At 38.0% G+C, this 72,089-nt stretch overlaps 2 protein-coding genes across 2 annotated transcripts; one reads left to right on the plus strand and one right to left on the minus strand.

Moving 5' to 3' along the window:
* Positions 1-31,882: 31,882 nt before the first annotated feature.
* Positions 31,883-34,524, plus strand: LOC113287761. The gene is made up of 2 exons (XM_026536595.1): positions 31,883-32,522; positions 33,896-34,524. Exons 1-2 carry the CDS (start codon positions 32,052-32,054, stop codon positions 34,253-34,255), a joined length of 831 nt encoding a protein of 276 aa, XP_026392380.1. The 5' UTR covers positions 31,883-32,051; the 3' UTR covers positions 34,256-34,524.
* Positions 34,525-36,051: 1,527 nt separating this feature from the next.
* Positions 36,052-40,042, minus strand: LOC113287762 (vesicle-associated protein 4-1-like). Its single transcript, XM_026536597.1, has 7 exons — positions 39,346-40,042; positions 39,120-39,190; positions 38,868-38,949; positions 38,645-38,763; positions 36,849-36,926; positions 36,619-36,738; positions 36,052-36,520 (listed from the first exon to the last, which is right to left on the minus strand). The coding sequence occupies exons 1-7, from the start codon at positions 39,644-39,646 to the stop codon at positions 36,461-36,463; spliced, it is 831 nt and encodes a 276-aa protein (XP_026392382.1). The 5' UTR covers positions 39,647-40,042; the 3' UTR covers positions 36,052-36,460.
* Between the last annotated feature and the right edge of the window lie 32,047 nt (positions 40,043-72,089).

Consider the following 72,089-nt stretch of genomic DNA (forward strand, 5'->3'; position numbering starts at 1 on the left):
GGGTCTTCAGAGGAAGACGTGACAGACATTAACAGGCGTGGTATGGGCTTTTGCTTGGATTAAGTTGGGCTATATTTATCGGGTTAATTATGGAAAGTGTGCATGAGAATATCTCACCATCTCCCGTGAATTTTTTTGTTGTGCGTGTGTCTTGAGAGTGTTCGAACCAAACAATGACATTCAGTAGCGTGTTTTAGTGTGTATAACCAACAACAGATAGGGAGAATCACTTGCAGACGCGTGAACGGGTTTTAAAAGGAAAAAAAATAATCCCGTGATAGCAGAATATTGAAGAGAGAATTATATGCAGTTATGATGCGATATTTGGGTGCAGTGAGGCTATATAAGTCGTTGAGGGTCAGTAGAGAGGGGACGGAGAGTTGGGGAGAGGCGGAGAGCAACAACAGAATAGAAAAAATCGCACCAGAGAACCACCATTTCTGCTGCTGCTGAAGAACACGAAGAACAAAAGACCACCAGAGGTAGTCGTTCATGCTACAGTGACAACGACAGTCACACGAGGGTCGTAGAGATACAGCAACATCAACAGTTCAATTTTATCGTTCTTTGTAACAGTGTTTTGCAACAATTATAAACGTTGCAAACACCCAATTTTTATTATTTTCTCTCCATTTCATCTTTGTAAACAAATTTTGAGCATGAATCAATATTTTGAGCAAGTTTACACAATGATGAGCTAAACCCATCCTCTGGGGCGAGAAGGAAGCTATTTCGCCAATGAAATGTGGTATTCTCTATTTTATTTAATTTATGCAATTATTATATGATTATTTGCCTTGATAAATAAATAGATAAAATGGTTTTTGTTAAACAATTGTTATTTCAATTGATGGAGCATGCTAGCCTAGGGTTTTGATGTCCCATACTTTCGATTTACAATTGTTATTTCTAAAAAATCAACTTTTGCAATATTAAGAATCAATTTGAATGAAGGATTTGCATAATTATAATTAGAAAATATAAATAATTTTGATATTGGTAATTAGTGGAATCCATAGCCCCAGTCTTCTCCATATTTTTCATATCACTTTTATTTAAGTTTCCTATATTTTTTATTTAAAATTAAGTCTAAAATCTGCTTTCACAAGTCATGAACGAATTTTATTACTACAACAACATTGAAAATCACATCAATTTTTGGCGCCGCCGACGCGGACTTGTCTTTAGGCTAGAGTTTTTAGATTTTTTTTAGGTTTTTATCTTATTTGTTCTTCTTTACGTTTTTAGGTTTTTGTCTTTTTCTTACAGAATTCGGAATTTGGAGAGAAAGAAAATTTTGCTAAAGCTTTTGGTGAATACTTAAAGACTTCGAGTGAAAGGCAAAGCGAAAGGAGCGAAAGAAGAAGATTTTTTTATTTTATAAAAAAAAAAAGAGAGAAAAAAAAAAGAGAGACATTTTTATTTTTGTAGATTTTTATTTTTGTAGATTTTTATTTTTTAGACTTTCTTTTTCTTTTGCACTTTATATTTTTGGACTTTGGACTTTAAATTTTGGGACATTATTTTTAAACCCTACGGAAGGGTAGTTTAAATATAAACTGTTTGCAGAGAAGGACGGTGATTACGATATCACCTCGGCCCCTCGGGTTCGTACATGACATAGGAGTCGTGGCCCGAGTCGACTACAAAGGTTCATCCCCCGTCTGGTACGGGAGGTAAGTTTGTCGAAACACTCGCGAATCTCCTGTCAGCGAGTTACTGTCTTCCTTCGTATGCATATATGTTGAGAACTTCAAAAGGCTGCTTTAATTTCCTAATAAAGGGAAAGGACTGGCCATACAAGATAAGGGTTCGGATTTCATCACCGTTCTCTTCTTGCCCGCCTTAGGAAAACGACATCAAACGCGAATCTAAACCTAAAATTTTGACTAGAACGAGACCGATAGAGTAACGAGCTTAACGGGAAAGTCATTCGAAAAATATTGGTTACTCTTTTAAACATACTTCGAAGTTCTTGACGGTTTCTGTAAGTTGAATGCGTGACTGCGCCGCCTTGTAATACCGGTGAGGCCTTGGGTATCAAAGCTCCACCGAGCTTCCCTCGCATCTATTCAACTTACTTTAACTCGGATTGATTCCAGAGGGGTTTGCTTAAATTGTAACGAATTCCCGTTCGAAGGATTAGAAGCTGGTCTAGAAACAATCTAAGTGGAGCCATCATGCTTTTTGTTTGCTAGAAATCAGTAGGTTTGCTGTGGTGGAGTCATCCTTGTTTGTGTTTGCATAGAACATCCCTTCCTTTTTAGGACTTTTCATTTTAATTTTGTTTTTCTAGTGTATGCCCGAAATTTTTAAATGGGCTTGGAAAAGAAACACTCTAGGTCGTTTGATTAGTGACAAACCTAGTAGTTCTTCTTGTGAAGGCGGGGAGCTCGAAGACTCTTCTTTTGAGAGCCCTATTTTTGTAAACTTCAGTTTTGAGAATCTGTCTCTTCGTGAGGAAAGTACCCCTAGTACTCCTAGTCCTTTGGTAGTGCCAGAAATGGCAACTTTGAAAGCTTTGCTAAACCCAACTAGGACCTCTCGTCCGTCTTGTATCAAGTTAGCTGAAACCGAGGCAAATTATGAACTGAAACCTGGGACTTTACAGATGCTCCCAATGTTTTTAGGGAAGGAGAATGAGAACCCCTATTTTCATGTTAGGGAATTTGAGGAAGTTTGTAGTACTCTGAAAATTAAAAACCTAAGTGATGATGCGTTGAAACTTAGGTTATTACCCTTTTCCTTAAAAGATAAAGCCAAATCTTGGTTGTATAGTTTGGACTCTGAGTCAATTGAAACCTATGACCAACTTACTTCTGCCTTTATACATAAGTTTTTCTCAAGGCATAAAACATCGTTTATTAGGACAGAAATACGTACTTTTGCCCAACAAGAGGGAGGATATTTATATAGGTACTTAGAAAGGTTCAATGACTTGATATCTCAATGTCCTCATCATGGTTTGGAGAAGGTTAGGTTAGTTCAGATCCTCTACGAGGGTTTAGATTATTCAACAACAAACATGGTTGAGTCCTTATGCACAGGTGGGTTTGAGAATAAAACTGTTGATGAAGCGATGACATTTTTGAATGAAATCGCCGATAAGTCCCAACAATGGGAAAATAGTAGGGAACCCCAGAAAGGAATTCTTCTAAGTAGAGGAAATGTTAATAGGGTAGAAGGATCTTATGAGTCAGATACCAAAATAGCAGCTATAGCCAAAAGGTTAGAAGCCTTAGAATTAGGTCATTCTAGTGGTAGTAGTGGAAGAAATGAGCCTTTTTGGGAAGGCCATGCTGTTGAAGAGCAAGCCAATGCTCTTTATAACAACGCTAGGTTTGATAACCGACAGAAGTTTGACCCATATTCAGAAACCTATAACCCTAGCTGGAGAAACCATCCAAACCTTTCTTGGTCCAAGGGCCAGAATCAAGGTCAGTCTAGTAATGCTCAGGTTCCCCCAGGTTTTGGCTATACTAAGAATCCTTCAGCTCCGACACAGTTTCAGAACCCTTCAGATAAGAAGATTATGAGTTTAGAAGAGTTTCTTGCTGTGTTAACTCGTAACACTGTGCAGTTTCAGCAATCTGTTGCTCAAGGTTTAGAAGAAAATAAGAGAATAGGTCAGACTAACTCTCAGGCTATTTCCTAGTTGAAAACCCATGTTAGTCAAATAAATGAGTTTTTAAGAGAAAGAGGTAAGTTTCCTAGTCAGACTCAACTCAACCCTAGAGGAATTAATGAAATAGGTGAAAGACCATCTGATCATGTGAATGCTATTAAAACCCTTAGGAGTGGTAGAGTGTTAGACAACAAGGTTTCCATGCCTGATAGTGAACTTGTTGTAGTTCACCCTTATGAACCAAAAACTGAGGAGATTGATAGAGTCTCTAAAGAGACCAATGAGGGTCATATTGAGCCCGACTTTGTCCCTAGAGCCCCATTCCTACAGCTGCTAGTTCCAACTAAGAGGGAGTCCAATTTTAATAATATATTGGAGGTTTTTAAGCAGGTAACTATCAACCTTCCACTACTAGATGCAATTAAGCAGATTCCCTCTTATGTCAAGTTTCTCAAGGATATGTGTACCCGAAAGCGAAAGCTTAATGTCCATAAGAAAGCCTTTCTAGCTAGTCAGGTGAGTTCTATTATTCAGAATACCACTACTCCTAAGTATAAATACCCAGGGTCCCCTACCATTTCTTGCACAATAGGAAAATACCGTGTTGAGAAATTGTTGCTTGACTTAGGAGCTAGTGTGAACTTACTACCATATCATGTGTACCTTAAGCTAGGACTTGGTGAGATGAAACCTACCCAGATGACACTTCAGTTAGATGAGAGGTCAGTTAAAATTCCTCGTGGTGTGATCGAGGATGTTCTCATAGAGGTTGACAAGTTTATTTATCCATTGGATTTTGTTATACTAGATACCTAACATGTCCCTGACCCAGAGAACCATATACCGGTAATTTTAGGTCGCCCGTTTTTAGATACATCCAATGCGATCATTAACTGTCGAAATGGTATTATGAAATTTTTTTTTGGTAATATGACTATTGAGCTGAACATTTTTAATATTAGTAAGCTACCCTCTGAACTAGATGACTCGAACATAGAAGAGGTGAACATGATAGGAACATTAGTCGAGGAGTCATTACCAAACACTTAGAGAAATGCCTAGATCACTTTGGGATTGATTTTGATGATGATCATGTGATTAATGAGGTGAATGCTTTGTTAGATTCAAACCCTTTGTTAGATACTAGTAATGGATGGAAACCTAAGTTCGAATCACTACCAGTTTCTAAGTCTACCCTAGTTCCTTCATTAGAAGAGCCTCCTAAGTTGGACCTAAAACCATTGCCAGATTCCCTGAAATATATGTTTTTAGGCCCGTCTGAGACTTTACCTGTGATTATTTCTTCCGTCTTGGATATTGACCAGGAAAGTAGGCTAGTAACCGTCCTTCAAAACAACAAGGAAGCTTTAGGGTGGACCATATCTGACATTAAGGGTATAAGTCCCACTGTTTGTATGCATCAGATCTATTTAGAAATTGATACCAAACCTTCTAGGGAGATGCAACGTCGACTAAACCCTAATATGAAAGAGGTAGTTCGAAACGAGGTCCTTAAGTTGTTAGATGCAGGCATTATCTACCTCATTTCAGACAGTAAGTGGGTCAGCCCCGTTCAGGTTGTTCCCAAGAAATCCGGTATTACTATAATCCAGAATTATAACAATGAGTTAATCCCGACCTGAGTGACCATGGGTTAGCGTGTTTGTATTGACTATAGGAAATTGAACAAGGTCACTAGGAAGGACCACTTTCCCCTTCCCTTCATCGACCAGATGCTAGAGAGATTAGCTGGACATAGTCACCACTGCTTTTTAGATGGCTACTCTGGATATAATCAGATCGTTATTGCCCCAGAAGACCAGGAGAAAACCACTTTTACCTGTCCCTTTGGTACCTTTGCGTATAGACGCATGCCTTTCTGGCTTTGTAATGCCCCTGCGACTTTTCAGCGTTGCATGATGAGCACATTTTCTGACATGGTAGAACGGTTCTTAGAGGTCTTTATGGATGATTTTTCAGTGTTTGGTTCGTCTTTCGATGAGTGCTTGCATCATTTGTCACTAGTATTGACTAGGTGTAAGGAAAATAATTTAGTGCTTAATTGGGAGAAATGTCACTTCATGGTTCGTTCAGGAATTGTTTTAGGGAATATCGTATCTTCTAAGGGTATAGAGGTAGATAAAGCCAAAGTTGACCTTATTAAGACTTTACAGGTCCCAAAAACCGTAAGAGATATCAGGTCATTCTTAGGGCATGCAGGTTTTTATCGTCGATTCATTAAGGATTTTAGCCTAATTTCTAGACCTCTTTGCAATTTGCTTGCAAAAGATGTTAAGTTTGTCTTTGATGATGCTTGTTTAGAGGCTTTTGAAAAGCTTAATAATTTACTCACTACCGTCCCTATAGTCCAGGCACCCAACTGGAATCTACCCTTTGAGATCATGTATGATGCTTCAGATTATGCTATTGGTGTTGTGCTAGGTCAGCAAGAAAACAAATTACTTCATGTGATTTACTATGCTAGCAAAACTCTGAATGATGCCCAGTTGAACTATACCACTACCGAGAAGGAACTGTTAGCCATTGTGTTTGCCTTAGACAAGTTTAGACCCTATCTCTTAGGTTCTAAGATCATCATATATACTGATCATGCTGCTTTGAAATATCTTTTGTCTAAGAAGGATACAAAACCTAGATTGATTAGGTGGATCCTTTTGTTGCAAGAGTTTTCTCCAGACATTAGAGACAAAAAGGGTTCCGAAAATGTTGTAGCAGACCAATTGTCTAGGCTAGTTGTTAGTTCCCCTGATGATTCCCTTCCTATAAGGGATAGCTTTCCTGATGAACAATTGTTCTTTGTTACCCAATTACCTTGGTATGCGAATATAGTGAACTATCTTGTTACTGGTCTAATGCCCCAACATTGGGGTAAACAAGATCGTTCTAGGTTTTTAGCTGAGGTTAAGCACTTCTTTTGGGATGATCCTTATTTGTTTAAGTATTGTCCAGACCAGATTATTAGGAGATGTATATCTGAGAGTGACCAGTCCAGTATTATTTCCTTTTGTCATGATCATGCTTGTGGGGATCACTTTAGCGCTAAGAAAAATGCTGCTAAGATATTGCAGTGTGGATTCTATTGGCCTTCGTTGTTTAAAGACACCCACAGTTACTGTGTGACTTGTGAATGTTGCCAGAAATTAGGAACCATTTCCCGTAGGAACATGATGCCCTTGAACCCTATTTTAGTTGTGGAGATCTTTGACGTGTGGGGTATTGACTTTATGGGTATGTTTCCTAACTTATAGATCCTTGTCGATGTAGACTATGTCTCTAAGTGGATTGAGGCGGTTGCGTGTAAAACCAATGAACATAGGGTTGTGATTGAGTTCTTGAAAGATAATATGCTTACACGTTTTGGTACACCGCGAGCTATAATTAGTGATGGAGGGTCGCACTTTTGTAGTGGACCTTTTAGGTTTTTGATGAAAAAATATGGTATTAAACATAAGGTAGCTACCCTGTATCATCCACAGACTAGTGGTCAGGTAGAAGTTTCCAATAGGGAGATAAAACGTATATTAGAGAAAGCAGTTAATCCTAATCGGAAAGACTGGTCTTCTAGGTTTACAGATGCCTTATGGACTTATCGTACTGCGTTTAAGACCCCCATTGGAATGTCGCCTTATCGACTTGTATATGGAAAGGCATGTCACTTACCTGTTGAGTTAGAACATAGAGCTTATTGGGCTGTTAAGCAGCTAAATTTTTTACTCGACAAGGCATGAGCCCATAGGTAACTCCAGCTCAATGAGTTGGAAGAGATTCGTAGAGATGCATACGATAGTGCTAAGGAGTATAAGAACAAAATGAAACTTGTGCGTGATAGAAATATCTTAAGAAAGTCATTTTCTCCATGTCAAAAAGTTCTTCTGTATGATACCCGCTTGCATCTTTTCCCTGGGAAGTTACATTCTCGGTGGACGGGTCCTTTTATTGTTCGCACTGTCTTTCCTCATGGATCTGTTGAGATCAAGACATCGGATGGTAGTAATTCTTCGAAGGTTAACGGTCAGAGATTGAAACCCTTTTTAGAGCCCTTTCCTACAGGTTATATTGAGGAGGTCCCTCTGGAGGACCCTGTTTACCCTTGATTGACCATCGAGGCGATTGCATGTTGTATATTAGTTTTTGATTTCTCTCTTCACCCAGGTACTATCTTTCCGACTTCTCTCTTTACTAATTCCTCATGTTAATTTACTGCTTGGTATTGGTCTTTCATTAGAAACATTGAGGACAATGTTAGATTTAAGTTTGGGGGTGGGGAAGAAACTTTTTGCTAGCTTTTAGTTGCAATAAATAAACTCTAGAGCCTAGAAATTTATGCTTATTAAGGTTGGCACTAACCAATCTAAGTGGATGGGAACATCTTGGTTGTAGGAGTTGAGGAACCAATCTGATTAGATGGAAACATCTAAAGAGTCTATTCATCAAAGCACAGAGCTCAAGTGTTAGAATTAAAAAAAACATGGTAGTTTCTCCATATCTCGTTGAATCCTAATCCTTCTGTTTTTATTTTTTAAGTGATTTGGTGGGTCACACGATTCAAGTTGTTACCTTTGCTAGGGTGGAATAGAGTGATTGAGATACCATCAAAAAAAAAAATGAGACCAGACCATTAGACCAACCGGAATAAATTCAATAAAGTCGACCACTGGTGCCCTTGTATATGCCAGTTGTGTTGACCTAGAGTTAGGTTTATCGACCACTGGTCCCCTTGTATATGCCAGTTGTGTTGATATTAGTCAGACCGGTATCTCAGTCCATTAGGATAGGTTCACCTTGGCAGAGGCCTTCAGACAGATATGGGAAACACCATTCACTTTTAACCATCTCTTTATCCATCTTCTTAATCTTTCCATGTGATTGGTTGACTCCGGTTATGATGTACAGAAACTATCTGAGTAGAGCTCTGTCACTTATATATGAATTTTAGTATACTGAGTGCAAACTCGTGTACAGCAATTGGAATTTCGCATCAGGGTACTTCCTCCTGTAGTCAATGAGAGTATGCCAACCAAGGAGATTCTTTTGTGCTTTCCAAGGTTCTGCGTAGATAGCTAGGGTATGGAGTAAAAGTTTTGTGGGTACACCTCAGGTAAACCCTCCGGAGACAACACTCCGCCACTAGGGACACCTTGTGGTTTAACGGCTTGCTGCACGTGCTAAGTGTAGTCATTTTTATTTTCTAGATTAGATTTGCTCGAGGACTAGCAAATAATAAGTTTGGGGGTATTTGATAGACGCATTTTTGTGTCTAATTTGTCCTCAATGTTCTGTATTTTTAGTACTCGATTTCGTACTTATTATGGTGTTTTGTGTGTTTGTAGGTATTTTTTTGGAAATAAATATTGTTAGAAAATTCGGCTCAAAAAGTTACTCGGAGTATCCCTGGAGGACATTTGCTATACAGACCCCCACTTTTTCTAAGGAGCACCCACGGCTATGTATAGTCCATTTGTCTATAACACCCACTGGTTATTTGGCACCCAAGACGTTGGATAAGGGCTGACCTTTCTTCTTCCTTTAAACAGAAAAATGGCAGGGAAGTTTGGCTCTTCCCTGGCAGATTTTTAGTTCATCATTTGGAGGAGTTTTAGAGAGACTCAATGGTTGGATCTTCAGAGGAAGACGTGACAGACATTAACAGGCATGGTATGGGCTTCTGCTTGGATTAAGTTGGGCTATATTTATCGGGTTAATTATGGACAGTGTGCATGAGAATATCTCACCATCTCCCGTGAAATTTTTTGATGTGCGTGTGTCTTGAGAGTGTTCGAACCAAACAATGACATTCAGTAGCGTTTTTTAGTGTGTATAACCAACAACAGATACGGAGAATCACTTGCATACGCGTGAACGGGTTTTAAAAGGAAAAAAAATAATCCCGTGATAGCAGAGTATTGAAGAGAGAATTATATGCAGTTATGATGCGAGATTTGGGTGCAGTGAGGCTATATAAGTCGTTGAGGGTCAGTAGAGAGGGGACGGAGAGTTGGGGAGAGGCGAAGAGCAACAACAGAAGAGAAAAATCGCACCAGAGAACCACCATTTCTGCTGCTGCTGAAGAACACGAAGAACAAAAGACCACCAGAGGCAGTCGTTCATGCTACAGTGACAACGACAGTCACACGAGGGTCGCAGAGATACAGCAACATTTCAATTTTATCGTTCTTTGTAACAGTGTTTTGCAACAATTATAAACGTTGCAAACACCCGATTTTCATTATTTTCTCTCCATTTCATCTTTGTAAACAAATTTTGAGCATGAATCAATATTTTGAGCAAGTTTACACAATGATGAGCTAAACCCATCCTCTGGGGCGACGGAGGAAGCTATTTCGCTAATGAAATGTAGTAATCTCTATTTTATTTAATTTATGCAATTATTATATGATTATTTGCCTTGATAAATAAATAGATAAAATGGTTTTTGTTATACAATTGTTATTTCAATTGATGGAGCATGCTATCCTAGGGTTTAGATGTCCCATACTTTCGATTTACAATTGTTATTTCTAAAAAATTAACTTTTGCAATTTTAAGAATCAATTTGAATGAAGGATTTGCATAATTATAATTAGAAAATATAAATCACTTTGATATTGGTAATTAGTGGAATCCATAGCCCCAGTCTTCTCCATATTTTTCATATCACTTTTATTTAAGTTTCCTATATTTTTTATTTAAAATTAAGTCTAAAATATGCTTTCACAAGTCTGGAACGAATCTTATTACTACAACAACATTGAAAATCACATCACAAATATCTTCGTCTCATCGTTTGTTATTCCACAATATCTTGTTGCAATACCATACGATTTAGATTATTTTGAGGTGATTGATATTTCTAGGTTGTTCTTCGGGAATATAAGTCTGGTATTGTTGATGGTGGTTTCTGGCTCAGGTTTAAATTTGTAAAAGTATATCTACCTGAACCGGCATCAAATGTAGTAGACATTAATATGTCTATATTCCGTGTGGAATTTGGAGAATATATCAAAATTTGACGAGTACCTATGTCTCTTCATTTTATATCGAAACTCAAGCTCCTGGATGAATTGTTCACTAGTATAGAGCCTAAAGAGTGTATAAGCTCCTAGCTACATTACTCACAAGTTCCGGAGCCCGCTGAGTACTTTTCTTGTGCTTATGTTCCCTGACAGAACCCTTAATATTGGTATGGCATGACATATTTGTGTTTACTCGCAGCAGAATATCACGGACCTCCAAGTACCAAGGTTAAGGCCCTTGCACAAAATACTCAGTCAAAAAGTAAATAATAAATAGAGCCGCAGAGTAGGAGAAAAATTGAGGGAAGCGTGGCCATGCCATAGGCTAACTGAAGCCTCTTGGCCACGCCCCATGCTACCTAACCGGCCCTTACTCCTTTGTCGACCAATCAGGTCGCTTTAAACCTGCCACACTCCCATGAGTTTTGGCTGGACCCACACTTGCTGGCTCTATTCCTCATCGAACAATCAGGTCGCATTAAACCCGCCACGCGCACCAAAAGTATAGCCACGCCCATGCTTGGCCGGCCCCTACTTTTATTGACCAGTCAGGTTTCCCTAATCCCGCCACAACTTTAAAAGAGGTGGAAATTGCGTCAAGTGGTCGCCATGCCAAATTGGCTTCCCAAAACCGCGCCAACATGCAAAAAGAGCATGCCGAGCGCACATGCCAAAGTGGCATGCCAAAACACGCCTAACGTACCAACGCGCCATAAATAGCGCACCTACGTGCCAACCCACTTTCTCTTCGTGACCAACGCCCCAGCAAACTTCAATTTGGCTATCCTAACCAGAAGCACGACCATGCGCTAGTGGCGGTGGATGAAACCCCAATTTCTAGTCGTGGCAAAAACTATGCCACTTCGGGCCCACAACATGCCACGAGCCGTGGAAACCCTAATAAAGGCATCACAACATGCCACTCGTGGAAATATTGACTCTTGTGGACATTTTCACATAACGGCCTAGCTATGGTTCTTTTGGCATGGCTCTAGCACCGTTACATGAAACGTCGTTGTGCCACGGCCACATGCCGCATGCCATATGAGATAATTAGGGTTTCGGCATGCCAAACCCTAATTTAGGCAAAGTTGCTACGCCAATCGAGCCAAACAATGTTCCACAGAACGTTGGGATCAATGTGGCCACTGAAACTGATGTTTCCACACCACATTTGAGTCTAACACCAATGTGCCAAAATTTAGTCGCCATGGCTATGCCAGGCTCCACTTGCACCACAGTGCCGCTGTCATGCACAAACTATGCTATCCATTCCATCCTGCCACTGGCATACATGAACTAAGCCAGACATGCCGCAGTGCCAATAACATGCACTAAAGGCGCCGTTGTACCATTATCAGGCGCCAACAAGACGTGGCCATAATTAATGGCTACCCTTCCTCATGAGATGCAATCTCAGCCATCCAAGTTCTCCACCGAACTGACAGGCTTGTGGCGAGTTTTAGGCGACCAGACGAGATAAACCTAATAGCACCACATGTTATTTTTCCTGCGGCATGTCTCTTGACCTTGACTTGCCATTCGTAGCAAACTGCTACATGTTTTCCACGAAAACACTCGAGACATCAAAAATATCACAAAACTGGGGTTACTCATCAGGGTATTGGTCTGGCGGTTTACAGCGTGCGGCGTGCAATACGCCCCCTTACAAGAAAGTGTCATGAAGCGGGATGTTAATGCTGGAAAGAAGTAACGGGTGTAAACGGATCCACTTCCTTCATCATGGAAGCACGATTTCTGACGGTTACACACTCTTCCATTACTCAATCGCTCCCACTTCTTACGAGACTAGGGTACGTTTTATTATGACTTGTATAAATAGGTTTCACCTATTTCCACCAAAGAACAAGTTGTTGGTCGGCAACAACATAGTATCTAGAAATCACCAAGAATTGATAGCTTTTCACTCTGCAAGCCAGTTCCACTTTCTGACACAAGTCATAAAACAAGCCACATCTTCATAATTAACTATTCTGGTACCAACACTCTCTTTGCTTCCCTCCTTAAGACCAACCATTCTCCTTCACTTTGTGACCGAAGCAATCCTAGAACGTTCATTTCTTGGTTTAGGCCAGGATTATACAGATTGATCTCTCGAATCAAAAGTAATCCTGTGCAGTGCATTGTTTAGGGTTTAGATTCGTCTCTCATCCACACACCCAAATTTACCAAAACCAGCAGAAAAAGTTTTCACCCACAAACAATTGGAGACCACAGTGGGAGATTAATCTCTCGGTTGCAATACTAATTTCCAATTTCATTTTTTAATCCCAATTTCAAGATGGTCGAGCTCATGTTCGGGTCAACAACAAACCCTGATGACACCGGCGCTGAAAACGCCCTTGATATCAACGTTCCTTCCAGTGACATCAATGTACCACCTTCCAGCATGATCAACACCCCCGGCGCTGAAGATTCTACCACCAACACAAGCGACATAGGAAACGTTCCCTCAGGCGTTACACCTCCGATCACCATAGCCAGAGCCGCTACCGCCACCCTCATTGTTTCTTCAAGTGTGACGCTCCCAGTCGTCACCAGAGATGTTATCACTCCACCATCAGGACGAGAGACCGGAGGATCCAGAGGAAGCCAACCCCCTATTACCATTGCTTATTTGATGGAAATACAAGATTTTTTTGCTAAGGCTCAGACAGACATGGCAACAACTTAAAAGAAGTGAAACAATGAACATCTGAATGATTAGTCAAGGGATTCAGAATCCGGGCGTTAGATTGTCATTAACCAAATGTGACCGAACATCAATTGGTGGAGTTGTGCATTAATGCTTTCTGGGGACTCTGTTCACAAAACCATGTAATCTATGATGGAGCATGTGTGTGAGATTTTTTTTATTTCTCCAAGGTGCAGCGCCGTGATATATTTTCAAGCTCTCATCTGTATTGCGTTGGCGCTTCGAACCTTGTTGTAGGATCCGGTTCAACTTTTCGCTCCAGAAGACGCTCCGCTTCAACGTTCTCTCCAGAAGCCGCTTCAACATCTCACCTCCAGAAGCCGCTCCTTTTCAACTTTTCGCCCCAGGAGCCGCTTCAACGTTCTCCCCAGAAACCGCTCCGCTTCAACGTTTCGCTCCAGGAGCCGCATCAACGTCTCACCTCCATAAGCCGCTCCTTTTCAACCTTTCGCTCCAGAAGCCGCTTCGACGTTCTCTCCAGAAGCCGCCACTCCTTCCTACCAAGCTGCTGCCAAGAACCGCTGCTGCTCGTTTTAGCTTCACCATAGCAACAACCAATATAAATAATATACCGTCCATGTGATATTCCAAGCATCCCATCCAGGAGAGTACGATAAACTTGTATCAAATCACAGAAGCGTGGATTCAAGGTGGTACAATCAAAGTAAGCTACACTTGGGGACTGAAGCCTCTTTCATGTTTAGAAGTTTAAACGCAGTCACCGCCTTACTAAAAAGTGCAATAGAAGCACATATTCCACGAGGAAATAAGCTCAGGATAATTATATATGGGTACTTTTGTCACGCTACTTACTCACGGGAGAGCCTGATACACCTAAAGCCCAGTCATGCGCGAAGGACATGCCTAGCGGAGACAGAGCTAAGTAACTATCCTTAAAATAATGTTTTATATCTATTAGGCATATCAAATAAGTTTTAAATCTCTTAGTGTTGAGACGTGTAAATTTCTCAACACTCACTACTGTGTTTCTAGGCATGCTTCCTCAACACATCCTTTCCTCTTAGTGTTGAGACATGTAAATTCCTCAACACTCACTACTATGTTGCTAGGCATGCTTCCTCGACACATCCTTTCCTCTTAGTGTTGAGATGTGTAAATTCCTCAACACTCACTACTGTGTTGCTAGGCATGCTTCCTCAACACATCCTTCCTCTTAGTGTTGAGACGTGTAAATTCCTCAACACTCATTATTGGGTTGCCAGGCATGCTTCCTCAATATACATTTCATCTTCGTGTTGAGACGTGTAAATTCCTCAACACTCACTACTGTGTTTCTAGGAGTGCTTCCTCAACACATGCTTCCTATTAGTGTTGAGACGTGTAAATTCCTCAACACTCACTACTGTGTTGCTAGGCATGCTTCCTAAACACATCCTTTCCTCTTAGTGTTGAGACGTGTAAATTCCTCAACACTCACTACTCTGTTGCTAGGCATGCTTCCTCAACACACCCTTCTTCTTATTGTTGATACGTGCAAATTTCTCAACACTCACTACTGTGTTGCCAGGCATGCTGCCTCAACACACCTTTCCTCTTCGTGTTGAGACGTGCAAATTCCTCAACACTCACTACTGTGTTGCCAGGCATGCTTCCTCAACACATCCTTCCTATTAGTGTTGAGACGTGTAAATTCCTCAACACTCACTACTGTGTTGCTAGGCATGCTTCCTAAACACATCCTTTCCTCTTAGTGTTGAGACGTGTAAATTCCTCAACACTCACTACTCTGTTGCTAGGCATGCTTCCTCAACACACCCTTCTTCTTATTGTTGAGACGTGCAAATTTCTCAACACTCACTACTGTGTTGCCAGGCATGCTGCCTCAACACACCTTTCCTCTTCGTGTTGAGACGTGCAAATTCCTCAACACTCACTACTGTGTTGCCAGGCATGCTTCCTCAACACATCCTTCCTCTTAGTGTTGAGACGTGTAAATTCCTCAACACTCACTACTGTGTTGCTAGGCATGCTTCCTCAACACATCATTCCTCTTAGTGTTGAGACGTGTAAATTCCTCAACACTCACTACTGTGTTGCTAGGCATGCTTCCTCAACACATCCTTCCTCTTAGAGTTGAGACGTGTAAATTCCTCAACACTCACTACTGTGTTGCCAGGCATGCTGCCTCAACACACCTTTTCTCTTAGTGTTGTGTAAATTCCTCAACACTCACTACGGTATTTCCAGGAAAACTGCCTTAACACGTTCCTCTTCTTGGTGTTAAGACGTGCAAATTCCTCAACACTCACTACTGTGTTGCCAGGTATGATGCCTCAACACAACCCTCTTCTTGGTGCTGAGACGTGCAAATTCCTCAACACCACTACCATGTTGCCAGGCATGCTGCCTCAACACACCCCTCCTCTTGGTGTTGAGAAGTGAAAATTCCTCAACACCACTATTGTGTTGCCAGGCATGCTGCCTCAACACACCCTTCTATTGGTGTTGAGACGTGCAAATCCCTCAACACCACTATTGTGTTGTCAGGTATACTACCTCAACACATTTTTCTCTTAGTGTTGAGACGTGCAAATTCCTTAACACCAGTACCGTGTTGCCAGGCATGATGCCTCAACACACCCTCATATTGGTGTTGAGACGTGCAAATCCCTCAACACCACTATTGTGTTGTCAGACATACTACCTCAACAAGTTTTCCTCTTAGTGTTGAGACGTGAAAATTCTTCAACACACACTATTGTGTTGCCAGGCATGCTTCCTGAACAAACCCCTCCTCTTGGTGTTGGGACGTATAAATTCCTCAACACTACTATTGTGTTGCCAGGCGAACTGCCTCAACACATTTTTTCTCTTAGGGTTGAGACGTTCAAATTCCTCAACACTCACCACTGTGTTGCCAGGCAAACTGCCTCAACACATTTTTCATCTTGATGTTGAGACGTTCAAATTCCTCAACACTCACCATTATGTTGCCAGGCAAACTGCCTCAACAAATTTTTCCTCTTGGTGTTGAGACGTTCAAATTCCTCAACACTCACCAATGTGTTGCAAGACAATATTGTCTTAACACATCCTTCCTCTTAGTGTTGAGACGTGCAAAATCCTCAACACTCACTACTCTGTTGTCGGGCATACTGCCTCAGCACATCCTCCTTTTAGTGTTGAGACGTAAAAATTCCTCAACACTCACTATTGTGTTGGCATGCATACTGCCTCAATACATTATAGTGCTGACGGCTCCACCGCCTCAATACTCGTCTTTGTATTCAAGGCTCGTTGCACTAACACTCCATGACTCCGGCACTCCGTGATTAAAGCCGCGCTATTTCTGCTCATTCTGCGACCTAGCCGGCTCTATCCTCACTGTTTGTTAGCCAAAGTTCCAAGTGTCGTTTTCACCATTCCATGGACTGAAGCCAGTTTCCACCATTCCGCGGACTGAAGCCAGTTTCCACCATTCCGCGGACTGAAAAATTTTCCACCATTCCGCGGACTGAAACCAATTTCCACCATTCCATGGACTGAAGCCAGTTTCCACCATTCCGCTGACTGAAGCCAGTTTCCACCATTCGGCGGACTGAAGCCAGTTTTCACCATTCCGCGGACCAAAGCTCGTTTCCGCCATTCCGTGGTCAATCCAGTCATCATCACCATTTCGTAGCTAAGTTTGCAGCGCCAGCATTAGCATTCCGTAGCCGAACCTACAACGCCAGCATTAGGGCTTCGTGACCAAAATGGCAGTGCCAACGCCGACACCTTATGGCCAAGCCAGAGTTACGCAAAGCCGACGGATTTTTCATGCCTCCTGCCAAAGGTAAGCCAATTTTCCTGGCAATCTCTTCATGACTTGTCATTTTGATTTTTATCCTTGTCTGTCACCATATTATGCTTACCCTGCAACAATGTCACTGTTACGAGCTAAGCAGGGGACTTAATGTTGATGGTGTTTTTTGGCTCAGGGCTAAATTTGTAAAAGTCTATCTACCTAACCCGACATCAGATGTAGTAGATATTGATATGTCTATATTCCGTGGGGAATTTGGAAAATATATCAAAATCTAACGAGTACCTATGTCTCTCTTCATATTATATCGAAACTCAAGCTCCTGGATGAACTGTTCACTAGTATAGATCCTAAAAAGTGTATAAGCTCCTAGATGCATTACTCACAAGTGCCGGAGCCTGCTGAGTACTTTTCTTGTGCTTATGTTCCCTAGCAGATCCCTTAATATTAGTATGGCATGAAAGATTTGTGTTCACTCGCAGCAGAGTAGCACGTACCTCCAAGTACCAAGGTTAAGGCCCTTGCCCAAAATACTCAGTCAGAAAGCAAAGAATAAACAGAGCCGCGGAGTAGGAGAAACAATGACCGAAGCGTGTCCATGCCATAGGCTAACCGACACCGCTTGGCCACGCCCCATGCTACCTAACCGACCCTTACTCCTTTGTCGACCAATCAGGTCACTTTAAACCTGCCACTCTCCCATGAGTTGTGGTTGGGCCCATACTTGCCGACCCTATTCCCTATCGACTAATCAGGTCGCATTAAACCCGCCACGCATACCAAAAGGGTATCCACGCGCATGCTTGGAAGACCTCTAATTTTATTGACCAATCAGGTTTCCCTAATCCCGCCACAACTTTAAAAGAGGTGGAAATTGCGTCAAGTGGTCGCCATGCCAAATTAGCTTCCTAAAATCGCGCCAACATGCTAAACGAGCATGTCGAGCGCACATGCCAAAGTGGCATGCCAAAACAAGCCTAACGTGCCAACACGCCATAAATAGCGGATCTATATGCCAACCTACTTTCTGTTCGTGACCAACGCCGTAACAGACTTCAATTTGGCTATCCTAACCAGAAGCACGACCATGCTCTAGTGGCGGTGTATGAAACCCTAATTTCTAGTCATGGCACAAACTATGCCACTTCGGGCCCACAACATGCCACGATCCGTGGAAACCCTAATAAAGGCATCACAACATGCCACTCGTGGAAATATTGACTCTTGTGGCCATTTTCACATAACGGCCTAGCTATGGTTCTTTTGGCATGGCTTTGGCACTGTTTACATGAAACGCCACTGTGCCACGGCCACATGCCGCATGCCATATGCGCTAATTAGGGTTTCGGCATGCCAAACCCTAATTTAGGCAAAGTCTCTACGCCAACCGAGCCAAACAATGTTCCAGAGAATTGTGGCCACTGAAACTGATGTTGCCACACCACATTTAAGTCTAACACCAATGTGCCAAAAATTTAGTGGCCATGGCTATGCCAGGCGCCACTTGCACCACTGTGTCGCTGGCATGCACAAACTATGCCAGCCATTCCACCGTGTCACTGGCATACATGAACTATGCCAGCCATGCCGCAGTGCCCCTAACATGCACTAAAGGAGCCACTATACCATTATCAGGCGCCAACAAGACGTGGCCATAATCAATGGCTACCCTTCCTCATGAGATGCAATCTCAGCATCCAACACCACACCAAATTTAGTGTTTAGCAGCGGTAACTGGCTGTTGCAAAGTGGGGTCGTAACAGTTCATCTCTGTTACGAAATTCGATGTTGCAAATTTTCGCAACGGTTCATAAGCAGATGCGAATTTTCGGTCGCAACAGTTTCTAACTGTTCGATATCAATATGCCGCAACAGTTGGAAACAGTTGCGAAATTAGATGGTCGCAACAGTTAGCAGCAGTTGCAAAACTGGAATTTCGCAACAACTTTTCAAAGTTGCGAAATTTTTGCAACATCAGAAAAAGGTCAAAACTATAGATCCCTGTAAGAAAGTAAGTTACCATGTTCATTTGGAAAAAGAATTAATCCAAGAGAATTATTAAAAATTTGGAATTGAATGAAAATTATTAATTGAGTTCACTTTCAAGTTCAAAAAACTATAATCACTCAAGTTCCAGATGTGAAAAAAATTACACAACACTGTAAAAAACTGAAAACTATACATTCTTATAGAAAAACTACAAATAAATAGTAATAAAACTCTGTTTCAAACCGAAATAAAAACCATAGATAAGAAGCATGGACTGCAACTTCACAATCCAGACGAGCTACTGCTAACGCACACGGTGATGCAGCGACCATAAACCCCAATGCTCGGACAACTGATCCTCTGCAAACTTCAAGCCACCAACAAGACATTGTTAACTGTTGTACACAAAATGGAGGAGACAAAGCAAAACAATTAGATTCGATGGAAGATAGACTTGATGTCAAGGAAATAAACACTTATCTATTAATCGATGATAAAATAGATTGTTCAGAGAGAATATATTGTTCTTAATGCCACAAGGTAAACAGAGATAATTAAATTGCTGATGAGCATATATCAGAGTAACGACATATCATTAGAAGAGTTGCATGAATTAGAAAGTATTTCCAAAATGAACTAATAACATTGACAGGCTTAGTTGAAACCAAAGCAGATGTGCTAATGAAGGGCCACTTAAACGAACTAATAACATTAACATGACAACATACGTTTTCTATCAGATTCCTCGAGTTTTTCCATCCATTTTCTCAACCTACGAAGTTCAAGGATTTCACTATTTAGAGATGGTATAGCTGGAAATGCAACAGTAGAAGATTAGAAAACTAGTACCTTTGGGTGATAATATGCATATATCATTCAATTATCCAGATATAACGATCGAAACCTGATCTGAAATGCAATAACGAGAGATTTTCTTTTACTGAGTCTGGATCCTTGTATCCTGACATGGAAAATACCAGTAATTGAAGATAAGTTAAAGAGGATACATGTTTAGTCATAAATTTTGAATAAGTCACGGACCTATGAGAAATATAAAAGGATGGTTACAGAATATTATTATTCCAGTTCTACAACCTTAATAGTTCTTACTAAAACTAACTTTCATCTTCAATGCAACTTTTATTGTGGGTTCTTTTTCTTTTTCTGAACTTTCTATAACAACAGGGATAATACAGCAATACCAAGAAGATAATCGCTTAACCTTCTTATAGCCGAGACATAGCTTGATCCATCATTGATGCACTCTGCATAGTATTTGATTAACGAAGATATTAATAAAAATTGATGTAAGCTCAGAAAGAATGAAAACAAAAGATTGTTTTCTGTCTTTATTACTAGTTTAGCTCCTTTGGCAGCTCGTTCATCCAAGTAGGCAGTTGGCTTAAAGATCCATGCATCTTGGTTCATTCCTCTAACCTCGAACAAATGTATTTGGATCCGAGGGAGTCGGCCCAGAACATGATTCCTCCCCTCAACAAGACAAATTGGCGTGTAAGATTCACTGACAACCAGTATGGTGGGAACCCCATCCATCCCATAACGGCGGAAATGTCAAATTCTTATCACTATAAAAGAATTGTGTAAGATTTTACAATGTCAACCACTGTTATCTACTATCAAGCGTAAAGTTTATATAACAACCTGCATGGTGGGAATCCCATCCCCGAAACGGCGGCAATGTCAAGGTCTGATGCCTTAACTACAATTCCTTCATGTAGGAGACGACATGACTCATTCACGACTGGGAAAAATATCATCTCGATGATGTCCTTGTCTGATAACTTCATTAACTACATCAATGATAAGAGAATAAGTTGCAAATATGGTGTGTCCAGACAATGCTTGAAGTATTTTAGCTTCAAATTTCAAACTTTTTACAATGGAACCATAAAAAGACATGATCCAATTGAGAAAGAGAAAGAGAGAAAGACCTAGGGATCAACTTTTGCATCAGATACGACATGCCTCATCCACGACTGGGAAAATATCATCTCGATAATGTCCTTGTATGATACCTTCATTAACTTCATCAATGATAAGAGAATAAGTTGCAAATATGGTGTGTCCAGATTATGCTTTAAGTCTTTTAGCTTCAAATTTCAAAAAATTTACAGCAGAACCATGAAAAGATCAAACTGAGAAAGAGAGAGAGACCTTGGGATCAACTTTTGCATCGGACATGCTCCTTGCTTTCTCAATGTATTTTGCAATTTCAGGATCAGGCCCTGCCTTGCGCTTATTGTCATAGACATAGAAACCCCTGCGAGGGGTTTCCCCTGGAACAACAGAGTCGCAAAAGATATGCAAGTAAACACGAGGAAATTAAGAACAATGTAGCAAAATGACACAAAGAAATTAAGCCGCCACATCATCTGCATTAGAAAATGTCAGATTAGAAAACTTGGATTAGTTATAAACGAAGGAAAAATGAAAACTATAACTTCTTACAGTTCAATATACATACTAGAAATATATACAAACCTGAGCAAATCTTCCAAGACTAAAATCCTTTTGAATGTAGTAATAGGAGAAAGCCCCAAATCCGGTCCTCCAGACATATGCGGCAATGAAAACACGAATCGCATTATAGATCTCCGTTGCCGTGAAGTAGTGGTACATCAAAAATAAGACATGTTTTAAAGTACAAAAATTAAACTTCTCTGGACAAAGAAGATTTAAGGTCCACCTTTTCCGAGGATGCTACAGATACATGATGAGTGCAACATTTACCCATTCCTAGGCATGTCAATAAACGAGGCCTGCAACAAGAAAAAATGAAGAAAAAAATTAAAATAGAAGAGAAGAATACACAAGGCTTACCATAACCAACATCAAAATAAACAGGCCGTTGGCAATGCCGTTAAGAAAAAGGAGTGCCAAACAAACAAAGAAAAGACCAGAAAATTTAACTTCAACCTTGTACACAGTAAATAGATATGGAATTAAATCCATCATTTTCACTCCTCAGTTTGATGTCGATTAAGATAAAGGACAGGTTTACCAGAAAATGCTGACTTATCATGGTACTTCTTGAGAGAAGTCATTGATGGGACCATAATCAGATGTATATACAGAAAGTGGAAAAGATCGCGATTGTATGCCTGTCAAAGAAAACCAAATCAACGATAAGTTATGGACGAGATTGTGCCCCCTATACTCACAATGATTACAAGAACAATTGAAATAGAACCTATCTACTAAAGATTAGGTTATATAGTCCCCATCCATAAAAAAATGTCATGAACAACAAGTCACTTAATACTGCTCCAAACATGCCAGAAGAAATACCAGAAATAGTCTTTGCATTCGCTAAGAGCGTCCACAGTGGTGCGAGCATAACTAAAGACCAAAGACTAAAAAAAAAAGATCAAATTTGGGTTTGGTCCGTCCTGTGGCGTAGCGGGTGACGAGTAAATTTGGTCGCGCGTTGATATAAAGTCCGCTTCATCGTCCAGCGTAGATAAAGATTACGCCTGGCATGGGGCGTTGATAAAGATAACGCCTGGGATGGGGCGTTGATAAAGATAACGCCTGTATGGGGCGTGAACTATAGCAACGCCTGGTGTGTGGGACGGAGATTATACGTTCGCCCGGGTTCAAAAAAAAAAAAAATGGGGCGTTGATAAAGACAACGCCCCAACCAAAGTTTTCAAAACTTTGTGAAGGTGGGATCATGACTATATCAACGCCTGGGTGTTCGGCGTTAACTTTACGTACGCCCCATCCAGGAGGACATTATACCAACGCCCCATCCAGGCGGACATTATACCAACGCCCCATTCAGACGGACATTATACCAACGCCCCATCCAGGCGGACATTATAGCAACGCCCTGCATCAGGCGTTAACTTTACGAACGCGCGGCTACAGGCGGACATTATACCAACGCCCGTCGGGTAGGCGGACATTATATAAACGCCCGACTATATTTGGATTTGGTCTTAATCGCCGACCAAATTTGGTCCGAGTTTTACTCTTTGATCAAATTTTGATCGATGGTCCGTCCCACTACGCCAGCCCACTCGACACCAAATTTGGGTTTAGTCGTCCACTGCAGTTGCTCTAACCCTACAATACCCAAATTTCCAACAACAAAAAATCATTAACCAAATCCCTAAAAAAAAACTAACAAAATCGAAACAAACCCAAATCATAACTCCAAAGTACAAAACCATTTTTCTTGATTTATCTTACCAGTGTATGAAGGTGTTAACGTTGTAGAATTGAACCATCTGACTTTTATTTCCAAACTCTTTGACGACGAAAGCATTGTTCCTCTTCACGATCTATCAAATCCGAAACCCTAGAAACTTAGGGATTTCACACAAGATCAAATTCAATCAAACCCAGAATCAAAAATCAAACATAGAATCCCTAAAACCCAAATCTAAGAATCAAAACAGAAATTGAATAAAATCCATACATAAGTTTTTCTATTATAGCAAACAAACCTCGCGAAGTAGAGAAATCTATCTGAGAACCTTAGATTTATTCATACTGATTCGGATGAGAGAAATCTCAAAACTATAGGTCAAAGAATTTCATTTGTGATGGATCTCTTTGAAGAAGAAGAAGAGGAAGAAAAACCTAATTCTGATTCACAGTTACTTTGATAGAGAAAAAATACCGAGTGAATCACAGAGAGGAAGAGAAGAAGAGAACCAGAGAGGAGGAAGATAAAAGAGAATGAGAGGTAAAGAAGATAAGAAGAGTTGTTCTCGATAATGATAATGCCCGAGTCAGTTTTGAAGCTGAATCCAAGCATCTGAATGGGCTGAAACAGATTCAGATTGAAAGTGTGGGAGCACACACACGAGTCGCACGCGTAAAAATCTATTCTGTTGCGAATCGCAACTAAAATAAACAGTTGCCAATTTCTTGCAACCAAAATTAGCAGCTGAAAATTCGCAACAGTTGCTAAGTTGTTGCTAATATGAGTTGCTAAAACCCATATTTGGTGTAGTGCAAGTTCGCCACCGAATTGACAGGCTTGTGGCGAGTTTTAGGAGACCAGCCGAGATAAACCTAATAGCACCACATGCTATTTTTCCTGCGGCAAGTCTCTTGACCTTGACTTGCCACCCGTAGCAAACTTCTACATGTTTTCCACGAAAACACTCGAGACATCAAACATGTCACAAAACTGGGGGATACTCATTAGGGTATTGGTCTGGTGGTTTACAGGGTGCGGCGTGCAATACGCCCGTTACAAGAAAGTGTCATGAAGCGGGATGGTTAATGGTGGCAAGAAGTAACGGGTGTAAACGGATCCACTTCCTTCATCATGGAAGCACAATTTCTGACGTTTACACACTCTTCCATCACTCAATCGCTCCCACTTCCTACGAGACTAGGGTACGTTTTATTATGACTTGTATAAATAAGTTTCACCTATTCCCTCCAAAGAACAAGTTTTTGGTCGGCAACAACATAGTATCCAGAAATCACCAAGAACTGATAGTTTTTCACTCTGCAAGCCAGTTCCACTTTCTGATACAAGTCATAAAACAAGCCACATCTTCAGAATTAACCATTTTGGTCTCAACACTCTCTTCGCTTCCCTCCCTAAGTCCAACCCTTCTCCTTCACTTTGTGACCGAAGCAAGCGTGAAACGACCATTTCTTGGTTTAGGCCAGGATTGTACAAATTGTTCTCTCGAATCAAAAGTACTCCCATGCAGTACATTGTTTAGGATTTAGATTCTTTTCTCATCCACATACCCAGATTTACCAAAACCAGCAGAAACAGTTTTCACCCACAAACATGTATATCAATTGGTTCTTGTTCACCTTGATTTATCAAAATACGGAACAAAACTCATAGGTATATCTGTGGGAGACAGATTTATCTATTCAATAGACATTTCTGTGTGAGACAGATTGGTTTATCAAGTCTTCGACTTTGGGTCGTAGCAACTCTTAGTTGTGGGTGAGATCAGCTAAGGGAATCAAGTGCGTAGAGTCCTGCTGGGATTCAGAGACGTAAGGAGCGCAACCGTACCTTGATCAGTGTGAGATTGGTTAGGGCTCAACTACATTCCAGTCCGAATTTAACTTGGAGTAGGCTAGCGTCTGTAGCGGCTTAATACAGTGTGGTGTTCAAATCTTTACTAGGTCCCGGGGTTTTTCTGCATTTACAGTTTCCTCATTAACAAAACTTCTGGTGTCTGTGTTATTTCTTTTTCGCATTATATTTGTTTATATAATTGAAATATCACAGGTTGTGCGTAAGTTCAATAAATTGTGAATCCAACCTTTGGTTGTTGATTAAATTGATTGACACTTGGATATTGGTTTTTGATACCGTCCAAGTTATTTCTTATATTCAATCGGGCTCGCAAATTCTTATTTTTTTGGTTGAAAATTGAGAAATTGGGATATAACTCTTTGATATACTTTTCTTAAGATTGATTCTGACTGTCTAGTTGATTCTCTTGAAAGTATATTGGAGTTAGTCCATACAGATTGCTAAGTGAAATATTGGGTGTGATTGTTAGACCCTCGTTTTTTCAGTTAGAACTTAACTGTCTCTCTTCCAGTTTACACATCTGTTACACTCCGTATAACTGTAACTGTCATATGTTGGCATCTCTTCTCTGATTGGTCCTTATTTTAGCTTCTTTTTTTATGCATTATATAAGAGTACTCTTTCCCTTTCTCTATAATCAAGAAAGATGATTGATTAAATCAATTGCAACCTGTAAATCTAATTCACCATTATTATTTTTTTGAAATATTAATAGATTGAAAAGCTTCTACTAGGGTATGAAATGTCTAAATGATCCTATTTTCGATGCTTCAACATCAATTTTTAGGTTAAGTTCTTCATCATCTATCTCTATTTTTCTTCTTTTTCCTGCAATTTCATCTCAAATCTTGCTGTTATGGAAAATCTTGTATATAAATCTCGTATTTCTCATATTCCCTTAAATCAAATCACTAATGTTCTTTAATACAGGCTCAAGGATGAAATTTTTCTAACCTAGAAAAGCTTGATCTACCATTATTACGAAGATACAAGGTCTCTGGTTTCTTGGATGGATCTACTCCTTGTCCTCCTAAATATCTTACTCAAGAAGATCTAACAGCCGGTAATGTGAATCATTCGTATACTTCTTGTTATGATGATGATAATACACTTATTCTACGGATTCAATCTTTGATTTCTGATTCAGGAATTTCATATGTGGGTGGTGATGATACTGCACGAGAACTATGGTCTAGTATTAAATGAAGATTTACAAAACTTCTACTACTCATTCAATACAATTACGAACGAAACTTCAATCGCTCAAGATTGGATCTGACAGTATGGCCACTTACTTAGGTGAAATAAGAAACTAACTGATCAACTTTCTGATAAAGATCTGAAATCTCCAATAGTGAGCTTGTTGTATTGGTGTTAAATGGAATTGTAAATGATTACAATGCCTTTGGTACTTCAATTCGCATTAGAAATCCACTAGTTTCCTTTGATAAGCTTCATAATCTACTTCATAGTGAAGAAATTGTGGTGAATGATAGATCCAAGTCTTTACTCACTGAAGCTAACAGTAAAGCTCTTGCAGCTTTGCAATCTCAGTAGGCCTTGCTATCTCAACATCGACAAGCTTCTTCATCTGGATTTTCAAGTAATTATCCTTTTCATTCTGCTTACAAATATCATGGGAGAGAGAGCGTACTTTATTCACCACCTTCTAGAAACTATATGCCTTACAATCCATCATTTGAAGTAATTCCCAATTACCTGCTAGATCTTCTACATCATATCCTTTTCTAATAATTTTTGTACCACAATACTACCACCTACAGATCCATCTGACCTTCCATGTCAGACATGCAATAAATCTGGTCACAATGCTCTTGCTTGTAGACACATACTAAACTTTTTCTATCAAAATGTCAGCACTCCTCACAATTGGAGTGCAATGTTGGCTACTATAAATATTTTGAGGGAAATACCTGGTATGCAAATTCAGGTGTCAATAATCATTTAAATCCAGATGAAAATGAACTACAACTTATTTCCACTTATGATGGTTCTAAATCAATACATACAGCTAACGGTGAAGGTATGAAAATCACACACAGTCTCATCTATTAAAAATACTTATACTAATATTTTTGCTTTGAATGGTGTCTTGATAGTGCCACAAGCCTCAAATAACCTATTACCTATACATAAGTTTACTAAAGACAAAAATTGTTCAATCACCTTTGATAATTATGGTTTCTATGTGAAGGATCTCTCATCTGGAAGAGTAACCTTGAAAGGCCCTCAATGTAATGGACTTTATCCTCCACATTTCCTGAATTCAAGAGACATATTAAAACCACAACATATTGCACAAACTATATCTACAACAGACTTAGTAGCAACTACTATTATACAACAAGTCTCTCCAGATATATGGCATAAAAGACTTGCTCATCCTTCTTTCCAGAAACTTCAGCATGTTTGCAGATTTCTCTCAATAAATGATGTACTTAAGAAACCTTTATTTTGTCATGATTTTCAACTTGGAAGGAGTCACAAGTTGCCATTTTCAGTTTCTTATCACTCTAGGACAAGACCACTTAAATTGTTACATCTAGATTTATGGGGTCCTAGTATTGTATCATCCAACTATGGATTCAGATATTATGTCAATGTTATAGACGAATTCTCAAAATTTTGTTGGATATTTCCATTATATGAAAAATCTGATTTCAAGAAAGTCTTCTTTCAGTTCAAAGCACAAGTTGAGAATCTTTTACAAACATCTGTTGTTGTTATTAGAATTGATGAAGAAGGATAGTTCTTAAACACTGAGTTATCTAGTTTTCTATCTGCTAATGGTATTTTACATGAGGTATCATGTCCTGATCCTACACCTGAACAGAATGGAATTGCAAATTCTAAGCATAAACACTTAGTGGATGTAGGTAGAACTTACCTAATACAGTCAGGTCTTGCAGATTCATATTGGGTGGAAGCATTTCAAACTGCTAAATAGATTATCAACACACTACCAAATAAATCTCTTTCTTTCAAGTCAGCATTTGAGGTTTTCTTTCACGAACAACCAGATTATACATTCTTAAGGTCTTTTGGTTGCTTATGTTATCCTTAGTTAAGGCCATATACTCAGCATGAACTTGAAGCAAGAAGTATTCAGTGTATCTTCATTGGTTACATTCCTTAACACAAAGGGTGCAAATGTTTAAATTCTCTATCTGGCAGGGTATTCATCTCAAGACATGTAATTTTTGATGAAAATACCTTTCCTATAAGGTCTCCAACTTTGGGTGCTTCTTCAACTACTTCTGCAACTTTGATTACTTCAAAAAACTTTATGTCAACTGATACAGTTGACTCATCTATCACTGTATCAACTTCTACAGTTGATCTCATTGCCATTGTACCAATTTTTACAGTTGATCCCATTGCCACCGTATTAACTCTAGCAGTTGATCCCATTGCCACTGTAGCAACTCCAAAAGTTGATCCCATTGAAGATGCTTCTACTACTTAACTTCCTTTCATTATATATTATATAAAATGATCCCTCCATGATCACCAGGGATAAAGTGGATATTTTTAAAAAGAAGGTCTTTTCAACTAAACGTACTCTATCTGCAGGTATGAAAACTCTTACACCTCCCATTGTACCTACATGTGTCACTCAAGCTAACAAGCATCCAAAATGGAGGGTTACTTTGGTACAAGAACACACTGGTTTAAAAGATGCGGGTACATGGTCTTTAGCACCACTTAATTGGGGGCCCCAAAAAACAATCAGAGGCCTCACACTACAGGACAAAAAAGGTCATCAAAACCTAATTTTAGCTTCCCCTTATCCAAATATTTTTAAAATGGCTAAACTACTCCTAAATGATTAGTGTTAATAATTAATTAAGTTAATTAGTGTAGTCAGGTTAAAATCAGATATAAAAATTAAAATTTGGAAGAAAAATAAAATTTTGTTTTTGTGCGTTATGGAGAAGAAGGGGAGGTTTTGAAGGAACAATTAGGGTTTATAGAAATGAGTGATTCAAGTAGAGGAAATGATGTTGGTAAAGGTTCAAATAACAAGCATGATTGTGTTGATGGTAAGATTATCTTAAATTCTCTTATGGATTGGATATATGTCACACACAGAGCAAGAGTCGTCAATGTCGAGGGGTGCATATCCTAACGACTCTACAAAGTCGTCAATGTATTGACACCAAAAATGACGACTCAAACCTGCTACTTTTCCAGGTTATGAAAAATCGTCAGGGTAATATGATACACCCTGACGACTCTAAGTAGTCTGGGTAAGAAGAGTCGTTATTTTGTGTGTTTATACCAAGATGACTCTGAATTTTTTTGGGACAGAGAGGCTATTTGTTTTTAACCTAGGGTCATTGACATTAAAAGGGGTCATTCAAAGAGGATCGTCATAAGTTTCTATATTATGCTAACGACTCTAATCTAGGGCTAAAAATATGAAAAACCAGAAATATGATCGTTATCTTCCTCATCATATACTCTAACGATTTTTTATGGTCTTTACATGCATATGAAAAATCGTTAGGGTCTAGGCTTGTCGGGTTGACGACCCTCTTACTGTAACTGAAATTTTCGGGTGAAGATTTTTTTTGTTCTTCTTAGAATCGTTAATGGAAGAGAAGAGTTAGAGAGGAGGGAGTCTGATTTTTTTGTTTAGGAATGGAAATGAATTGGGGGCTTAGGATTAAGAGAGTTAATAGGATTTTAAGATTTATTAATAGTGAAGGGAAAAATGGTATTTTCATTATATTTTGGTACGCCCCTAAAATATTTAGGATGGATATAAAATGCCTGAGGCCCCTAATTGTTTTGTTGGGCCCCCAATTAAATGGTGGTCTTTAGTTGATCCCGATCCTTCTCAGAATTTGATAGGATGTAAGAGGGGATTTCGGATTAATCAGAATCCAGAGGACACGATGGAAAAATTGAAATCTAGGCTTGTTGCAAAAAAAATTCATCAGCTAGAAGGTTTGGATTATTCTAAGACATTCAGTCCAGTTGCAAAACCAGCTACCATCAAAATTCTACTATCTGTATCAGTTCATTTTGACTGCACATTACTCAACTTGATGTTAGTAATGTTTTTTTACATGGGGATTCGAATGAGGATGTCTATATATAACACAACCTCGTAGATTTGTTCATCCTGAGCATCCTAACAAGGTATGCTAATTCACCATTAATAGATTGAAAAGCTTCTACTACCCTAGGAGATAAATTTATAGGTACGTGCTACCTAGGGGTGTGCAACGGACGGACGGTTACGGATTAGGGTCACCCGTGTCCAATCCGTCAAAATTGCGGATTTGAAAAATCCAACCGTGTCCAGCTCAATCACCCGCGAATTTCATATCCGCGGATCAGCGGATAATACGAACCGGAGCGGATTAACCGCGGATTTAGTAAGCCAAAAAAAAAAGGTTTTCAAACCACAAAAATTTTCTGTTCAAATTAGTTAAGCTTACATAGAATAGTCATCAAACCACAAAAATTTTCTGTTTAAAATTCATTTGCTCGAGCTGAAAACAAGTATTCAGACTTCTCATAGTACTAATATCTTCTGAATCTGTTGGGATCTAGCAAATTTAGATGGGTTGCATTCTAATTTCAGAGTAGTTGATGCCAAATTAGTATACCAAATTGGTATTTCACATAAATTACTCGGTTAAAAACTGCTCTCCATCTAAAAGGATGTTGATTTTGAAGAAGATGGATAAAGAATTAATAGTTGCATCTATGTGAGCAACCCAAACAACTGTTTGAACTGACACTCTTTTGTTTGAACCAAATCCCTACTACATAGTAATTGTCAGACTCAGGTGACCTCTCTACATAGTATTTGGCACTTAGTAGGGAAAGTCTTGTGTATCCAGTTGTGTTTTTGTTCAAGTTCTGAGATAAGACAATCACTAAAAAGAATTATAAATAATTTGATTGCACAGTAAGATTGAGAAGTAAATACACGAGGAGAGGACCTCAATTAATGGAACCTTTTGCATAGTAAAATACCAACTCTAGTGCGCCAATTGATGAACGGCTAATGTGCTATCATCAATTCATGCATGGATTTGTCATTGATGCATTATAATACAAACTAAAACTAAAACTTTCAATATCATCCGTAGTAATTTTATTAAATTTTCTTACTACCTGACGGTTGATAAATTCGTGAATTTACAAAACCGACCACAACCAAACCGCTAAATCTTACGGATTTGAGAACTCATCCGTGTCCGGTCCATAAACTCTTACGGATTAGTTTTATCCCATAATTTTACGGACGGTTACAGATGAAATGCACCATAAGGGATTTTATGCACACCCGTAGTGCTATCCATAATTTGCTTAGATAGGATCCGCTGCCCAAATTTCCAAGTCAACCTCCACTGGTTTGAATCCTGATTAGAAAAGGGAGGATTATTTGGTTAGATTGTTGGTGCTTCCCACGAGTTCTCAAAATGAATGTAAATTTATTGATAGGTGTCTTGTCCTTATAATAGGCCTAAAATTGACAACCACAGGTCCACAACCCAACCAAATAAAAATAACTTGCTTCACATTGAGGCCAAGTCATAATTCTCACCAATCCGTCGGTGTAGAGAGAGAAATTCGAAAGCAAACAACAATCTGTCACCACAGAAAACCGAGCAAAGAAAAGTTTTAAAAAGAAAACAGGAAACCATATTTAAAACAGCTCTTACATCTCATTCGCCATTTTTCTCTCCTCTCCACCAAAAACAAAATTCTTTTCCTAATTCCCTCTGTAAACAAAACAATTACCATCTCTTTCTTTTTTTCTCCTTCTATCACCACCTCCACCACCACGACACCATTACCAGCCTATCCTGTTTCTGATCAACGGCGGGATGGTACCCCGTCGTCTGCTATCGTGTTTCGGACGAGGTTCTAATTCGAAAGCAAAGAACCCGACAGCATCAGACCACCATGCAACAACGCATGATCAGACGACGGAAGAACAACGTAGAGGGGGAGCGGTGGTCGTAGAATTGTTTTCATCACAAGGTTGTGCTACTTCACCGGAAGCAGAACTGTTAATATCAAGATTAGGAAGAGGAGATTTTAAGGATGAACTTGATGTACCAATAATATTGTTATCATTTCATGTTGATTATTGGGATTATATGGGTTGGAAAGATCCATTCGGTTCAAGTCAATGGACTGTTAGACAAAAAGGTTATATTGAAGCTTTGAAACTGGATACAATGTTTACACCTCAAGTTGTAATTCAAGGTACAACTCAATGTGTCGGTACTGATCAAGATGCTGTCCTCTCAAACATCAGATCTGCTCCTCGTTATCCTTCTCCCACATTGCAGGTATACAACCTAATCAAATTTCCTATATGTCTCTTTTTTCATCTCCTGTTTTTCTTGTATATGCTTGTTCAAAAAAATTATTGGAGAACCGCAATGCGCTGATTTTAGAAAACAAAAAGAAAAACACTGCGCCAATTTCCAGAAAACAGGGTATTCACCATTTTAGTAGGATATTTCGTTTGTGGATTCTACATAACTTAAAAATTAATTTAAAATTCCATAAGAGTATTTTCTTTTGAAAATTAATTCCGTAAGAATATCATTACCATGTCACTTTGAGCATCATTGAACTCCCAGAATCCCAGTGCATGTTCCACTAGTCGTGCTCAATATGCTCTAAAGTTTGGGAGTACTGCATTGTAAATTGTTTAACTTGTTGGATTTTCTAACACACAAGTCGTGATTCGGTAATCGGTATCATAAAACTTGACGTCTGGTAAATTTTTAGCCTCAGGGGCCACAGCCTCACTAAAAAGTGATTATATCACGAGAGAATGTGATGCAAACGCATACTTTGCCAGTCTTGCATTTTGCCTTACTTTTGTGTCCTAACCTTTTTTTTTTTAAGAAAAAAGATTTCAACTATTTTACACGGTGAAAACCGGAGTGCCCTTTGTAGTGAGTGCGATGAGTTGTGAGCACGTAACTCTGAAGCTTGGATTTAGTAAAGGAATATGAAATAATGATTTTCAATTAAAAAGAAAAAAGAACGAAATAATGTATACATAACATGGATTTGGTCGGCAACTTCTTTCCTTTCCTTTTCAGGTTTAGCCGTTAGGTTTTAAGTTATGCCTACAAGTACAAACTACCAACCCACATGGTACCTTCTTTGCCAATTTGTTACCATGACCGGACTATCCAGTAAGTTAAGCAAGGTTAATGGTCCTGCTCCCTAGTGAAAAATATAGCCCAGGGGCCTTCTCAACCTCACTTCATATCTTCTCCACTGTGACAGGAAATAGTACTGTACACTCTCTTTGGCTCACACAGAGCTCCTACTAAGCCAGAGCAGATAGTGAAGAGCTCTTGTGAGCTAATTCAATACGCACACATCTCCTGTTGTCGAGTCGAAATAGATAAGTTAATAGCTTCGGAGAAGCCACAAACTACCAGACCATGAAATGCTGGACCCGTGCACGTGGCCCTACACATTGCACATTTGTAGAATATCACTCCCACATTTGAGCTGCATTTCACTGCAATTTTTTTGGATTGGAGGGATTTGGAGTTGGATTGAGTTTAATAATCGTTGGAGGAATGATTTCATTGTGAAAAGAGAACAAAAACTCTTTGATCAGTGTAATTGAAGGTGGTGAGAATAAATGATCGATGTGGTACTAAATCTTTGTTGTTGTGTTTACTCGTAACAGGCAACATTTGAGAGGCCTTCAGCAGACACCTTACAGGTCTCACTAACTGGACCTTTGAGGACAAAGATTGACAGCCGTGGTGTAGAAATAATGGTGGCTCTCTATGAGAATGGACTAGTCACTGACTGCCCGAAAGGGGAAAACAAAGGTCGTGTCCTCGCTAACGACTATGTTGTACGTAAATTTGAGAAGTTGTGCACAGTGAAAGATATATCTGCAAAGAAAAGCATAAACGGAACAGTTAATTTTACACTCTGGGAAGGTTTCAATAGTAGCAAATGTGGTGTTGCTGTCTTCCTTCAAAACAGCTCCTTGCAGACTTTTGGTGCTCAGAACTTCCAGTTGCCTGAAAACCTGTGAGAGATTCAAATTCACGGAGACACTTAAACCATGCTAATTTGGGACTGCGTTTATCTTGATGCTGGGATTGAGTTTGAACTAGCTATTTTAATGTGTTTAATTTGTGGGAGTTGTTGAGAATGAGAGCACTACACTTGTATTCTTCCTCTATTCATTTTTTTTTCCTTCTTTGAACTTTTATTGTGTTCTAGAGCAGTTAAAACTTCGGGATTGAATTTATTTTAATTTCAAGCTCTCAAAGAAAAAGAAAATGATATATCTTGTAACTATGATGAACCGAGAAACCTTGATGCTAATGCTTAAAATATAATCAAACTTTGATTCATTATTAGCAAATGATATGCAGTCTGATCCATTGGTACCATATATCTACATAGCTTAATTTACATGTTATACCGCATGATAAAAACAAAATCATCATCGATCCTGGCCGGCGGTAGCATTGAATTTTTGAGTCATGGGTTGACCAGTAGAAATCCGATTGCAGAAAGAACTGCTAGATACAGCTGCCTCAAACAAATGCATCAAGAATGGGTCATTCTTTTAACATTTTTTAGCTACGCTATGTTCCCACTCCCCAGCAACTCAAGTACATAACCTTCTGAAATGACTCATCCACCTGCTTTCGCTTCTGGTCTCCTCCTACTAGTGCCGCTCCACCATTGCTAATAGTACAAGGTGACAAGCCATTTATCGCGCTACACTGATCAGAAATGTGTTCTACTCCGATTGACTTTCTGTCAGACGCTAATGAGGATGACGAGAAAAACCTTTTCTTATTGATGAGTTGAAGAGATCTTAAGCCAAAATTCCATGTGAAGGTTTTGTGTTCAGTGCGACATTGATGAACTATTGCAACTGTTGTTGCCATCCATAATTTGCTCCTTAGGTTACGAGTAGAACTGCTTTTATTCATATTTGTTTTCCCTTTTCTTTGGATCTGGTAATGGTTTTTGAAACTTGAAGTGCTTAGAAAGACAGAATTTGGATTCTATAAAATGTGCAGAGAATGAAGATGTAGTATTGGCTCAATGGTTGCAGGGGCCAATAAATAGTTGAAGATAAATTTGCAAAATGAAGGGAGAAGAAGTGTACGTGGCAGTAATTTCTTCAAATGTTTGTGACTCATCCATTAGAGATGTGTCTGTCTGGCTATTTTATTTTGTTTTTGGATTTTATTTTTATTGGAGGAATGTGCATGAAGATCCCAATAAACATGGCTGTATCATTGCTACCAATGGCCATCTTATCTCGTCATCAAAGATTCCCCTTGTAAAATACTACAGAAGTTTTCTTCTCTCTTTTTCTTTTTTTCTGTTCGTATATTATCGAATTTGTGGTATTTGTTTTTGTTTTTTGGTGTATATGTGGAACGATAAGCACATAGCAAGTGTCGTATTCTTTAGTGGATGTGATCACCGATAAACTCTATTTTTCCATCACGTGCTGTTCCAACAGCAGCATGTCATAGATGCAACGCGAGTGCATCTTTAGCTGGTAGACTTGTGGCTTATCATCACCCTGTATCCCGTAAAATTAGATCCGCTTGGAAGTTGGGGTCAATGGGGTGTTGATTCAGATCGAAGGCATCAAACATTTGCAAAACAATATCAATCTCTCTGTTCCCTCCAACGAACACCCACTCCTCAGCTAAGCTCTTCGCATAAGCCAACCCTAAGCCTCACCAATTACACGGGTAAACACACGAGTAGGACTCGCAGTCCCATATTTATCAATGTTGCCATAGACTCACATAGACTCATAAGAATAGTAGTATAAAGTAAATGAAAAAGGAATTAAACAAGAGGTAATACGTTTGTTGATTTAAATAACCGTAGAAAAGAATTTTATTTTTGTTTGAATAGAAATTGAAACATCCCACTATCTACAAGTAGAAAGGGGCATATAACACCCCTGAGAATCAGACATCTTTTTCTTTCTTTCTTTCTGAAATTCTCATCATCAGGTATAAGGTTCATCTTTCTTGATCACATCTTTGTCAACTCAAAACACGTTATTGTCAGCCACTTGAACCCTTTAATTACACATTACACTTCCCCAGCTATGTAATAAACCTAATAACAACAAGAAGAACAAAAGGGGGGAAGGAAGTAGAAATGACACATTCCTCATTATCTCCATGCGCAATAATAAAGAAAATCTTCTCAGCCTAGACCAAAGAGAACATCATCACTTGCGAACAATTTACACCGAATCAGTAGCTTCAACCTGTTGGCGAGCAAGATACCTCTCTCTTCGTTCTTTCTAGAAAAGTTGAATTCAGAGAAGAAAAGTATAAGAAATAACGCAAAAATAAAATCTAAAAAGAAGACCAAACAAGCACATGCCAACCCGCTATTTACCCATTCATCTATGACTAATCCTTCTCCAACAATACGTGGACCAGTTTCTTCTGGTGGTTTCTTCCGTGCCTCAAGTGCAGCCTCGGCCTCAGCTAATTGACGCTTTAGTTTTTCCATTGCCTTCAAAATTCAAAGAACATCAAGTTTGGTTAAGGCACATAAATAAATACCCATAGTGTTGCAGTAGCGTCCAGAAGGTTGTAACTTCTGGCATGTGTGATGCAACTTACAGGGCTAGGGCGATCCACATCTAAGAATACAACTCGTAAGATCTGCTCAACCGCGACTTGATCCTTCTGCTCATCAAACTGTGTCCAGAAAAAGACATGCTATTATGGCTCCTCACGGAAAAGCTAAGGAACTAATATTGAAGAATGCTACCTAGAAAGTAGTAAACAAATAATATCACAACACACACCAGAAAGAGGGCAAGCAATGCCCCTCTCACAGGATAGGTCAGCAACAGCCAGTCAAATGCGTTGACTTAGATGCCAACCAGACAAACCTAAATACTTATCATAAGAACGAAAAACGGAGGAGCACGTAACGGCATAAAACCGCAAGGTACATAACGTGGATATGCGATTGTAGCATAGATTTCTATCTTTAATGGCCCATAATATCCACTTCCCAAACATCCAACTATTACATCAATAGCAACTAAGATGCAGCGCCTACTCCTCGTTTCGCCCCAGAGCAGAAATGAAACACGGCTGCTACCTAATGGATTGGAAGGGTAAAAACTACTTGCATTCAGATACTCAAACTAAGAGCAGAGACAGGACTTCTTGCATGACAAATAAAGATGGAACCTACGATTTACTTACAGGTTAGAAAATAGTATACTCATGGTTGTCACAAAAATTAAAAGAAACAGAACACACAAAAATAAAATGGAAAGCGAGCGTTGAAGCAGAACAACGGCTTTTGCAAATTACAGAAATAGCAGAACTTAGGTCTAACTGTCTAAGGATGAAATTGGTAAAACTGAAAGTGACAGCCCAGGTAAAGAAGTTGCAGTGATACAGTTTACTTTAAAAGTTCCTTTGACTCTACCTTTGTTAAAACCAAAATCTCTAGATCGGTAATAGGAAGTTCCAATCCTGCACGCCAGTGTAGTAAACAGAACATTGATAATTATCTCAGTTCTATTAGTAACGATAATAAAACTTAGTTCAGTAACGATATCAAGGTCCAAAACTGAATGTCGAGAAGATAAAAACCAAGAGACTAACTTAATTTGCATTGAATTGTTTAAGGTAATTCTAGAAGTCTAGAACCAGAAAGAAGACAATTAAGATACTCACACAAGCAGTTCTGGACAAGCAAGCTTCAGTTGTTCTTATTCAAAGTATGTTTAGATTAAACATGTGTTGTTATCGTTCTTGTCTGATTAGACGATATTGTAAAAAATATAATTAAAAGGCTCAAAGAATATGAACCATTTAGGACCACTCTCATGATGAGGATTACACGAGATAAAGCAGGGGAAGCCCGCAAACAACAAACATTGGTTACATTCTCGTAATTAACTTTCCTGAATTAAAAGATTATCAAGTGACCAGTCACCAGGGGTACAAGCTTCAGTTGTGTTTATTTAAAGTTTGTTTAGATTAAAAATGTGGTGTAATGGTTCATGTTTGATTAGACGATTTTGAAATTTACTTATAAATTCTCAAAGAATATGAACCATTTAGGACCACGCTCATGATGAGGACTACACGAGATAAAGCACGGGAAACCCGCTAACAACAAACATTGGTTACATTCTCGTAATTAACTTTCCCGAATTAAAAGATTATCAAGTGACCAGTAGTATAAAAATGTTATCAAATCTAATTCAGTTATTACAATATTATGTTTGACGAACCTAATTATCCGCTGGACATTGGTGCACGCAGGAGTTAGCACAAAACATTCATAAAGAACAAGAAACTCAGCAACAATTTAATATATTCATTCGTACATCATAAATTATGATTATAATCAGAAGTGAACAGCAATGTAAGTGGATTGTATAACTCACCAGCTCAGGCACATAGTCTATTCCCTCAGTCACCTTCAAACTCATTATCTTAAATTTGACCCTGCTCTTTTGATCAACTGGTTTCTCATTGTTCTCTGGGTGCTCCACAAACTTGAACACTAAATATCAAATAGAAAAGTAAATAAAAATGGAAACTGGAACCACTACTTACTATCTTTAGGATTACAGAAAAGTCAATGATCCAAAGTTAAGAATTAAATACCAGTTGCAATAATACTTTCACCAGGAGCAAGAACTCCACCTGGTGGACGCATAAAACAACTCTTGGGCGCAGTTGTTTGAAACTAGAGTCAACCAAGTCAATTCCAAACATTGGTTAGTTAAATTCTTTATCCAACACTGTTTCAAAAAAACAAAACAAAAAAAAACAAAAACTAACAACCAAAAATATCATGTTTTGGACAAAATTAGACAACCTTTCAACTAATTCTTGACAAAATTCTCTTTATCCTACCTTGAAAGCTACATGGGATTTGCAGGTGTTTTTAATTTTTATAGCACTTCTTACTTGTTTACCAGGTTCATCTACATCAAAAGACAAGAAACTTATAATCAGGTAAAGAAGAAATTAACCCTAACCAAATACAAGATTAATTAGAGGCAAACTTCAAAAACAATGTCGGAGAAATGAATGACATAAAAAAAAAAAAAACACCCAAATCAAGAAAGCCAATGCTTACATGGGAAATAGAGTTTGGTTGCTGGATCTAGCCTCAATCTACGGCGAGTAGGAATTAAAGATCTTGCAACAGAAATTACTGTATTTGATGATTGAGTATTTGATGATCCTTCAACAACATGTTGTTGTTGATTATGATTATAGTTATGATGATGATGATGTTGTGGTTGTTGTGAAGTAGAGGAAGAAGAAGTTGATGAAGAAGTTACATTACTGTTATTATTTCCTCCTGATTGCCAAAATGGCATCTTACATAAACTCCATACTTTCCCATTACTTGATTTCTCATCGGCAATAGCCATTTCTTACTCAAAATCAGAATACAAAGTGAAGAAGATTTTCAAGGTTTCACTCTCATGAGATCAGTTTTTTCTTCCAAAATCCTTTTTGTTGGATTGGTGAGATGGCGGTGGCAAGGGGGAGAGGGAAGAGAGAAAAATGAAGAAAGAAAGAGAAAGTGGTGGGGAGAGTGGGATGGTTAATGAGACAGGTCGGATCTTAAAGATGAAATTCACTGTACTTAATTAGGTCTAGTTCATGTCCGCTCCGCTGCTCAGTTGTGTTGTGTGCTTACTCTCCAATTTCTCACTTTTTCAGAATGCTCTTTAACTTTTCTTTCTCTTTAACACCAACTGGTAACTAGTACTAATCATAATCATCATTCATCAATGTGTTTAACTAAAATGGGTGTATTGGATTGGGATTTATTTGGATATTTAACAATCCTAAAAACTCTTAGATATTCAATTAGGATATGTAAGGAATCATTAAATATCCATGATATTCAATAAGGATTGTTCTAGATTCCACAAATATTCTAGGTATTTAATTTATTTAAGATTTTTTAGGATGGTTAAGGAAGAAGATATATATGGATTCTTATGGTAGGCAAAATATGTATGTTATTATCTCGTATCAATCTTAACCCAAACCACAAGAGTTTCAAGGATTCTTATGGACAATCTTTTTTTTTATCACAACATGCTATGTTTTTCCACCACCACCACACACCACCAACCAACACCAGACAACCACACGACACACACCAACCATCACCGCCACCACCACACTGCCCACCACCATCTCCACCCACCACCTCAACTTTTGGATATTTTTTTTTAAGAGAATCATGATGACCTTGATTTTTTCAAATAAACTTACTAATTGATAATATACTTCGGTTTTTAAAAATCTAACTACTCTCAAGGCAATCCATTATAATCCAGAATCATATATCTATAAGAATCTTAAAGATTTTTTAAGAAACATTATAAATCCACTAGATTCTGATAAAACTAGTATCTAATTTTATCTAGATAAATCATGATCCAATACATGCCTGTAAGTTATTAATAAGATTTTGCTGTCACAAACTAAAGCTTTGTGATAACCTTTTGATTCATTTTGACTTCCACAAACGTGAGTCATTATAACCCACTATGTAATATGGGGACAATGGGTGCTAACATATTCGTTTTGGGTTTTTCAGGCGCATGAAAAAACGTCAAAGAGAGTTAACTATTTTTACTAAATCTAAGTTTATTAATACCTTCCTAAAAATTTAAGCCTCCTATTATTCGGTTTCTTAATTAATGTAAAATGTTATTCTGGTTAAAATAATATTTCGATCAACCAAATATTCCCTCTAAATGATTCAAAAAAAATTATATCCGCTCACTATAAAATAAATATTATGATGTGATTCCAAAAGAGGAGTAAATATTTTCCACTAACATAAAATATATATTCTGGAACATAAGAAAACTCTAAATCATTGTTTAATGTAGATCGCAGGGAGCATGTAATTTCATTATTTAGAGGATTTAACTAATTTCAGGGTTAGTCCTCGAGTGATTTCTGGCGAGTTGAGTGTATTTTAAATCTCAGGAATTTTGAGAGATTTTGAGAGAGTGTAGGGAGTTTGAGAGAGTTTGGTGTTTTTGAGTTCAGGAAGTTTGGGGGAGTGTAGGGAGTTTGAGAGAGTTTATTAGAGGGAGTTTGGGGGAGTTTGAGAGAGTTCACTCCTAACTCATTCTCTTTTAAGAAACAATAAACCCTCATTTGCAAATAACATTGATCTTTAATCAAAAGAAAAAAAATAAATGAAAATGATCATATCTCTGTATCAATAGTATGTTATTTTGTGCAACGAGATAATTTTTTTCCCTTCAATTTAACGGTCTCCATACAATTCTAACTCCCTTTGTTTACGAACATTTTTCCACATTTTCTTGTTGAAGTTTTTACTAACTGTCCACTGAGAGCGGCCAAATGTGTCACGTATTGTGATGGAATTAAAATTTGGTTCAAAATCTTTTCTCCGAGCTATAGCATTTATTGAATCTTATTTATTTCTAAAATTAGGGTTCTTATTTGGGGTGGTTAAGGGAGTAGTGGTTGGTTATAGGTGGTGATGGTAGTGGTGAGAAAATAGTTTTGACGGTGGTTGCAGAAGTGGTAATGTAATTCAACTCGGGCAAGCGCTAATTGTGAAGACTTCTACATTTTTTTTGCTGGTGCATCTTACGGGATATGTAGATCTAAACAAATCTATATATCCACACGTTTTCATGGACTCTAGATCACTATCCTAATATTTTCCTAGAAATGTTTCACCGTATCATAATGGCCATCATCTGACAATCATTTCATCATGTTGGGAACAACATTTTTGTTGGTGAGATTTGAGAAATCCGTATGATTTGAAAAGAAAGATTTTGAACCAAATTTGGTTGTGAGACCAAAATACACTAAAATCTCTACTCTTTTGAGAGATTTGTTGTGAGACCAAAATACACTAAAAACTCCTTCGAACTCCCCAAAGCAACCAACTCCCTAGTATTGTAGGGTTTTATGACTAACAGGGAGTTCAAGAGCTTTTTTTAAACTCTCCAGCGACTAACAGGTGTTTTCTAGGGAGTTTAGGAGACTCCTCTAAACTCCCCCACGACTAACGGGGATTTGGAGAGACTCCCTCAAACTCCCTCAGGACTAACAGGAGAAAACCCAAATACATTAAAATCTCTCGAACTCTCCCACGACTAACCCCCTGTAAAATAATTTAATCTCGTACATATCGTGTTGTTTGTGTTTATATATTGGGTGATGTATGGTATTCTTGATCCACGTTAACCCCTGATTATTAATTAGTCTACAACATAGGATGTTTATATCTTGGGGAGGCTGCATGAGCTACTCATTTTTGTAGGCGATGGTTGGAATTAGTTGGTTTTTCTTTTTCTTATATTTCTTGAATGCTGGAATTAGTTGGTTGTTAGGGCTTTGCTCTTCTTTAACAAGGATATTAATAGTAGAAATGCAGAATTATCCATTGATTATAATTTTCAATTGAAAGTGGGAACTACCGTAAATCTAGACTGGTTTCACTAGTGTCAGTAAATCTTTATTTTTTTTCTTCTATATTTGTAATTGTTATACCTAGGTCACCACAACACCCACTTGGATCAACCATTTTTATCTAATCCGTATAAATAGATAGATTATAGATTAATAACTCCAAAGTCCAAACGGTTGATTAAAGAGAATGTAAAACTTAGAAAATGGTTAGTTTAAATTAAACTATTTCTCTCGATTTCACTTAGGGCTGCACATGGGCGGGTATGGGCGGGTATAAGCTTAAACCAACCTCGCACCCACATACTGCGGGTTTTTTTTTTCATAACCAACCCCGCACCCACAAACAGCGGGCGGGTTTTGTTACCCGCCCGTTACGGGTTGGGCGGGTATGGGTTTAAACGGGTTTAAACCCGCTTTATATTCAAGTATTTAGAGTAACTTCTATTCTCCTTGATTAAGTGAGAAAAAAAAACCAAAACCCCCAAAATATTCATATCTAGGAAGTTCACAGATGAAGATTAAGTGTTGAATCTGTTGATTTTTCGATTGTTGTCAATTTCTGGTGAAGATTCGAAGTTGTTGTTGTCGATTTCTGGTGAAGATTTCTGGTAATTGTCGTTCGTAGGTGAAGAAGAAGAACTGAGGAGGAAGAAGAGGAGAGGCCGAACAGAGAGAAAAGTGTAGAAAGTGAATGAGGGTTATCAGTTATCTTATCTACTAGTATTAGGGTTTCATAATGGACGACTAGGATTAGTTTTATCTAATGGTATATAATCTGCGGGTTTTTTGGGCGGGTATGGGCGGGTATTAGCTTAAACCAACCTCGCACCCACAGACAGCGGGTTTTTTTTCTTCATAACCAACCCCGCACCCACAACGGGCGGGTATGGATTAAAAACCCACGGACTTAGCGGGTACGGGTGGGTTTGGGTATCGTGGGCGGGTCTTGTGCAGCCCTAATTTCACTAAACAATTATAGTGTAAAAATCCAAAGCCAGTAAACGATTGAGAAACTTGTCCAACTCGACAACAGCGGTGGAAATAAATCACGTCGTTGAACGCTCATCATTGTTGAGCGTTGAACGGTCATCTGTTGAACGCTTAATCAATACTTTGTAGTAATACACAAATGGTAATGGTGTTGTGGAGTCGTAGTAGTTGGTAGTAGATACAACATTCAATAATCCAAGTTACAGTACAATTTATTAGGAGTCCAATCAGACCTCATATCGTCCTAGATGATCAGCAGAGTGATCATCCGTTGGTTTCTTAAATCTTAAATTAACAAAACAGTTGGATGCCATAATTGATTAGGTAAAATAGATATGGGATCTTAATAATAGACATGGAAAATAATTAAATTCTTTAAAATGCAAAGGGAAGGTACAAAGGAAATAATTTGGTTGGGGTCATCATCTCGTGCTGCATACAACGGTTGGAACTTGGAGCTTTACTTTATCCTTGTTTAATAGGCAATACAGACTGGTGCTGTAGGATGGAATCAATTCACATAAATACTTTTTGGGCTTTTTAATAAAGTGGCCATGTTTTTGTAATTTATTTCACAAAATGGCCGTTTTTTTGAATGTTTATATAAAGTGGCCGAGATTGACCTTTTCCATCCGTTTTTTTCAAAAAACTGTTAACAGTCGTTAAATACACGCGTGTCAGTTAAACTCCTTAGTAAAAGACAGTTTAACCCTCGGTGAGTCAGTCTGGATTGGTGAGTCAACTCGCCTGAGCCATATTCAAGCCATTATACTCTTCACCCGTGCACAGTCCTAGCATACATCTAAGTCATTTTTGTAGCTTCTCTGCAGCACAACAACACATTGTTTTGTTATCTTGGACCTGCAACCCATTGCAATTTCATTTCAGCTACACCGACACCTATAAGCTCCACTAAAACCACACCAACCTTCAATAGCACCACAAACTCATATACTACAATTCCAACACCACCAGAACTACTTGATTTCTCTTCAGCCAAGACTCATTCAAACAAAGCCATCCTCTTACTCTCCTTCTCATCTTAACTGACATCGAACCTAGTTATAACACTAATGTCATCTCAGTTTCATCTTCCTGTAAGCAACAAGAGAAACAAATCAAACCCATTAATCCTTGCATTTTGTTGAACTTAGAACCCCTGCAACAACTTCATGATCACAACATGAGCCAACAGATGCAACCACTTCTCATTTTCTCCCTGTAACAACCACCAATTGCAACTGCACCTGCAATTTCATTTCAGCAGCAACATCATCTTCTTAGCCAATCAACCACAACAACTCTTCTTCCTTTCTAAAAAACAACAACACCACATGAGTTATCATCTCAGATCAAAACTACTCACAACTTGAGCTCAACTCAAGCAACTTTTCATAACCTGGTTATTGCTTGGTTAACAACTATCCATTTTACATCCTTGCCAGTGACTACCAACACCTGCTCATCATAAACTAAAGCAGCAGAACATCAAAATATCTTAATACTTGTCAATTTGAATTCAAGAACAAACCCATTGCTTCAAATCTGTCACAGATACTCAACAACTACTTGAACTGCACTTCAAACCCTGATTTTTGTCAATCTCCCCAATTTCTTTCATGTCTTATATATATTCCATTTCACATCATCTCGACAAACCCTAACTTCCTAGTTCATCAAAAACCCATGGAAATCAACATTCACAGCTTCTTCTTATCTTCGAACACGATCCTGCATTTTTCTCTTCTTGATTTCTCTTCAGCCAAGACTCATTCTTCCTCTTTGTTCTTCTCTACATCGATGATTCAATCACAACTGCAAATTAAGTCAATTGATTAAACAAAAAAAAAAAGAAAAGGAAAGAGCCCCAAACCCTAGAATTCAAACAATCGAAATCAATTGATTTCACCATCCAAACATGTGTTTTCATTAAAGACTAAGTTAATTAACGTGTGGGTTCTAAAATTCTTACCTGGATTTTGATTTCTTCATCCCCGATTTCAACTTCATCTTCGATTTGTACTTCAGCTTCGCTGCTGCATCCAGCAAAACCCTAAAAACTTTAAAATTGTCAAATATCACTAATAAACCATTCTTCTTCTTCTTCACTAATAACCACATCTTCGGTATTGACTGCTTGTGAGATCACTTCTATTTTCATCAATCATCCGAGTTCGATGAGAAGAATTGAGATACAGAGAGAGACAAACATAAACAAGAAGAAATGAATGAAAAAAAGAATCGATAACATAAGGGTGAGGATGTAGTGGTAATTTTAAGCCCCATGATTGACTAAGTCAGCTTGGTGGACCATTTTGGTGGGACCAGGTGTTATATCTAACAGAAAGGCCACTTTATAAAAGATTTAAATTTTTTGGCCGGTTTATTAAATATATGGTAGGAAGCTGGACACTTTGTTAAATTGCCCATACTTTTTTAGGTTATGTTTGGTTTCTTTGAGGAACATCAATACAGTGATACACTATGCCAAATGTTTTGCCATTATACGACAAGGAAATGTTCCTCAACTCAACTATCAAATTGAGCAACGTAGGCTTAAAAAAGAAAAGCAAGGTAAAAGTAAATCTCCTAATGAGAGAGACATGTCAATACATATATAAGAAACCCCAACCCAGGGGTTATGAGCTACAAATCTGCAACTGGCCTACAAAACGTAGGGTTGATGATTCTCGACTGGGTTCCATAGGCATGTTGATCTTTTTGTTTTCCACTGTTTTCTTAAAAGAGGGATGATACCTTTTTAGAGCATCCACAGTGGGCGAGGAAGACTAAAAATTTGGGTTGATTTTCTAACGCAGCGGGACGGAGTAAAGATCAAAACCCACCCACGATCAAAACCCAGACCATATTTAGTCGCGACCAAATCCCAAATCCTAATATAGTCGGGCGTAAATTTAAAATCCGTTTGTTGTCAGGCGTAAACTTAAATTGCGTTTGTTAACGGGCGTAAACCAAATTTACGTATGTTGGTGGGGCGGAATTTAAATTTACGTTTGTTGCGGGCGTAACATAAATTTACGCCTGATGAGACGGACAGCAGAATTCCGCGCGTTGCCAGGCGGACACCAAAATTCCGCCTCTCTGGGGCGGACACCAAAATTCCGCCTCTCTGGGGCGGACACCAAAATTCCGTCCCTCTCAAACGGACTTTTTTTTTACGCCCAGTAACTGTTATCAGAAAAATTATGAAACATGAAATGAAAATTTTCGAACGTTAGAATGATAAATTTTTCGAACGTTGGCGTTGGAGATTGCGTAGCAGATTTTTGACCGTTGGTAAGATATTTATCTTTTTCGAACGTTTGAAATTGAATGTTAATAACGGGTTTATTTTATACCTATATATACCAGATGAATTCCTTTAACATTTTCATATCATTCGTTGTATTCGGCAAGAAAAAAATAGTATCAGGAAGAAAAAATAGTTTTCCATATTTCAAATCATTTTGAAAATTTTCATCGAATCGTTTTTAATGGCACCACGACGAATAGCAAGAGGTCCAAATTTTACGACAATCGAAGATGTCACGATGTGTAAAATTCATTTATCAATATCTCAAGATCCCGGTGTTGGAGCCGATCAATCAGAGATTGCGTTGTGGACTCGTATCAAGGATGATATTGAAGCTCATTTACCGGATAAACCAGAGCGGTCTTGGAGTTCCTGGCAAAAACGATTTCAGGGAATAAGTAAAGAAGTTGCGTTGTTTTCGGCAAAACAGGCGGAAGTGGAAGGTGAATATCATACGGGATGGGGTCCGGAAATGACCGTGAGTATTCTCTCTGTTTTGAAACAATTATTTTCTAATATTGAGATGCCCATGAACCTAATTGTTTTTAAAAACATTAACAGCTCGAAGAAGTAAACAAACGGTTTAAGGAATGCAATCATGAAAGAAAATTTAGGCACGAAGAGTGCTACCCAATTGTCATAGAAAATATAAAATATAATCGTCGATCGACTTTTGTTTTTGATACGACGCACGATTTGGATAGTAGCGTGAATACCGAGGAAGATGGCACTCAAGTCGAGTCCGGTAACGACACAGATAAAGGAGACATAGAGAATACATACCTTCGTCAGATGGGAAAAAAAGCAGCTAAACGACTGAAGAAAACCGGGCGAGAGAAATCCAACCGCCAAGAGGAATTGATGGGAATAATTATTACACAGCAAGAAAATTTCAATTCTCAATACCGGGAACAATCAAGATTCAAGATGGAACAAAAAGCGGCCGAGTTTGCACAAAAACAAGCTGAGCATGCGGCTAAAATAGCCAAGGAGGCCGCAGACGATGAATTTCGCATCATGATGATGGATCTTTCCAAATTGGATCATGTACAAAAGGAATACTTCGAACTTCGAAAGGCTTTAATAGTACGGGACAAAAGGAGCCAATTATAATCGTCAAAACGGGATAGTTCGAACCTTAAGTATTAAGTCTAATAATAAGTGATAATAGTTTTAGTAGTTTATTTATGTTTTAATATGTATTAATTTTGTCATTAGTCGTATTATTATGTAATATTTGGGATTTAATTTTATCTTCATTTAATTTAATCAACTTTAACTTATTTTGTAACATCTTACTTTAATTTACCAAGTGATGAGTATATGAAATAGAGTTAATACATTTCAATAAAATTATTCGTTAAAATAAAATCACATAATTTTTTCATATGGGAAACAACATTTAATTCCAATATTTTGTCCTCGTCTCCAACCTTTTAATTCCCATATTCTGCCCATATATGTTCGATTAAGTCATCGCGCAAGCGAATATGCCTATCTTTGCTGCGCATATGACGTCGGCGTTGCTCAGCTCTAATTTGGGAAAACTCCTCACTGTTGCCTCTTAATATATTAACCGGTGTCGGGTTGCTACGATGATCATAAACATGTGGCCATTCACCGGGTAGACGCTCATCCTCGACTATCATATTATGTAAGATAATACACGTTTTCATGATATAGGCAAGCACATCTGGATTCCACATTCTAGCAGGTTGTTTGATGATTCCAAACTGTTGTTGAAGTACACCAAATCCCCGCTCTACGTCTTTTCTTGCACCCTCTTGCATCGCTGAAAATATCTCTTTTTTCCTACCAAGCGGATGTTTAAACGCCATAATAATAGTAGCAATTTCTGGATATATTCCATCACCTAGATAATACGGCATTTCATAAGAATGACCGTTTACCACATAGTTCACCGGTGGTGCTTTTCCCGTGACCAGACTTCGAAAAACATATGAACGGTTCATCACATTAATATCGTTGTTAGAGCCTGGCATACCAAAAAATGCATGCCAAAACCATAGATCATACGACACCACCGCCTCCAACACGATACTTTCGCTCCCTTTATACGCGGTGTAAGCCCCTGATTCGGCAGATGGACATTTATCCCATTTCCAATGCATGCAATCTAGGCTACCTGGAAATCCCTGGAAATCCTCTATCTTTGTTTTGGTTGAGCAACAACTCAACATCACCAGCCGTAGGTTCACGCAAATATTCTTTCCCATACACATTGACAATCGACTTGCAGAACCTCCGAGTTGCTTCCAACACCGTGGTTTCACCTATGCGTAAGTACTCGTCTATTGCATCTGCCGCACATCCATAAGCTAACATTCGCACCGCTGCAGTTACTTTTTGATGAGGGTTTAATCCTAAAACTCCACACGCATCGGGCCTTTGCACAAAATATCTGTCTTCGGCTGTAACACCTTCCACTATTCTGTTAAACAATTGTCGACGCATCCTGAATCTTCTGCGGAAAAAATTAGGTGGCTGGTTTGGATACGGAGAAAAATAGTCGTTCCACAGAAGTTCAGCACCAGTCTCACGATCTCTTGGTATTTTGATACGAGTTTGAGGCCATTTAGAATTGGTAACAAGGACTCCCATACTAACGGCCATGTTATTTTGCATAATTGCTATTGAATCATCATCCGAGGAATAAAAACTACTATTAGAAGAAGAAGAAGAAGATGAAACAGAAGAACAATAGTGAGCGGTATTCTCATATGCTTCCATATTCTATCTGAATCAGAATAAGTGTGTGATTGTAAAAAGAGGTGTGTTGGTATTTATAGAGTGAGTGAGGGAGATCACATGCTTCCATTTTCCATCAGGATTAATAAATAAAATAAGATAAAGTCAAATTGTAATTGAGTTTGATACCCACGACGCGCCTCTTGTTCCCTGTGTGATATCCGGAAAAATCTTCTCACGGACATAGTCAAATTGGTATAGGCTCGAATCATACGGAACTACATAACCATCACCGATACTCAGTCCAGTTAACATGACCCAATCTAATGGCGTGAACCCCATCTCACCAAATGGAAAATGGAACGTGTTGGTTGTATCCCAAAACCTCTCAACAATATAATCAACAAAGGCATGTTGGGTAGCGCTACACTCTATGTTCAACAATTTTTCCCACCCCGCTTTTTCAATCAAATATTTAACTCTAGGACAATGTATTGAAATAAATTTATAATAATGAATTACCGATGCCAGACATCCACGATGTTTAAACTTAAATGTTGGTGCGTCTGAAAATGTAATGTCTTCAGTAGCGTGCGGCTTATCATCTTCCACTATAGGAAACCTCCCTAACCCGGGAACATCGACCTCCTCAATTTGACCGGTAGAGATTAAGTTGTAATCAGCTTCGGTAGATTTTTGTCTCTTGTTGGTCTTTTGGCGACCACTAAACCTCGATATAAACTTGTTCATTCTACGCACAAACATGTTAAATACAATTTCATAATTAAAAGACCAATCCACGAACCATAATAGACATAAATTTAACCGAACAAAATTTCAACATCATAAAATTCCATAAACATAAATTTAACCAAAAAATAATTATCCAATTAACTATATTTATAACTATTTATAATTAACAAAAAATTCAATTAAATTACGAAACTAAATTAACAAAAAGATAAATTAAATTAAATCACGTAACTAAATTAACAAAAAATAATTATCCAATTAACTATATTTATAACTATTTATAATTAACAAAAAAATAAATTAAATTACGAAATTAAATTAACAAAAAAATATATTAAATTAAATCATGTAACTAAATTAACAAAAAATAATTATCCAATTATTAATATTTATAACTATTAAATAAAACAAAAAATTAAATTAAATTACGAAACAGTAACAAAAGTAATAACATTAACATTAACATACTATTGGATTAAGATGTGATTAACCCAATTTTAATAAGATTTGATTAACCCAATATGAATATCCAATTAGTAATAAAGTCTGATTCAATTTTCAACGTAAAAACCCTAAATAAATTCGAACAAAAAATACAATACATGATATTATTATTACACAAATTGAATAAAGAAAGTAGAAAATACATACCTTATAATGGAGTTTTTAGGGTTTTTGTGCGGTTGGTAGATGGGAATGGAGAAGAAGAATATGAACTGAAGAGGGGCGGTGAAGAGAAGAAGAATATGAACTGTGGAAGAATATGAACTGAGAAGAAGAAGGCTCGTGTAGAAGAGATGGGTTGTGGTTGGGAAGGAGAGGCGGTATTTGTGGAAGGGGCGGTTGCTTAAGAGTACGCCCGATTTCATCAGACGGACAGGAAGAGTACGCCCTAATGAAAACCTAATGGGCGGAAATTTTGGATACGCCCGTCTCAGGCGTAAAAATATTTTACGCATGACAAATTCATCAGGCGGACAGCAGATGTCCGTCCGTGCAATTCATCACGCGGACACCAGATGTTCGCCCGTCTGATCTCACACGTGCTGTGTGACCGTGTTTAACTCGGGCGGAATTTATTTTTACGTTTCTTCGAGCGGTCATTTGGAATCCGTCTGATCAACGGGCGGAATTTAAGATTCCGCCCCATACGAAACGTAATTTATATTTACGCTCGATAACAGACGTGATTTATATTTACGCCCGTTTGAAACGTAATTTATAATTCCGCGCAGAAATGAAACGTAACTAATACTTCCGCCCGTCTTCATGCGTAAAATTGTTTTACGCGCGACCAAATTTGGTCTTCTCCCCATAACGTCACAATACAGATTAAACTCATATTTAGTCTTTTTTTTTGGTCTTTGATCTTTGAGTTTAGTCGTACCATTGCAGTCGCTCTTAAAAGATCAATGTCTGATCTCCACGATGAAATAAAGGTAAGAAACTGGTTTTTACAGTCATTTGTCTCTCTTTAGAAAGCTCTTCATATATATTTGCTTGACTCATACCAAGGGGTGCGACACCGTTAATTTCGCAACGGATCCTATGAAATGGAACTAAATAGACAATGAAGTATTTTTTAGCATTCGGTAGTATTATTTAATACTGGTAAAATAGACTTGAAGCTCAGGGAGAACAGAAGTTTGTTCTAGGGATCCAATACTCTCACTCGATCCAATACTTACCCAGGTTTGGTTGGGTACGTCCACACAACACAAGTTTCTAGATTGGATCTACCACCCGAGTTCCTATACGTAGGAATTACCCGTAGGTACTATTACAGTGTTCTTAGTTAGTGGCAGGTCCAGCAATTAAAGTCCAGTAACGGTAGGTCCATAATTAAAAGAAAAGAGAAAAATTGACCTAATTTTTTAAGCCCAGGTCCTGCACACGTGTGTAAATATTATGTGCATTTTTAGAATTCTCAAAATAGCCTTTACTATATATAACAGAAACATAAGCCAGTTTTTCTCCATATTTTTTTTCTTCTCAGATTCAGTTTCTCTCTCTCTCTCTCCCCCTCTCCCTCTCCTCTTCTCTACTGATGCTGGATTTAATGAAATCAATTCATTTTCTTCATTCTTTAATTTCTAGTTTTTTGTATTAGGATAAAGCTTGGAAACGAAGAACATCTTGATCGATTAGTTTGTGATGAAACAGTGTGGTAATATATTTTTAGAACATCTTGATCGATTCAAGAACCCAAATCGATTCTAGCCTTTGGTAAGTTGATTTTCCTTATTAATCTTCTTCTCGTAATGTTTATTTGAAGGTTTCAAGATCTAATCATTAATTAGTTGATGTTTGATTATGTTTCCAATTTGCACGCATGATTAATCAAGTGTTCCTTCATTTTCATGAAAATAATCCAGATCTAGATCAATAGTTACGTTTTTTATTCATTTCGTTACTAGATCTGATTATACTAGTTTTCTTTTGTTGGGTTTAGGTTTTTTTCAGTTGTTTTTGTGTATGAACTATCAGTACGTATATGATGTACTGACAAAAAACCTAGTTAATTGTTTAGTTTTTGTTTAAATAATTTTTTTTGTTGTTGTTTGATCCAGCAATAATATATGCATACTGAATAATTACGTTTTTTTATTCATTTTGTTACTAGATATGATTATAATAGATTTATTTTGCTGGTTTTAGGTTTTTTTCGGTTGTTTGTGTATGAACCATCAGTACATATATGATATACTGACAAAAAACCTAGTTAATTGTTTATTTTTTTTTAAATAATGATTTTTGTTGTTTGATCCAACAGTACATATATCGCATACTGGAAATAAGATGCTTTGATTTTATTTTTTTTATTCATAAACTTATCACTTTTTGATTTACTTTCCACTGAGACTATAGTTTTACTTCGGCAGGTTATGTTAGCACAGCAATAAATGATGGACCTGGGTGTTTGATGTTAAGATGTCCTGATCCATCTTGTGGGGCTGCTGTTGGTCAAGACTTGATTAATTTACTGGTTTCTGAGGAAGATAAGCAGAAGTACTCTCGTTACATTCTTAGATCTTATGTTGAAGATAATAAAAAGGTAAGCTTGCTGACTTATTACTTTTTTCATAATACAAGGTAAGCTTGATTGTTCTTTTCGGGTTTTTAATATCTAATCGTTTTATGAATGCTTGGTTGTTTATTTTATTTTTATGAAAATAGTTCAGATCTAGATGAATAATCACGTTTTTTGTTCATTTCTTCAGTAGATTTGATTATATCAGTTTCATTTTGTTGGTTTTAGATTTGTTTTGAGTTTGTTTTTGTGTATGAATCGACAGTACGTATCTGCAGTACTGACAAAAACCTAGCTTTATAAACTTTTTTTTATTTGATTCACAATTACATATACAAAATATATAAATAAAAGTGTTTCAATTCTGTTTTTGCATAGATTCGTTAGTTGTTTTTGACATACAACTGATTTTTAGATTATGAATCAGCAGTACATATATGGCATACTGAAAAATACTGCTTTGATTTTGTTAGTTTTTTTATAGTATTATCACTTTTTTTGTCTGATCCAGAAGTATGTATATGAAATACTGAAATAAAAGTGTTCAGATTCTGATTTTTCATATATACATTCATTACTGCTTTGGTTTGTTATTATTTTTTATAGAATTTTATCACTTTTGTTGTTTAATCCAGGAGTACATATATGGAATACTGAGATAAAAGTGTGCAATTCTGTTTTCACAGATTCATTACTTATTTTTGACATGAAATTGATTTTTAAGTTATGAATCAGCAGTACGTATATGGTATACTGAAAATTACTGCTTTGATTTTGCTATTTTTATAGTTTTATCTTCTTCTTCTCCTTTTTAATTCAGAAGTACATATGTGGAATACTGAAACAAAAGTGTTTCAGTTCTGCTTTTTCATAGATTCGTGACTTTTCTTTGACATGCAGTTGATTTTTAGATTATGAATGTAGTAGTACATATATGACATACTGAAAAATAATGCTTTGATTTGGTTTTGGATTTCTGAAATCGATTTCCGAATGTTATAGCCTAATAAATATTGAACCTTTTTTTGCAGGTGGTGTTTGTATGGGAAATTAAAGGATAAATGAGAGGGTGGGATACAAGTCTATTGCTAGTTTGTTTGTTTTTTTGAAATAGTTTTATCATTTTTTTGTATAATCCAGAAGTACGTATATGAAATACTGAAATAAAAGTGTTTCAGTACTGTAATTTTATAGATTCATTACTTGTTTTTGACATGCAGTTGATTTTTAGATTATGAATCAGCAGTACATATATGGAATACTAAAATATACTGCTTTGGTTTTGTTATTCTTTATAGTTTTATTAAAAAAAAAATTGATCCACAAGTATATGTATATGGAATACTGAAATACTGAAATAAAAGTGTTCGATTCTGTTTTTCATTGACTTATTACTTGTTTTTAACATCCATTTGTTTTCTAGATTATAGATCAGCATTACATATATGGAATACTGAGAAATATGTTGTTTCACACGTGTTTAGTTGTAGGGTATAGTAGTCATTTTCTTGATTTAAAAAACTTTGGACCTTAGGATAAAGATAAAATCCGATTGGACCCTACTATAAATAACTATATGGGCCTAAGACCAAACAACAAATTTTCCTTATTTAATACTTGTAAAATAGACTTGAAGCTCAGGGAGAACAGAAGTTTGTTCTTGGGATCCAGTACTCTCACTCGATCCAATACTTACCCAGGTTTGGTTGGGTACGTCCACACAACACAAGTTTCTAGATTGGATCTACCACCCGAGTTCCTATACGTGTACACTTCCTTAGAAAGAGGAAAGGTGTTCTAGGAGCAAGGGCTATGGAATGAGTGTTTTTAACGCTCATTCACTACCTAAACGAGTGAGAGACTGAGTGAAAGAGTGTGTTTCTAACCATGGGAGAGGCTAAAATACATACTAAGAGGCACATGATTAGCCTCTTGGAGGGAAAATTTCTTGAAGAGGCTGATTATCAGCCGATTGAGAGAGAAAAAATCACCCAAGAAGCAGAAGATCAGCCTCCCCAACATGATTTTAGATATTTTAATATATATTTTTTTATTTTTATCTCCAGGGGGCAGAAGATCAGCCTCCTAGGACAATTTTTTCTCCAGGAGGCAGAAGATTAGCCTCCTAACTCAAGTTTTTCTCAGGAGGCAGAAGATCAGCCTCCTAGTGAAGACTGTCGACCACTCATTCGCTTGAATGAGTATGTGAGTGATTTTTGATGAATGAGTGGGTGTTCTCACTCCATAGCAGCACCTAATTTGATCAAATATAGTGAAACTCATTCATTTTGAATGAGAACTCTCACTCCATACCCTTTGCTATAAGGATTAGGGCCGAGCATAGGTTCCATTCCATCCAATCAGCCTGGTCCGACCTATCCGATCCAATTTTATCGGATCGGATGCTAGATTTGTCACTTGGTGGATCAGATGCAGATGGGTCTTATGAAATTCAATGCATTGCAATTGGACTTGGCCGATCTCAAGAAATCCAACACCCTACCGGATCCAATAAATTTATTCATGTCTGATTTTTTTCCTGAAAAAACATAAATTGTTTTCATGTAACCTAAACACCCAATTATGTAACATAAATACATATAATCAATTGCAACTTTGGAATGAGCAACTAACTCCCCAAAAGAAGTGATTATGAACCAATTTCTTAAAAATAAAGAGGTCTTAATTCCGTTTATCAGAACTGACTCATTTATTTTTCACCATTATTCTTTTATTTCTTCCCCCAGACTGCCCAACATATTGCAAATATTATTAATGGGCATGTCTCTCTTCTTTTGTTTTTTTCTTTCAAAATTTCCAAGCTTCAAATTGAGCTGAAATGGTACTTCTCGTATCCATTTTTCATTGTATCATCTATATAATAGTTCCATAACTTATGAACAAAACTACAATGTAGAAGAAGGTGATTCACTAATTTAGTTTTGAATACTCTCAGAGTTGATCCGTTATACATAGACTATTACCAACTTCGTATAGTTGAGACCAACTAAACTAACTCCAAGTTACCTAGTTCTTTCAATATCCTTGCGCCTACTACAGATTTGATCAACACACTTGAATTATTAGACAGAGTCCACTATATTAAGTTGCTTCAGCCGCTGTGAAGACTTCTACCACTCAACTCCTTTGGATCGTATTCCGAACAGTAAAATACGAAACTGCATTTAGTAACCGCTCTAAATATCAAGAATTAAATCAGATATATTGTTGAGTTATACAAAGGCTCTTCCATTTAAAAACTAAAACTCTTTTTTATCGGTTTAGATCAACCAAGATCTAGATTATCTAGCATTCATAACAACCCCTCGGTTCTTCGTCAATCAGAAACTCAAATCTTCTATTGATTCCTCCATCTCAAGAATTAAACTTTAATCCTAACTTTTCTGATTCAATTCTCCTCAGCGACAAGAACTCTTAACCTAATCGGTTATATGTTCTCAGTAACCCGTTTATCAAACCATTAAATCCACTAAATTTCTAAAGTAAAACTCATCAGAGGTTTTATTCTCCGAATCGCCGGAGAAGAATGAGAAAAGAAGAACAGAAGAAGAATGAGGAAGAAGTAAGAAGAAATGAGAGTTTATCCTCTCGACTAGGGATAAGACCGACGAGATTAATGAGGCACCCATCAACTTGATATGGGCTTCCAAGTCGGCTAAACTACAAAATGATTATTTTTCCCTTCAAACAAATCAGATGATATCTTCTTCGTCTGATATTCGAATGACACGTTCGAGTAGTCCATTCCACATAACTTTTCGAGACCTATTCAAAGATACTAGTTTCGTATCTAAATTATTGTTAGATTAATTTCTATTAATTAAAATTATATTAACTAATCGAGTTATTAGCGGCTTAAACATCTCTTGGTCATCACTAGATCGTCTCTTGACCGGTCTAATAGCGTTGACGTGCTTGAGGGTCCTTACATTCTCCCCACCTTCAATCGTTTTTGTCTTCGAAAACCGAACCATCCTTCTGGTCTGCATAACTCCCGACCTTATAGAAAAATACCATCTCTTTTTTAAATGCAAGTACTGCTCATGTTTACAAACGCGCGAAAATTAACTCATTTCAAAATGAGTTCGAAATAACATGAAATGAAGCATAAACATATATGTCTTTTTAGAACAAAAATTTGTGGCTCTAGGTTCAAAAGACTATATTCTATTTCAACAGATAACTTGTTCTAAATACACTAGTAAACACTCTATAATAAGGTTACTATTTGAATCTGAAATCTATCAATCAAAATGATCAACCTCATCTATACTGATATTTACACTAACATATAATTAAGTCTAGGTTCTCCACAATAATTTTCTATCTCAATAGATTGATGCCTCTACGTATAAGTCAAGGTACTCAATAAGTTTCTACATGATATTCGGGATCTATCAAATATGTTTTTTTTTTAAAATACTGGATTGACTAGGGCTTCTTAATTTCAAACTAATTAGTCTCTAATCTCTATGAACTTCTAAACTATAATACAATTGGTTTAACCTACAATATTTACTTCATAAAATGTATACACAAACAAACAAATCAATCAACCGAATAAATCTTTTAGTTATTGATAGATTTTAGTGATTAAGATTTATCTCACAACCCAACCTAATTCAAAATTAATATATTCCACTATGTAGCACTAGATGTTATCTATTATTCACTAACTGGCACTGGCTATGATCTACCGTTTCCCATGTAAGATCTAATAGTGAGATCTGATACCAACTTGTGGCGCCCCAACCTGATCACCTGCTTAGATAATAGGATTACAACCTAACTAACGCATCAATCTAAATTTGCGATTTTAAGAATCATAATTACTTAAAGTACTAATAACAAAACTCAAACTCTCTGATATTATATAAATGAAAGTTTATCATGTGGTGTGTATATAATAATGTGTTATTTGCATAGTAAAAATACATATATAAAAGATAAGTAAACATCTTTGATCCTTATGACTTTATGCTACAAAAGCGGATATCTTCACGTGCACCATTTCTTCTGATTACTGAAACTGAAGTGGGAACAGGTGACACATCAACCCATAGGATGCTCAATGGAAACATATATATCTAAAGCAATCACTAGAATGTATCACAGTACTTAAATAATAATAACTACGATACCATAACAATTTAAAGCATTCAGCGATTCATGATTCAAAATATTACCATCAAACCAGAAAGTTAGTCAAACAAGCATAATATGCACATGAGTGATTTCCCTCAAATAAAATAGTATATATAATATCAAGACAGATTGCGTATCCCTCTACTAGATACTATTGCCGACGGCTGGCGTACCGCCCTACTATCTTAATAAGCAATAATATTAAAACGGATAGCGTACCACTCTACTAAATGAAATAGTTATAATAATAATACAAACGGGTTGCGTACCACCCTACTAAAATAATATTCAACCGGATGGCGTACCGACATACTTAACTTAGCTAAGAGCCGTGGGGAAACACAGACACTCTTCGCGGGAAAATCACACAACGCATATTATACATATTCAATTACATTAAAAAAAACACCGTTCAATGCAATTACAATATACATTCATACAGATAGTAAAAGCACATCATGCTCGGAAAGGAAAGAAACCCAGTGATTACAAGAAGGTTACAAATTTCCCACCTGTTTTGATGACAAGCCTCGCCTACCTCTAGATCCATAATCCACTGGTTCAATCTTTGAATCGATCGTTGTTAATAAAGACTAACTTTCTTATTGATTCAACACCAGAAAATCTTAACCTCTTTAATTCCATAACAACCCCTCGGTTCTTCGCCAATCAGAAACTCAAATCTTCTGTTGATTCCTTCATCTCAAGAAATAATCTTTAATCCTAAATTTTCTGATTTAATTCTCCTCAACGACAAGAACTCTTAACCTAATCGATTCTATGATCTCAGTAACCCCTTTGTCAAACCATACCCATAAGAGGTATTATCCTCCAAATCGCCGGAGAAGAATGAAAAAAAAAGAACAAAAGAAAAATGAGGAAGAAGTCAGAAGAAATGAGAGTTTATCATCTCGATTAGGGATAAGACCATGAGATTACTAAGGCACCCAACAACTTGGATACGGGATGCCAAGTCGGCTAAACTGCAAAATAACTATTTTGCCCTTCAAATAAATCTGATGATATCTTCTCTGTCTGATATTCGAATGACACGTTCGAGTAGTCCATTGCGCATAACTTTTCGAGACTTATTCAAAGATACTAGTTTCTTCGTATTTAAACTATTGTTAGATTAATTTCTATTAATTAAAATTATATTAACTAATCGAGTTATTAACGGCTTAAATGTCTCTTGATCATCACTAGATCGTCTCTTGATCGATCTAATAACGTTGACGTGCTTGAGGGTCCTTACATTCTCCCCACATTGTATCATTTTCTTCCTCCAAAATCGAACCGTCCTTCCGGTCTGCATAACTCCCCACCTTATAGAGAAACACCATCTCTTCTCTAAATGTAAGTATGGCTCATACTTACAAACACGTGAAAATTAACTCATTTCAAAATGAGTTCGAAATAACATGAAATGAAGCACAAGCCTATATGGATTTCTAGAACTAAATTTTTTGGCTCTAGGTTCAAAAGACTATATTCTATTTCAACAGATAACTTGTTCTAAATACACTAGAAGACACTCTATAATAAGGTTTCTATTTGAATCTGAAATCTATCAATCAAAATGTTCAACCTCAGCTATACTGATTTATATACTAACAGATAAATAAGTCTAAGTTCTCCACACTAATTTCCTATCTCAATAAATTGATGGCTCTACATATCAGTCAAGGTACTCAATAAGTTTCTACATGATATTCGGGATCTATCAAATGTGCTAACTTCTTTTCTATTTATTTTTTTAAATATTGGATTGACTAGGTCTTCTTAATTTCAAACTAATTGGTCTCTAATCTCTATGAACTTTTAAATTACAATACAATTGGTTTAACCTACAATATTTACTTTGTAAAATGTATACACAAACAAATAAACAAATCAATCAACCGAATAAATCTTTTAGTTATTGATAGCTTTTAGTAATTAAGATTTATCTCAAAACTCAACCTAATTCAAAATTAATATATTTCACTATCTAGCACTAGATGTTATCAATTATTCACTAACTTCCACTAGCTATTATATAATGTTTCCCATGTAAGATCTAATAGTGAGCTCTGATACTAACTTTTTGCGCCCCAACCTGATCACCTGCTTAGCTAATAGGATTGCAATCTAACTAACGCATCAATCTAAATTTGCGATTTTAAGAATCATAATTACTTAAAGTAATAATAACAAAACCCAAACTCTCTGATATTATATAAATGAAAGTTTATCAAGTGATGTGTATATAATAATGTATTGTTTGCATAGGAAAAGTACATATATAAAAGATAAGTAAACATCTTTGATCCTTTTGACTTTACGCTACAAAAACAGAGATCTTCACGTGCACCATTTCTTCTGATTACTGAAATTGAAGTGGGAACGGGTGAGAACATCATCCCATAGGATGCTCAATGGAAACATATAACTCTCAAGTAATCATAAATATGTATCACAGTGCTTAAATAATAATAACTACGATACCATAACAATTTAAATCATTCAACGATTCATGATTCAGAATATTACCATCAAAACAGGAAGTTAGTCAAACAAGAATAATATGCACACAAGTGATTTCCCTCAAATAAAATAGTATATGTAATATCAAGACAGATGGCGTACCTCCCTACTAGATAATATTGTAGACGGATGGCGTACCGCCCTACTATCTTAATAAGCAATAATATTAAAACGGATGGCGTACCACTCTGCTAAATGAAATATTTATAATAATATTACAGGAGGATGGAATACCTCCCTACTAAAATAATAGTTAACCGGATGGCGTACCGGCATACTTAACTTAGCTAAGATCCGTGGGGAAACACAGACACTCTTCGCGGGAAAATCACACAACGTTTATTACACATATACACTAACATTCAAAAAAAAAACATCGTTTAATGCAATTACAATATACATTCATACAGATAGTAAAAGCACATCATGCTCGGAAAGGAAAGAAACTCAATAATTACAAGAAGGTTACAAAGTTCCCACCTGTTTTGATGACAAGCTTCGCCTACCTCGAGATCCATAATCCACTGGTTCAATCTTTGAATCGATCGTTGTTAATAAAGACTAACTTTCTTATTGATTGAACACCAGTAAAGCTTCACCTCGTCAATTCCATAACAACTCCTTGGTTCTTCGTCAATCAGAAACTCAAATCTTCTGTTGATTACCCAATCTCAAGAATTAAACTCTAACACTAACTTTTATGATTCAATTCTCCCCAGCCACAAGAACTCTTAATATAATAGAGTCTATGATCTCAGTAACCCCTTTATAAAACCATTAAATCTACTAAATTTCTAAAGAAAAACTCATCAGAGGTTTTATCCTCCGAATCGCCGGAGAAGAATGAAAAAAGATGAACAGAAGAAGAATGAGGAAGGAGTAAGAAGAAATGAGAGTTTATCCTCTCGACTAGGGATAAGACCGACGAGATTACTGAGGCATCCAACAACTTGGATATGGGCTGCCAAGTTGGCTAAACTGCAAAATAATTATTTTTCCCTTCAAACAAATCTGATGAATGACACGTTTGAGTAGTCCATTCCGCATAACTTTTCGAGACCTATTCAAAGATACTAGTTTCATATCTAAATTATTGTTAGATTAATTTCTATTAATTAAAATTATATTAACTAATCGAGTTATTAGCGGCTTAAACGTCTCTTGATCATCACTAGATCATCTCTTGACCGGTTTAATAGCGTTGACGTGCTTGAGGGTCCTTACAGTTAAGCTCGACTCAAAATATCAAATTTGTATAATGTAAAAATCTATATATTTATACGACTTAGTCTCATTAGAAAATAAATTAGAATAAATTTCTGAGTGATAGATAAGTTTTAGTCTCCACATACCTTTTGTTGATGAAGTTCCTCCAAGCTCCTCAACAGATCTTCGTCTTCAATTAGTGAATGCCGTGAAGTCTAAAACTAAACTACACATTCTACCTAATCCGAGACATGGCTATAAGTAGACTAGAAATCAAGTATATAGTTTTGATCAACTAAACTTGACAAACAAGCTTGAGATAGCAATGCTTGCGAGTTCGACCGAGCAGTGCTCTAACACTAACCTTTAATTAAGTTCTTCATGGATGTCTTCTTGTAGTCTTCAATATCCATTCTTAAAGGGTAGCTTCGATTATATAATTTACTTCTTAGACCTAATCTAATCTGAAACTAACTTTAGTATACTAAATTTGACAACTAACTTGATATACCAAAGCTAATGGGTTCAACCGAGCAATGCTAATATCTTTGATCCCCTTCAACTGCGAAACAAGTTTCGCAAGCATACTTCCTTAAAACTCATATAGTTAAACATATTTTTCTAGGCATGGAATCAATTTAGAGTTCATCACACAATCTAGTAACTAATTACAGAGATAGTGTCATGTCGTACATACGAAGCTCAAAAGATAAAAGTTATGCTTCGTATTCTCATATACCAAAGTTGTAACAAAAATTGTGTATTCTTCCTTGACACTTTGATCATAATGTAATGACCAAGTCAAAAATACTATAAATTCATATATACAACTTCGCGTGTTATGTTTTCAATATAAGTGACTTGAAAGCAACCTATATAGAAATGGAAACAAGTTAAGTCTTGTATTACTAATATCGAACAAAATCATGATGTGTTCATTCGATACGTCTTCCGGTTCTTTAGAGTAACACGATTTTGTCTCAACATTTATAGACTTCCTAGTCCAACCCTAACAAAGTTGACGCTAGTAATCTAATCAAGCAACTAAAGTTTTGGAACAAAAATATGAAAACCAAGACATATCAACGATTAGTGGGTTCAACCGAGAAATGCTTTAACAATCTCCCCCTTTGCCAATTTTAATGACGAAACTCTTTTACATATGGAAAATACATAAATTAAAAGATAAAGTTGTTGTATTACATAACAATCTCTTAACTCAATCTTCATATGCTTGATTCTGAGTTTCAACAACACAATAACTTGCAAACCTTGATCGGCTGAGATCCAACTAGAATCAGTCTTTCTGATTGATTAGTTGCGTGAGATCGGCATTCTATATAATTCTCTTTGATATATATATTGATGGAATGCGAATCAAAACTTGACTACTTCGGTAGTTATTGGATAGATTGATCTAACCAGACAGAGGAGATTATTAAATTAAATGGAAGAGTCTTTGTCAACGACTCATCTATATCTTATAGCAAGATTTATTAGAGTGGTTACCAAACAGATTCTTCCTTTGTTGTTTGGAATACGATCCAAAGGACTTGTTATTCACGCGCGTGACTATAGAAATCAAAGGCGCAGGGATACTGAGGGAACTAAGTATCTAGGGGTAGTATGCTTGGTCTCAACTATACGAAGTTGGTATTAGATTTTGTATAGCGGCTTAATTCTGAGAGTATTCAAAACTAGACTAGGTCCCGAGGTTTTTCTGCATTTGTGGCTTCCTCGTTAACAAAACCTTGTTGTGTCATTTACTTTTCTATTCCACAATTATAATTGTTTTTATTATAATTAAAAGTAAATTACACTTGCACGTTAACTCCGCATTACTTGATAGTGATCCTATAGAGTTTGGTGATTTTCGAACCTATTATCAAGTAATACACTTTGTTGTTGTATTGTCTCGATCTTGTATCCATAGTCAATCACACAAGTTATCTTGTTGTTGTATTGTCTCGATCTCGTATCCATAGACGATCATACGAAGTATGAACCGAATTGTTGTATTGTATCAACTCTGTCCATTCATAAGTTGAAACAAAAAGATTGTGGTATATTTGGATACCCTCGTATTTTTATAGCTTGTGACCGATTACAACTAAATTCCCAATGTAGTTTGTGATTAGTGACACCATGCTTCACAAAGTAGCTTGTGATCGATTAAAACTTGCTACACATCATAGGTTATGACAGGTTATACCTTAAGTCCCAACATAAGTTAAGATAGGTTCTACCTTGTCATCTTTCATTGGTCATTCAAAAAATATTCAATAAAGAACAAGAGAAATCATGATTTCCCTTTCGATTATGAAAACAAGTTCATATATCTACTTCCTTAAACTAATGTAATAATACAAGGTTTCCCAGGATGAAATCAACTCCTAATGTCTTATACATAATCAAGTAACTAAATACATGGATTATGTCGATGTCGTATTTACGAAGTTCCAAAAGATAAGCATTTATACTTCATAATATGTTTCCTTGATACTTTGATCATAATGCTATGACCAAGTCTAATCACTAGAGTATTATATACAAATAAATATAGATTCACATGTTATGTTTTTCAATATAGCAAGACTTGAAAGATACTTTAGGAATGGAAACAAGATCAAGTCAATATTGCTATCCTCAAGTGGAAGGAGGATGTCTTCGTTGTAGTTATTGCTTCTTCTCATTCTTCATGTCTTTAGAGTAATACTTGTCTCAACATTCCTAAACTTTCTAGTCTAACCTAAACGAAGATGACTCTAGTATTTAATCAAGCAACTCTAGATGAGTTTTGATACTAAAATATGACAACCAAACTTGACATACCAACGCTTTATGGGTTCAACCGAGCTATGGTATAACATTTCCTAAGAAGTTCTCTAAACTTTCTTGTGAACAATGAAGCTGAGTTATCAAGATCTTCATCTGAAAAAACAGGATCAACGATATTGGGGTTATTTGTTTTTTGGTACTTACATTTTGTCCAATCTTAGTATTTGGTCTAACTTTTGTCCAACTTAGGGGTTGGTACTTGGAATTAACGTTGATCCGCGTTGACTCGTTAAGCCTTGACTTATGTTTAGTAATTATTTTAAAAAATTAAATTAAATATATTTAGTTAACACCGTTAATATTGCCGTGAACCCTGTTCTTCCCCAAATTGAAGCTCCAACCCTAACTGTTCAATACTTCAATACAGTTCATCGTCATTCAGAAAATTGAAATTGATGAAAGGTAAACCTTAACAAACCCATTCACAAACCAAAACAACAAGATTCAACATAAACCCAATTTGAGAAACTTGAGTAAAACCTTTCAAAGTCGCACAAATAAATAGGTTGTCACCATAGTTGATCATGAAGATTCAAATGTCTGCTTTTGGAATTGGGAAACAGAAATAAATAACAACAAGATTTATGTACCCTTCTGAAACCCAAATTAGATAAGTGAATCTGCACCCAGGAACTAATCATTTCTTCTCCTTTCATCAAAATCGGCGATTGAAACGCTAATTTTTTTTAACTGAAACCACTAATTAAAGCCCTACTGAATTGAATCGATTTTCTTATGAACCGTAATTGAAACCCAAAGAGAATAAAAACGATAACTGCGAAAACTTACACTATAACTAAATCCTAATCATCTTTGCAAAAACAATTACATAACTCTTGTTTGGCTTATTATTTCATAAAAATCTCTGAAATAAAACCCTAGATTCTAAATCTCTGCAACGATGGTGTTCTTCATCATTTTGATGCAATCAAACCACAACTTGATAGGTTTATGTGAATCTGCAATTGGAAGAGAAAGAAAAAAAATTACATAAAGAAAGAGAATAAATTACAGTGGAGGAATAGAGAGGTAGTAGCAGAGACGGACAAAAAAGAGAGAGTTCGTGAAAAAAAGATAATTTCTTCGGTTTGAACCGGTGCGACTCGGTTTGGACTGGTGTTACTCAATATAATAGATTAAGGACTTGGCTAGTCATTGTTACTAAATCTAAAGATATTTTAGTATTTAAATAAATAATTAACTGAATATTTAACTTAACAGAGTCAACTCGGGTCAACGTTGAGTCCAGGTACCAAAACCTAAGTTGGAGAAATGTTAGACCAAACACTAACATTGGAAAAATATGAGTACCAAAAACCAAATAACCCACGAGATTGTTCACAAAATTGTCAACACTTTCACTTTTGAGAGTTTCAGTGTTTTTCAGTGCCTTGAACGCAATATCCTTTCCGCCTTTGGATTGCAGTTCATGATCAAATATCTTTAACTTTCCAGCTAATGTGTTTCTGGAAAGTGTTGCAAGGTTATTTCCTTTCATGATGGCATGTTTCTTAGACTCGTATCCTGCTGCTCAAGATCGAAGAATTTTCATCACAATGTCCTTTTGGGGAATAATCTTCCTTAACGCATAACATGCATTAACAATTCCAAACACCTTTTCATTAAACTCATCAAAAGAATCTTCATCATACATTAGGTTTTGAAGCTTAGCTTCTTTCTCTGAGGTATCTCCTTCGAATATGGTTTCTAAGATATCCCAAGCATCTTTAAACGAAGTGCATGAAGTCACATGGTGCTGAAGATCTTGGATTATGGTGTGGATAATAGCATTTAATCCGTCAGAATTAGGCTTTGCAACATTTATCTCGATTTTGTTATATTCTCCTAATGGCTTCGCAATAGTGGTTTCGTCTCTAACAACTACCGGAGGGGCGTATCCTGTTGTTTGAGGGTAAAAACAGTTTCTCCTGATTTTGGTAATTTCGAGTGTGTGGGTGAGAAACGAGTCTAAACCCTAAATAATGTACTGCAAGGGAGTACTTTGATTCGAGAGATCAATCTGAAAAATCCGGACTAAACCAAGAAATGGTCGTTCCAGACTTGCTTCGGTCACAAAGTGAAGGATAATGGTTGGTCTAGGGAGGGAAGCGAGGAGAGTGTTGATACCATAATAGTTGATTCGGGAAGAGTATTTTTTTGACGACTTGTATCATAAAGTGGAAATCTAACAGATGGGAAAGCTAACAAGTGATTTTTGAGTGTGGTGTATTCTCTTGACCAAAACTTGTGTTTGGTGGAAATAGGTGAGACCTATTTATACAAGTCGCAACGAAACGTACCCTGGTCTAGTAAGAAGTGGAAACCGTTGAGTAAATGGAAGAAAATGGTAACGGGTAATGCCTGGAATTGATGTTTCCATAATTAAGGAAACGTTTCACCATTACTTCTTGTATTTACTTACCGCCTCACCCTTATGACACTTTCCTGTAACGGGCATAGTGTACGCCGCTATTGATGGTGGATTTTAGTTCAGGGCTAAAATTGTAAAACTAGGATTAATGTGCTAACATCCTGTAAAGGGTAAAACTATTTAACCAACGATAGGCGTAGAAAACCTCTTGCTTTATTTATTTGATTGAAGCAATTCAATAAATATACAAAATTAACCCAGAATGGTGCATGTAGCAACAATCCCAAATTCTGTGAATTTATAGCATTATTCATTAATGCGTGAGTTGCCTTGTATTTCCTGTGTTGTTCTCAGCAGGACTCTCATTATTGGCACGGCATGACGACTGAGTGATTACTCTCAGCAGAGTAACACGAATCTCCAAGTGTCGATCATGAGGCATGCACAGAATATCCGTAGGCCCTACCATTCTCTGACAAAGAGAATCTCGTATCAGCATGCTTATATTAGCCTGATCGAGTGTGTTTCATTCCCCAACGGAAATCTGGACTGTCCATGTCAGTCTCAGAAACGATCACGGCCACGCAAGTTGGACACATAATTTAACTAGCCTAGACGAACCCTAGCAGGAGCAGGCGACCACCGCAACAACCACCGACGGTCCCTCTTATTCCCCATCCGGTCGAACATCACACGGACTCCTCCCAGCACGTCAAACGCCAGCCCTAAAATAGGGTGGTTGCGCTGCTTTGGAAGAAGCTCGACGAGCCTAGACTGTTCAAGGCAATCTTAAAATCATCACGACCGTCCAACTTCACCAGCCTGGTTGGACTGCTTAGATCATCCCGCGAATGATCAGTGAAGCGCTAATGCATACATTGGTGATCCCACTCTGTCCCTACCTGATCGGCTTGCTCACGACATGGACACGAAACCATGAACGTTTGCCTAAAACATGATGGGCGTGAGGCTTCTCGAGGGTCACAGGAATTCCACTAGCGTCTTAAATTGATCCCAACCATCTAACTTAACCAGCATGTTTTGATGGCTTAGATCTCGCCTAAGACCATCAGAGAGGTGCAATATGTTCACCGTCAGCCCAACGTGGGCCGCACACGATCGACCTCTTCAAAGAAGAGGCATAGCTTGCCAAACCGATTGGCCAAAATCACGCGTGCGTGACCGTTTTAAAACCCTAGTTAGGGTTTGCGGTGTGGCATACATGTCGTAGTTTGATCACGACCATCCATCTTCGCCAGCTTTGATGGAAGGTGTAGATATAGATTTAAGAGGTACCGAGAGTGTCAACATGATCACGATGGGCCCACCTTTGATGTGGTCGGCCGACCTAGGAAGACTAGGACACAACACCTCGAAACGCACGCCCAAAGGTGGCATGTCACGCGGCTTCCAAATCCTCTGCGGCAATGGATTTCTGTCGCAAATTTATCACGACCACTCATCTTTGCCAGTCAAATTGAGTGGCCTAGATCGAGCCTTCATGGGACGGAGAGCTACAGGCATGCACAACAACAATCCACCTCCATGCATGACCGATCGGTCCCACCAAAATTAACGCCCATGCTTGAGTTCGATCAAGACAAAGAGGGATGCTTGCGCACCTCTTAAAAACCCTAGAATTCCATCAACGGTCGCAGATTTATACCGTAAACCATCTCGTCCGTCCAACTTTGACAGCCTAGGTTGAAATCTAGACGACCAATGAAATACCTGGATAATCAACGTCCGCCACTCTTCCACACGGAGTGATCGGCCAGGAGATGGCTCACCCATGCGGCCTCCAAACGATCACTCGAAGATGGTTGAACGTGATGCTATTTTAAGACGCTTAATCCGCGACTTATTCAGTTAAGCCTTACAACATCGATGCTTCGTACATGTTAATTGTTTTCGATGCATTAAATGCATCGAGCATACACGATATTTCATGAATATCGACTTCTTAAATAACTTAGTTATTTAACTTAGCACCGTATGTTACTTCCTGTGGGTCCCACAATCCACTCATTCGAGACATCAATCATGTCACAAACTGGGGGATACTTTCCGGGGTATTGGTATGGTGGTTTATAGCGTGCAGCGTGCATCACGCCATTACGAAAACGTGTCAGGAGGCATGGATGGTTAACGATGATGGAATAAGTGGGCAAAGACGTGATCGTGTGACAATCACCTACACGACCCCACTACTCCATCACTTCACTCCCTCCACTTCCCACGAGGTGAGGGTTGCGCTCAATGACTTGTATAAATAGGTTCTCCTATTTCCAAACAAGACAGACACAGAAACCAAGTGTTGTCATTCGTATCCAGAAAACACCCAGAGCTGATTGATTACATTATTGCAAGCCAGTTCAACATTATGATACAAGTCATAAACAACCAACACCTTCACAATCTCAACACCTTCTTCGCTTCCCTCCTTAAGATCAACCCTGTTTCCTTCATTTTGTGACTGAAGCAAGTCTGGAACGGCCATTTCTTGGTTTAGGCCAGAATTGCATAGATTGATCTCTCGAATCAAAAATCACTCCCATGTAGTGCATTTTTTTAGGGTTTAGATTCATTTCTCATCCACACACACCCAAAATTACCAAAACCGGCAGAAATAGTTTTCACCCATAAACAGCCGCACGCTGTAAACCGCCAGACCAATACCCTGATGAGCATCCCCCAATTTATGATATGTTTTGATGTCTCGAGTGTTTTCGTGGAAAACGTGTAGCATGTTTCTACGTGTGGCGTGTACAAAGGATTTGGCGTTGGTATCCAAGTTGGTGTCGTGACCAAAGAATAGGCATCGTAGCCAGGTTGGTGCCGTTACCAGAGAGTTAGCATCGCAACCAAGTTGGTGCCGTGACCAAGAGTTAGCATCGCAGCCAAGACATTGCCACGAGTCGTTTGTTGGCAAGTTTGTACGGATGAGATCGGCATCTCAGAAGGAAGGGTAGCCGTAGATTGTTGCAACCCTTTGTTTGGAAACCAGCGGCAAGGTTGCAGCGCTTGCATGCTCTTGGAACGGACAAATTAGGGTTTTGGCTTCGTGGTCAATAATTAGCGTCGTGGCCAAGAGATTGCCATAAATCGTATGGTGGCAAGTTTGTATGGCTGAGATTCGTATCTCAGGAGGAAGGGTGGTCGTTGAATGTTGCAACCCTTCTTTTACATCCAGTGGCATGGTTTAGGCGCGACCGAGCTAGGATTTTGGCGTTGCTTAGGAGCGTCCAAAACTAGGGTTTTGGCATAGTTTAGGCGGGGCCAAAATTAGTGCTTGGCATTAGGCCAAAAGTGGCCATGCGTTTGATGGAAAGCTTGTACGGCTGAGATTTGCATCTCAGGAGGAAGGGAGGCCGGTGATTGTTGCAACCCTTCGTTTGGCAGCCAGTGGCATGTGGTAGGGCCGGCATGGCTTTGGCATGTTTTAGGCGCGGCCAAAATTAGGGTTTTGACATAAACCGTGATGTTTGGACTTGGTCCGGAAGTTGTCATGCGTTAGATGGCAAACTTGTATGACTAAGATCTGCATCTCAGATGCAAGGGTAGCCGTTTATTGTTGCAACCCTTCGTTTGGCAGCCAGCGACATGGTGGTGGGGACGCATGGCTTTGGCATGTTTTAGGCGCGGCCAGAATTAGGGTTTTGGCATAAACCGTGATGTTTGGCCTTGGGCCGGAAGTTTCCATGCATTAGGTGGCGAACTTGTACGGCTGAGATCTGCATCTCAGATGGAAGGGTAGTCGTTGATTGTTACAACCCCTCGTTTGGCAGCCAACGTCATGGTGGTAGGACCGCATGGCTTTGGCATGTTTTAGGCGCGGCCAAAATTAGGGTTTTGGCATAAACCGTGATGTTTGGCCTTGGGCCTGAAGTTGTCATGCGTTAGGTGGCGAACTTGTACGGCTGAGATCTGCATCTCAGATGGAAAGGTACCTGTTAATTATTGCAACCCTCTGTTTGGCAGCCAGCGTCACGGTGGCTTTGGCACAGTGGTGCGGCTGGCATGGTTGGCATGCCTTGGAGCGGAGATGTGGCTGGCATGGAATGCCTTTGGCACTATGGTGCGGCTGGCATGGTTGGCATGCCTTGGCGCGGAGATGTGGCTGGCATGGCATGCCATTGGCACCGTGGTGCGGCTGGCATGGTTGGCATGCCTTGGCGCGGAGATGTGGCTAGCATGGTATGTCATTGGCACCGTGGTGTGGCTGGAATGGTTGGAATGCCTTGGCGCGGAGATATGGCTGGCATGGTATGCTATTGTCACCGTGGTGCGGCTGGCATGGTGGGAATGCCTTGGCGCGGAGATCTGGCTGGCATGGCATGCCTTGGCACGGAGATGCGGCTGGCATGGCATGCCATTGGCACGTTTGTCTAGCATGCGTGGCTGGCGTGTGTGGAGATGATGTCGGTCAGTACCGAGTGCTCCGCAGTGGAGCATGGCATATACATAAAAAAGGTACCCCGATAA

Source organism: Papaver somniferum, chromosome 6 (assembly GCF_003573695.1).
Source record: "Papaver somniferum cultivar HN1 chromosome 6, ASM357369v1, whole genome shotgun sequence".
NCBI lineage: Eukaryota > Viridiplantae > Streptophyta > Magnoliopsida > Ranunculales > Papaveraceae > Papaver > Papaver somniferum.

What these genes read in the sequence shown, in the direction of transcription:
- LOC113287761 (XM_026536595.1), top strand. Translation starts at nt 32,052, where the DNA reads ATGGTACCCCGTCGTCTGCTATCGTGTTTCGGACGAGGTTCTAATTCG. An exon ending in ATCCTTCTCCCACATTGCAG is followed by an intron (nt 32,523 to 33,895) that starts GTATACAACCTA and finishes TACTCGTAACAG; the next exon opens with GCAACATTTGAGAGGCCTTC.
- LOC113287762 (XM_026536597.1), bottom strand. Translation starts at nt 39,646, where the DNA reads ATGGCTATTGCCGATGAGAAATCAAGTAATGGGAAAGTATGGAGTTTA. An exon ending in AACCAAACTCTATTTCCCAT is followed by an intron (nt 39,191 to 39,345) that starts GTAAGCATTGGC and finishes CTTTTGATGTAG; the next exon opens with ATGAACCTGGTAAACAAGTA. An exon ending in TGAAAGTATTATTGCAACTG is followed by an intron (nt 38,764 to 38,867) that starts GTATTTAATTCT and finishes TTTGATATTTAG; the next exon opens with TGTTCAAGTTTGTGGAGCAC.